This window comes from Hakea prostrata, chromosome 4, assembly GCF_041222555.1.
Source record: "Hakea prostrata isolate BN-2017 chromosome 4, UWA_Hpros_2, whole genome shotgun sequence".
NCBI lineage: Eukaryota > Viridiplantae > Streptophyta > Magnoliopsida > Proteales > Proteaceae > Hakea > Hakea prostrata.
The window spans coordinates 15,052,920-15,124,753 of NC_142603.1; the positions used below are offsets into that span (position 1 = coordinate 15,052,920).

At 41.0% G+C, this 71,834-nt stretch overlaps 2 protein-coding genes and 3 non-coding genes across 20 annotated transcripts; 4 read left to right on the forward strand and 1 right to left on the reverse strand.

The window, feature by feature from the left end:
- The first annotated feature begins 15,120 nt into the window (after positions 1 to 15,120).
- On the forward strand, positions 15,121 to 22,592 carry LOC149018116 (putative cysteine-rich receptor-like protein kinase 39). 12 transcript variants are annotated; one of them, XM_089152437.1, is made up of 9 exons: positions 15,121 to 15,888; positions 16,460 to 16,580; positions 16,785 to 19,068; positions 19,663 to 19,794; positions 20,435 to 20,645; positions 21,220 to 21,276; positions 21,564 to 21,825; positions 21,906 to 22,111; positions 22,197 to 22,592. In XM_089152437.1, exons 4-7 carry the CDS (start codon positions 19,792 to 19,794, stop codon positions 21,596 to 21,598), a joined length of 306 nt encoding a protein of 101 aa, XP_089008563.1. In that variant the 5' UTR covers positions 15,121 to 15,888; positions 16,460 to 16,580; positions 16,785 to 19,068; positions 19,663 to 19,791; the 3' UTR covers positions 21,599 to 21,825; positions 21,906 to 22,111; positions 22,197 to 22,592. The 12 variants fall into 12 exon arrangements, 9 of the variants coding, with proteins under 9 accessions (XP_089008563.1, XP_089008561.1, XP_089008556.1 ...); XM_089152435.1 differs by lacking the exon at positions 20,435 to 20,645 and having other exon boundaries at positions 15,122 to 15,888; positions 21,564 to 21,606; positions 21,731 to 21,825; XM_089152430.1 differs by lacking the exon at positions 20,435 to 20,645 and having other exon boundaries at positions 15,122 to 15,888; positions 21,220 to 21,606; positions 21,731 to 21,825.
- LOC149018117 (small nucleolar RNA snoR60) lies at positions 16,779 to 16,847 on the forward strand. The gene has a single exon (XR_016173273.1). It is a non-coding gene; the product is annotated as a small nucleolar RNA snoR60 (small nucleolar RNA).
- On the forward strand, positions 16,934 to 17,003 carry LOC149018118 (small nucleolar RNA snoR60). Its single transcript, XR_016173272.1, has one exon. It is a non-coding gene; the product is annotated as a small nucleolar RNA snoR60 (small nucleolar RNA).
- On the forward strand, positions 17,806 to 17,928 carry LOC149018119 (small nucleolar RNA snoR83). Its single transcript, XR_016173314.1, has one exon. It is a non-coding gene; the product is annotated as a small nucleolar RNA snoR83 (small nucleolar RNA).
- Positions 22,593 to 27,487: 4,895 nt separating the features above from the next.
- Positions 27,488 to 33,312, reverse strand: LOC149018120 (putative glucose-6-phosphate 1-epimerase). Of its 5 annotated transcripts, XM_089152440.1 has the most exons (9): positions 32,583 to 33,312; positions 31,911 to 31,962; positions 31,168 to 31,305; positions 30,956 to 31,054; positions 30,372 to 30,469; positions 29,353 to 29,460; positions 29,153 to 29,234; positions 28,948 to 29,067; positions 27,842 to 28,687 (listed from the first exon to the last, which is right to left on the reverse strand). In XM_089152440.1, exons 3-9 carry the CDS (start codon positions 31,285 to 31,287, stop codon positions 28,664 to 28,666), a joined length of 651 nt encoding a protein of 216 aa, XP_089008566.1. In that variant the 5' UTR covers positions 31,288 to 31,305; positions 31,911 to 31,962; positions 32,583 to 33,312; the 3' UTR covers positions 27,842 to 28,663. The 5 variants fall into 5 exon arrangements, with proteins under 5 accessions (XP_089008569.1, XP_089008566.1, XP_089008567.1 ...); XM_089152443.1 differs by adding an exon at positions 27,488 to 27,832 and having other exon boundaries at positions 28,619 to 28,687; positions 31,168 to 33,312; XM_089152441.1 differs by lacking the exon at positions 31,911 to 31,962.
- Positions 33,313 to 71,834: the final 38,522 nt, after the last annotated feature.

Below are 71,834 nucleotides of genomic sequence, written 5' to 3' on the forward strand. Positions count from 1 at the left end.
CCTTTTTTAATCCTTTGTTCTCCGCAGTTCTGAATCATTGGGACATTTGTCCCGGAATGCTCCTCCCCAATAGCTGGCATCTCATCGTCGGTTTCTTGGGTTTGTGTTTTGAACTTGGCATTACGCCATCTCTTTCTCTCTTTGTACATTTTCATGTTCTTTCTATCTCCCATCCTCTCGGATGGGTTTTTCTGTCCAAACGCAATAAGGCTGAACTTGATTGGAGGGGCAGCATCCTTGTTAAAGGAACTTGCCCTTCTAACCACAAAAGATGGCGCGAACGATACTTTTTCTGTCGAGCGCCTCCATCAGATCTTAACTTCCCAACCGCCTGGAGGAGGTGTACTTTTTCTTCCGAGAATAACCGAGGCCTTCCCTTATCCAGAGAAGACGAGGCGGCCGTCAGGAAGATCAAATCCATTCCATAGTATCAAGAGATACATGGACTTGAAGTGGAGTATAACTCCATTCTTCAGTACTGGGGCCTGGCTCATTGTGAGCTTCTAACCACCATCCTTAATTTTACTGAAGTGATATGTCTTTAATCTGACTCTTGTCATTCTTCTTTGCAGTGCCTCCAAGAATGAACCCTGAGAACCTGCGAGTGAAGGCCGCTAGGGCCGTTGTGACAGCCGAGCAACGATCACCCAGAGCCTTGACCGTAGATCAAGAGGCTTCTGTTCCCTCTCCCGACCCCTCTTATAGGGGTATCAGGAATATCAGGCCCGTGGCTGATGCTTCGGGTAAAGGGAAAAAACCGATGGTGGAGAGGTCTAATGTCTCTTCCTCCACCCGAACCAAAAGGAGGCATGACACAATTGATGCTTCCTCCCATAAAAAATCCAAAGCTTCAACGGATTGTGAGGAGGTCTTCACCCCCCAGTGGACCCTGAAGCTGACCGACAGGGTGACTCGGGATCCTGAGAAAGCTGCAGAGTGGAGCTCCCTCAGTCTTGCTCCTTCTGATCGCCAGGAATTTGAAGCCCTGGATGACATCTCCCTTGTTAGTCAATCTACAAGGTACCGGTCTTCTTGCTTACTTATTTTTTCATAATTTCTTATGACTTCTTCTGATATTTTCCGCCTTCCCAGGAATGTTGTGTTAAGCTTTTATCAACACATGGAAGCATTGAGCCGGGTTGGTCGCACCAGCTCCTTGCTGCAAACCTGTGAGGAGAATTTGGCCAAGGCCAATTCTGAAATAGACCGGCTGACTGCAGCTGTCGAGGAGCTGCAGAAAAAGCATGAGGAAGAAGTGATCTCCCTCAAGGAGGCCCTCGAAGCTTCGAAGATTCATGCAGCTGCTGCTGAGTGCGAGGCCAGGAAGCAAAAAGTAGCTGCCACGTTGTTCGGTGACAGGCTTGAATTCAAATGCAGGGAGCTCGAAGAACATCTGAAGTTGGCGATCCCTAGCAAGCCCGAGCATATAAAGCCAGAGCTTCGGAAGGAGTGTGTTCGGAAAAACCTGAACAGTGTACCTTTCTCCGAGTTGCTTGGTGCCTACAACATTCAAGCTTATCGCTTGGGGCAGAACGACGTTTGGGAGCGAATTCTCGCATCAATCCCTTCCTTTGATATTGCTCCCTTTCGTGAGGTGTGCCACAAAGAGGTCTTCGGGAAAGTTGGCATGGATCTCCCGGACTGGGCTCGGGAAGAAGATGATCCTTTTCCAGCTGACCCTCAATATGAGGCATACCTGGCTGACGAGCCGGCGCTTCCAGAGGAGAAATCACAAGCCGAGTCTCAAGTTGCTGCTGTAGAGGACTCAGCCGATGCCATTCTTGAGGAAGGCTCTTCTCAAGATCCTGAGAAAAGTCCTCCCGACCAGGGTCCCTCGGGCAACAATGAAGAAGAGGCTTAGGGAGTTATCTTTTATTGTAAAGATTTACCCTCTTATTAATGAATAGACATTTCTTTTTCATGTTGGCCTTTACATTTCCCCGTCTCCTGCCGAAATCTTGCCTTGAATATCAAAGTATAAATGATAAAACTTATCACTTAACTTTACATTCCTCACCGAATAATAATCTTGTAGAAATATTGTGAAGACGCGTTTCGGAAAGATGCATTAATCTTCCCCACTACTTCATTTATTGCAAAGTCCGCACGTTTCCCTTCTGCGAAGTTCAAACGTTTTCTTGCTTTTGTATACCATTCACTGTTTCCAATGAATCGGAAATACATCCATTATTTTAATGGCGGTGCGACGATTGGAGGTATCTCTGCGTCAGGTGCTCGTTTCCACATGTTTCCATGTGGCATCCCTCCGACCGTTGATCTTGCTTCCTGCGGATTTAGAAGCGCCATTTCGATCTAGGTCGTCGGTTGTCCTTAGCCTTCAACCGTCGTCTTAATACCTGAGGCTATTTAAAGCCTTCGTGGGTACTCTTCATCTATCGTGCTATCTGCAAGTTAGATTTGCTAAAGTGCTAAAGCGACATTCCGTCCTTTGGCCTGCTCCCGTATTCCTCGTACTCCAACAACAACTCTATCAACTTCTGAACAAGTGAGTTTCTTTATTACTCATCTCTTTCCCCACTTTCCCCCTGAGTAAACTGCACAGTAGTAATACTTGGGGTTTAGTTATTTGGTTTTGTCAGAAGTGATAGAAAACTAGGGTTTTCCCTCTTTTTGTCGTCGTTTGATTTCTGTACTGATACGGCTTGTTTGTTTGCATAGTGGCTCCCAAGATCAACCCGAACTTTATCTAAGCAAAATCTAGCAAGAAAATTGTTTCATCAGTGGTGGTTGGGGCCAGTGAGGTGGTTTCAGCTAGTGAATCCTCCAAGCGTAAGGCGACTGTTGTCGGTGAGTCTTCAAGTCAGATTCCCACAGTTTCTATTGATGCCGCTCATACGCCTCTTTTGCCCGAAGTGATCGCTCGTCTTTCCCATGAAGATCTTGATCACTCCGTTGCTGATGGTGCTGCCGACGCCCCTGCTGGTGAGATTGTTGGTGCACCCCCGAAGGAGACCCTTCGGGCATCTGAGGCAACTATGTTGGCATCTGATGAAGGTGTGGTCACAGCAGGTGCTGCTCCTATTTCCAATTCTAGTGCTTGTTTGGAATCCTCCTCCTCTCCTTTCGAGTTGAAGGATTTTGCCACCAGGAAGCGTCGTCGGGTGACAAGTGATGCAGCTCATCCTTCTCTTGATGTAGCTCATCCTTCTCATCGTTCGCCTGAATTAGTGTCAAACGAGTTTGACAGAGCGTTGGAATGGTGTACTGCTGCTCGAATGACTTCTGAGAGCGCAGTTCTTTCCAAACTTAATGAAGTCTTTACGAAGTCACTGGTGATGTAAGTCTTTCTTCATTATCTTCTGATTCTGAAAAATTACTCTTCTGCTCCTTTTTAACTCCGAAGTTGTTTGCAGGAGTCTTGCTGGTAACTTCCACAACCAAGTGGAAGCAGTTTCTAGGCTCAGTAGGTTGAGCAATGAAGTTTCCAGGCTTCGGGAAATCTCTGAAGCTAAAGATGCTGAGATTGCTCGCCTTCAGAAACTAGCTTGGGAGGTGGCAAGAGAAAAGAATTCAATGATCGGTCATCTTCAGTCGGACTTGGATGATGCCAGGGAGAAGATCCGGCGACTGGAGCGAGCAGTTGGAAAGTCAAGAGCCAAAGGATCTGAAACGTTACCTCAAAGGCAAGCTGTCGTTCCTTTGCCCGAATCCCTTCCAACTGATGTTCGCAGAGCTGCGTCTTCAAGTATTTACACAGTAAGCCCTTTGTTGATATGCTGAATGCTTATAACTTGCAGGCGTACCGGGATGGTGAGAACGAAGTATGGGAATCAATATTAAGGAATGATCCTCATTTTGATACTACTCCCTATAGTGTTGTTTGCCATCCTGAAGTATTTACCGACCTGGGTATTCCTCCTCCCGACTGGAGCAAAGATAAGATTGATCCTCCACCTTCCGATCCAGATATTATGCATTATCTAGAAGATTCTCCTGTTTATTCTCCCCTGGAAGAAGTCAATTATGACGAGCTCGTCTTGAATGCAAGTTTGGTCGAGGACCATACTTCTCCTGGACAAGCTGGACAAAGAGTATGAAATTGCGGAGGATTTTATGCATACCGAAATATTTTTTGTAATCCTCATTTCTTCTCTTCTTTACCTTGAATCCACACCAATGGTTGACTCATATGTTTGTTCTAGCAAAGTCTCGTCGATCTTGTATAACTTCTTAACAGTCACCGATGATGACTTTCTTTTTTGATCGAAGATTGTATCCAGCTTTTGTAATTGTTTTGATATTGGCCTCTTTTGATCTTTTGAAGAAATAAGAAATTAACTTCATCTTGAGCTTTGCTATTCACTTGAATTGCTGTTGAATTAGGTCTTAGTTGTTTGAAACAATGCCTTTACTTAAGGATTTCCGGAGAAATACAATAAGTCTGAGAAGGAACTCACTCGGGTTTTAAACCGATGCCTTTACTTAAGGATTTCCGGAGAAATACAATAAGTCTGAGAAGGAACTCACTCGGGTTTTAAACCGATGCCTTTACTTAAGGATTTCCGGAGAAATACAATAAGTCTGAGAAGGAACTCACTCGGGTTTTAAACCAATGCCTTTACTTAAGGATAATTCAAAAATTCAATAAGTCTTGAAGGAACTTACTCGGGTTTCAAACCGACACCTTGCAAAAGGAACTCACTCGGATTTTCATCCGATGCCTCGACTTAAGAATGTCCGAAAAAATTCCATAAGTATTGAAGGACCCACACGAATTTTCATCCGATGCCTTATAGTTGGATCTTGTTCTTGAATGTAGTGTATGATGCCCCCCAATCAAAAGATAGTTTGTTGAAAGCCAAAAATTGCATTGATTGAGTTGAAAATGATTACATCGCGAACAAAATTGAAATCATCATCAAGGATAAAACTTTTTGAGATGCCTGGCATTCCACGAACGATCCAACTCTTTCTGGGTGTTGATGTTCTTCAGCCTGTAAGCTCCTGAACCAACTGGTTTTACAACCATATAAGGTCCTTCCCAGGAAGGGTCCAATTTTCTTTGGTGACGGGGGTCGGAAGCTAGGGTGTTTCTCAACACCAAATCTCTGGCTAAGTACCGACGATTCTTCACTTGAGTATTATAATGAGACGCTATCCTTCTTTGATAATGTTGAGTTCGTGCTATTGCCTTTGCCCGAACTTTGTCCAACAGATCAAGACTATCAAGCAGTCCTTGTTCATTTGCTTTTTCCTCGAACTCACGATCCCTTAATGTCCCCGCCATTATCTCCACTGGTGCCAATGCTTCGGATCCATATGCCAACCTGAATGGAGTTTCTCCTGTGGGTGTTCGAACCGTAGTTCTATAAGCCCACAATACATTATGAAGTTCTTCGACCCAAGAAGCTTTGTCAGCTTCGAGTCTTCTCTTTATTCCTTCCAGTAGCGTTCGGTTAGTAACCTCTACCTGTCCATTGCTCTGGGGGTATGCCACTGAGGACATACGATGCTCGATCATATATGTTCCGCAAAATTGCTCAAATTGCGGACAGTCGAACTGAGTACCATGGTCAGTGACGATAATCTTTGGAATCCCAAAGTGATATATGATTGATTCAAGCACGAATTTCTCCACTTTTTTCTCAGTAATTGCTGCTAGTGCACTGACTTCAACCCATTTTGTGAAGTAATCAATTGCTACTATCAGATATTCCCGTCCGCCTGATGCCTTGGTGAATTTGCCCATGATATCAATTCCCCACATCGCAAAGGGAATGGGATCTAGAATTGAAGTCATGGTTTCCGCTGGACGCTTCAATACTGTAGCATGAATTTGACAGTTACCACATCGACGAACATATTCCATAGCAGCCTCTTGGACCTTAGGCCAATATAACCCAAGTCTCAGAATTTTGTGAGCCAGGGCTCGTCCACCCATGTGAGCTCCACAAATTCCTTCATGAACCTCAGCCAAAGCTGATTTTGCTCCTTCGGGGCCTATACATCTCATAAGGGGTCCAGAATAAGATCTTTTGTATAGTCTCCCATTCTGAATGACAAATCTAGCTGATCGAATCTTGATCAACTTTGCCTCTTTTGGATCCTCAGGTAATTTGTTATCTCTTAGATACTCGATTATCGGATCCATCCAGCAACGTTCTGCTTCAATATAAGAAATTTCTTTCTCATGCTAACTTGGAAAAGTTATCTCTTCAATATAGACCGAAGGGTCTAGATTCTTTTCTTTGGCATTGGCTAGTCGGGATAGCTCATCTGCCACTGAATTTTCATTCCTCGAAATCGAGATATCTTCAAATTCCGAAATTGGTTTTGAAATGCCCGCACTATCTCTTGATATTTCGCAAGCGTGGTTCTTTAATACCATACTCCCCCTGGACTTGGTTGACTATAAGTTGAGAGTCACTATAAATAGTAACATCTGCAATAGATAATGCTTTTGACAACCGAAGTCTTGCTATCAGAGCTTCATATTCTGCTTCGTTATTACTTGCTTCAAATGCAAATCTCAAAGCATATCGAATAATAAATCCTGCTGGACTTTTTAATAGAATTCCAGCTCCTACTCCATCTTTATTACTCGAACCATCCACATATACCTCCCAAGTGGTTGGTATAATGGGATCCTCGATGGTGGATTCCACCGGTGCAGTAGTTTCTACTACAAAATCGGCTAATGCCTGAGCCTTGATTGTAGTTCTGGGCTTAAAGCTCACTTGGAACTCGCTGAGTTCAACTGACCAGGACACCATCCTTCCAGACAAATCAGGTTTATTAAGAACTTTACTAAGAGGAAAAGTTGTAAATACCTCAATTGGATGAGCCTGAAAATATGGCCTTAGCTTCCGGCGGCCATCATGAGAGCCGAGCACGCTTCTCAATCTCGTGAATATCTTGTCTCCGCATCTAGCAACACGTGACTTACATAGTAAATCGGCCACTGTTTTTTATCTTTTTCAGGAACAAGTACTGCACTGACCGCTGAAAGGGACGCCGCTAGATATACCTGTAATATTTCCCCCTTCTCTGGTCTGGACAAGATCGGTGGTTGTCCAAGTGCTTCTTTTAACTCCTCGAAAGCTTTCTGGCACTCTTCAGTCCATTTTGCTTCCTTACTGCCCTTCAGGTCTTTAAGTGCCTTGAAGAAAGGCAAACAATTTTCTCTAGACTTGGAGATGAATCGATTCAAAGCAGCAACTCTCCCTGTTAAACACTGCACATCACGAACAGTTTTGGGAGCCTCCATATCAACCAGAGCTTGTATTTTGGCAGGATTAGCCTCAATTCCCCTCTGTGATACCATGAAGCCCAAAAATTTGCCCGAGGAGACTCCAAAGGCACAATTTTCTGGGTTTAGCTTCATTTGATATTTTCGCAGTACCGAGAATACCTCAGTCAAATCTGCAATATGATTTGCTTTTGTAAAGCTTTTCACTAGCATGTCGTCAACATAAGCTTCAACATTCTTTCCTATCAGCTCTTTGAAAATCTTGTTGACGGCCCTCTGATATGTTGTTCCTGCATTCTTCAGGCCAATAGGCATGACCTTATAATAATAGCTTTCACGATCAGTCATGAAAGCCGTATACTTCTCATCCTCCTTATTCATAAGGATCTGATTATACCCTGAGTAGGCATCCATGAAACTTAAAGTTTCATATCCTGCAGTCGCATCTATCAAGAGGTCAATCCGAGGCAACGGATAGCAATCTTTAGGGCAAGCCTTATTAAGATCTATGTAGTCTGTACACATCCTCCACTTCCCATTCGCCTTTTTTACCATTACCACGTTGGCCAACCAAGTTGGGCATTCAATTGGTTCTATGAAACCAGAATTCTTGAGTTTTTCAACTTCGCTACGAACGGCTTCATATTTTTCAATGGAGAAATTTCTTCTTTTCTGTATCACTGGTTTCGCCTTAGGATCTATCCAGAGTTTGTGCTCTGCGACGGCCCAATTGATTCCTGGCATGTCCTCAGCAGACCATGCAAATACATCTTTATTCTGTTGAAGGAATAACTTCAACTCATCTTTAAATTCCTCCAGCTGTTCAGACCCGATATAAGTAATCTTCTTCTTATCCTCGATACACAGTTGGATTTGCGCCAGCTTCTCCACTGGTTCGGGCCTTTGCATTTTTGCTTCTTCTTGATCGTCTCGAACTTCTATAGGTAGGGTAGTCACCTTCCTCGGGCCCTCCTTGTCTTTTAAATAGGCAACGTAACATTGCCGAGAGATCCTCTGGTCAGAGGAAACTTGACCAATTCCCATATCAGTCGGGAATTTTATCTTCAAGTGTTTTGTATAAACAATAGCACCTATCTTGGATAAAGATGGTCGCTCGAGGATAACATTATAAGCTGGCAGTTCCTGAACCACCAAAAAATTGATTCGGACGGTTGTTTCCTTAGGAAAACTTCCAATAGATAAGTCCAACTGGACAGATCCTTCCGCCACCACAGACGACCCTGCAAAACCATATAGATGTGTGGATGAAGGCTCCATCAAGTCCTCATCCACCTTCATTTTTTGATACACTTCGTAAGAAATTAGGTCAACTGCAGACCTTGTATCAACCAAAACTCTATGCACTTCCCGACGTGCAATCTCTACCTTGATGACTATGGCATCATCATAAGGTAAACAAACGCCTCTTTCATCCTCCTCGCCAAAGGTGATAGAATCTTCACCATTCAGCTTCTTTCGCTTCTGTGTCTCTCCAGTTCCGACAAATTTAGATTTTGTCTTCAAACTGCGGAGTGACTCGGGCTCTGGTCCTTCGAAAATGGTAAGGATCGGTGACCGAGTAGCTTCCGTCACCTCCTTGCCCTTCATAGACTTCGGAGCCTCCCTTGATCGTTCTGAACTAACCGAACGATCCCTTTTAGAAGCAGCCGCGCGTGGCTCACGTGGCTCCTCCCTTCTTCTGCTAACAAAATTGGACAAGTGTCCCTGAGATATTAATCTCTCAATATCTGCTTTCAGATGACGACAATCATTTGTATATTAGACCATAGTCCTTGTGGAATCGGCAATACTTTTCTCGATCCTGCTGCTCTCCAGGTTTCAAAAGAATTTTAGGTGGCCACTTCAAAATATTTTTTCTTTTGATGATATTTAGAATATTAGCCCGAGGAACATTCAATGGAGTATATTCACTTTTACCGGGAGACCTCTGGCACCAAGCCTGAGTTTTTCCAACCCGATCACAGACATTTTTCTTCGGCTTCTACTTCTACTCAAGAGCCTTCTGTTCCTTATTGGAGACTTTGTTATCTTCTTGGCGCGCATCTAGGATCTCCATAACTTCGGCCTGCTTCTGGCATCTCTGTACCAACTCAGCATAAGTTGCAGGCATATCCTGTAGTAATAACTCCAGGAGTTTCCGGTTAGTGAGTCCAGTGAATAGAGTAGTTTTGGCTACTTGTTCATCCAAATTTTCTATCTCCATCATTACTTTGTTGAATCTTTTCAGAAACTCTCTAATCGATTCGCTTTTTCCTTGTCTGACAGTAAACAAGGTTTCTTCCGTTTTCTTGACCTGTATCCCACTCTGGAATCGCCCTATGAATTTGCGCGCCAATTCATCAAAATTTACGATCCTTCCAGATGGGAGGTTCGAAAACCACTTTTGTGCTGCTCCGGTTAAAGATGAACCAAAAACCCTGCATAAAATTTCATCAGAATTACCTGAAACTGCCATGGTCTGCTGATAATAGCCAATGTGGGCCGTTGGATCTCCGGAGCCATCGAATGTAGAAAAGGTAGGCAAACGAAAGTTATGGGGAAACTGATATCCCGCAATTGGCTCGGCAAAGGGGGTCTTCCGAATGACTGAGTAAATATCCCCAGTCATCCTTCCTTTAGCCAACTGCCCTAACTTCTGATTGATGTTGGCCAATTCCTGACCAATCTGGGTCAGGTGATCTTCAGCGATATGATCACGACCTCGATTAACACGGTCATCACGTGCTATTCAATCATCACGAACAGCCCGTCCTTCCCGAACATTCCGCTCGTCTCGAACTGCTCGATCATCACGACCGGTTCTTCTGACAGTTGGTGAGTGAGTTCTCACCCCTGTGTCCAACCTTGTATTTGAATCGGTTGTACTTTCCTGTGGTCTGTCGAACCGATCGTCCCGCCTAGGTTGATCGTCAACTCGTATTGGTCCTCGGTCGCCTTCATAAAAGTTCTGATCGATATTCCGGTCTTCAGCCAATCTTTGATCACGTGGTTGGTCACGTGGTAACGCGCGCCTCCCTGAATCGTGTTGATCAGGTTCTTGTGGTAAAACCACTCGTCTGGTGAGCATGCGGAGTGCTTGGCTCACCTCCAAGAGTTGAATCCTTACCTGATTCAATTGATCTTGGAATGTATCAGGAGGATTACGTCCTCCCTGACCACCATCTACTTCGATAGGGTTTTGGCTTCCCTGGGGAACATCTGGATTATTCACTCCGGGATCTGAACACCGGAATCGCGCTGTGCAGCGGCTGCTGCCGATCTAGTCACCATGGCTTTACAAGTCTTTCCCGCAGACGGCGCCAAATGATGCATCTAAAATCTACTCAGCCCTTAGATCTCCTCGTGATGACCTGCGAAACGAAAGCGTCAGATGTGGCCCGACCGCGGGGGTCGGGAGTCCACCTCCGAAGGCTAAGTCAGTTGATGAACTTAATCACAAACGACTCTGCTAGAAGCACAGAGCTAAGGAATAAAGAACTGGGAAAGGTGATCTAGATCGTAAGCCTCTGATAGTTTACGTCTACCAGTATGTATTTGAATCTGAGTCCCTCACCTCGTATGGCAGTGAGGTTTATATAGAGTGTACCTTCGAATCTCCTTCGTTGGATGCACTTGAGCCTTCTTCGGGTAGTCATTGGATCTTATCAAGTAGATCCGTTGAGCGATAGACTTCTACTAGTTTGGACTAGTAGAGGACTTCTCAGATAACCTTTAGGTTATGCAATGTTTATCCCTTCTATAATGATTAGCCGCAGCCGTCAATTCGAGTCTGCCATCATTAGATTATTTAACCTAATCCATAAGTTGAATTAGGGCATGCTTGTAGCTAAATAAGTTTTCTTCCTCAGCAAGCCACCTTACGGATTCGGTTCTCTCTGGAGCGAGTCGATTCCTTCTGTCTCGACCGGAGTCGAGGATCAAACCAGGTATGAACCCGGTTCGATCATATTTTCTCCATATCACATAGCAGGTTGTCACCACTATGCCAGAAACAAATCTATGCCCCCAAAGTCTTATTGTATGCATGAACTTCACAAATATCTATTATGTGTCTTGGGTGAGATTTTCTTGTACATCCATGTATATACATGTTCATATTTTCAATCATTGAATGGACATGATACAACATAGCGCTTCTCAATCCATTCAAATTATTGAAAACACCACAAACACTTGTACATTGCTATATATGTACATTTAGTGGAAATCCTTTGCTTCCATTTGCCCTTACGAGCATCACATAATATTAAACTCATTGATGTCATCTGACCTTTCACAGATTGGTCAACTACAGTTATTAAAAGTAGTATCAGAACAATTATTATCAATATGCAAATCCTATATTGTATAAGATTAGTGTTAATTAGGATCGATTGTATTGGACAAATTTATTGTTAGTTTCCATTTTTTTGACCTCATCATTGATTGTTTGTACATACAACCAAATATCATATCCCACTGGTGTAAAATCGGTACATGTCTTAGAACCATGTGCTCATCAACCCTTTACTTGCGAAATAGGAGGGTTTTTTTTTTTTTAATTTTATGATTATTATTATTAAAAGAGGGGATACAGTAGTGACGACCTTCTGCCCCCCACTAAGCAATTTTCAGACTTTTGAGTTCGACCTATGCAACTATTAGCCTTGTGATACAAGTACAAGTACTCCCGCATAATTGTAGTCCCATCAGAAGCCCAGTATAGTCCACAGAAGCTGGTAGTACTCCCATGCCTAGGTCAAAGAATACACAATTGTTCGATGTGAGAAATAGAGATGCAAAGGGGATCCAAACCCAAGACATATAGGCTACCATACCACATGGGAGTGAGCTTGAGACCACTAGATCACCCCCCCCCCCATGGTACTAGCCAAATAGTTAAATTTTAAAAGAAAAGAAGAGGAGAGATCAAATGCGAAAAGATAACAAGCTTTTAGTTATGGAGTTCGCAAGTTCCTCTACCCTCAATGGTAAAGAATAACATTATCCTCCTTCGCAATATATTCAGGTGAGAGTCCATCTTATCAACGTTCAAAGATAGATCTCCCTAAATGTATGGTGAAGGGGTTAAGAATAGTGTTATCCACTGAGCTGAGATTGAGACTATATTCTCTTCACACCCCTCTACCATATATTTAGAAGGTTCACCTCTAGTCCATTTTGTTAGTTTTTAATTTCAAATAAATGGCGCAGAAATGTAAAGAAAATACAAAACCTCTTTCGTTAATGTAGAGGACCCAGATTCATGTCCACTACCCTGGATCAAACCTCCTAATTATTAGCCTTGCACCATTCCAAAGTCATATGCCATATACCACCCAACTTCCAACTGGGTTCCAACATAAATGTATGCGTGGACCATTGGGAGGTGGGGAGGGCATCATAACTCTCAATCAATTCAGCTAAGGTACCTGAGTGTGGACCGTCTCCCCCAATGGAGAGCACCGGACTCAAGATACCCAGCCAGATAAAAGGTCCCCAGAATAAAGTCAAAAGTGGAATAATATTAAGGGTAATTTTCATCTGGATCCCCTGAGGTTTGGTCTATGTCATTTTTAGTCCAAAAAATTTAAGACTTTGCATCTGCCTCCCCTGTACTATAGAAAAAGTCAATATAAGGACAAATTAATAATTTAATGACTAATGTGCCCTTTTTATTTTCTATTTAAGTAGAATTTTAGCCAGATGGATGAAGAGATTCCCCTTCACCCATCTTCTTCATTGATTGAATTGAGCAAACTAACGAGCACCAGCGGTGACTAACGGAAGCGAAAATCTTCCTTACTCGGAGTACTTTGCTCTTCTTCAGTGTTCTTTCTGACAGGAACTTCTGGGGTCTTGTTTTTCATCTCTGATTTTGTTTTTCTCAGGAAATCATCTACCCTCTATTGTGTGTGCTTTGTCAGCAGAAAATTACAATAGTTTTCCTTACCTCATCAGAGAGTGTTTGATTTCGGAAAGAGAGAATGGCTCCTAGGCGCAAAGAAACAAGTAGTGTAGACGACAGCAACCAAAGTAGTTACAGAGTCTGTAGAAGTTTCCGTTCGTACATCCAACCTCAAATCGGCTACAAGCACTGAAGAGCCCTTAAAGGTGACTACTGGCAACAAAACATCAGTACCTATCATCACAAACAACACTGAAGAAGAATAAAAAGGGTAAATTAGTCATAAAAGTATTAATTTGTCCTTATATTGACTTTTTCTATAGTACAAGGGAGGCAAATGCAAAGTCTTAATTTTTTTGGACTAAAAATGATATAGACCAAATCTCAGGGGTCCAGATGAAAATTACCCAAATATTAATGTATCCACCAAAGAAAGCAAGGAACAGCAAAGAAAGCAAGGAACAGCAAAGAAAACCGGTTTGTACAAAATATACAACAACCAAAGATAAGACAGAGGAACTGTTGTATGTTTTTTTTTTTTTTTTGGTAACAGGAACAGTTGTAGGTTAACAGCTGAAGAAGTAGAGCATCGATTTGTGAAATTGAACACCGGAAAACCAAGAACCGAACCACTCCATGGATTCCAATTCCATTCTCATTGCCTCTCTTGTTGTTGTCAGCTAAAGAAGCCAAAGCTGATTTGACTGATCAAACCTAACCTGTCTTCTCACTTCCTTCGTTCAACAAGTGGGACTCGCTTCAATTCCTTCTTCAGTGATAAGCACGCTCAGAGGAAACGAATATGTTGGACCCACTAGGTGATAGATAAATCATTTTCAGTCTCAACTCATCAAATCAAAATGGTTTTCCACCCAAACATGACTCTGGAAAAGGTGAATTCTTTGGCTGTTACACTTGCAGAGACCCACGAAGGAAGAAATCTGTGAACTGGTCAAGGTGATGATGAGATGATGTCCTGCTGCTGCTCCCTTCTCATCAAAACATGGCAGGCGTGCTTGCGTGCGTTAAACGGTGTGATTTTCGGAAATTCCCGAAAAAGGATTTGCATTTATTCGAGAATTTTAGCTTTCCCATGTGTCCTCCACCTCCTCTAGAAACGGTGAACGAAAAGCAGTGAAAAGCTCCTTAAAGAGCCCAAGCAGATCTCATTTCCTTTTGTTTCCCTTCTTCTGACTCCTAAAAAGAATTGAATCGCTTCTGGGTTGGGTAAAGCCCAAGCAGATCACATTTCCTTCTGTAGCTCTAATAGTTATCTATATTTTTCTTTTATTTCTTTAGAGAAACACCGCAAGGACCCATGTGAGCTCAAGCAGCGAGTATCAATATGGTGTTCAAGCTGAGACTTGGTTCGAGTAAACAAAAAGATTGGGAAGGGCTGCTTGAATGGTTGAATGAATATAATAAGAAGCAATGCAGAAGCCTTTTCCGGCGAGTTAAAGCAGCAACCAAGAAGGCCATTAAGGGTAAAGGAGGAAAGCAACGGCTCACATTTCAGTATGATCCTTCAAGCTACGCTCTCAACTTTGATGATGGCAATCATGACAACCTAAAAGAGGAAATCAATACATACCAGTGGACTTGTGTTGGGGATTCTCAGGCTATCAGGAACTATACCTGGGTTCATGTTCTCTTGGTTAAAGCATACTAACATCAAGGCTCAATAGCTTCAGATCTTTCCAAGTTTTGTTCTGCTATTAGGGCTGCTTTGCTATAGTCAAGCGTAATAAATGCGCTTGACGGTTAAGCGCACCGTCCGATCTAATCGGACGGTGCGCTTTATCTTTTTATTAAAATAATCTTAAAAGCTGTTAAAGCATGGGTTTTGGTATTCGGTTCGGTCTAACATAACCCAACGGTTCAAGTTGGCGGTTCGACTCAATTGAGAGGCATACGTTTTATATACAATCCAAAACAGTATATACGATTTCAGAGGGATACGTTTTATATACAATCCAAACAGTATATACGATTTCAAAATTTGAAATCAAAATATACAATTTTTAAAATATTTTGAAAAATACAAAACCCAAACTGTTCAACCAAACCTCATTTCGTGATATCATCTTGGAGAAGAAGCAAAAGAAGCAGCAAGTTGAACAAGAATCCAAATCGTTCCAGCGTTTTTGTTGTTACACCTGATTTCGATCGAAACTGAGCATCTTGGTGAAGAAGAATAAGTAGTTGAAGAAGAAGCAGCAGTTTGAAGAAGAAAACGCCCTAATTTCGTTTAGGGCCCAGATTTCAGAGAAAGCTCTGAAGAAAACGATTGTTGAGGAACTTTCTGTGCTTCCTCGTCACACTAAAGTGATTGTAACTGGAAACAATCGGACGAAATCCGTGCTAGTGGGTCTTCAAGGTGTGGTCAAGAAGGCTGTTGGGCTTGGCGGGTGGCATTGGCGCAGAAGAAAAGGATTCCGATCTTGATCGAAATCTCCGAAGGTTGGAAACCTTCCTCTGTTTCTTTGGTTTCCACCAGTCTTCCAGGCTTTCTATTAGCTTGGTCTGCTTACCTTCTTCTGGGTGTTTCGGTCCCTGTACTGATACTTCAGATTTCCGACTGTTCTGGGTGCGAGAATTATCAGATCTTTAGTTTCGAGCTCGATGCCATCGTCACTCAGTCTTGTCTTGCCGCAGTCTCTCTGGCCTGTGCTTCTCATAATCTCCGTATGGAATTCGGGACTTCCTCTTTGTTGATCGTTATCACGGCCATTTGCTCCGATTTCGCAAGGAATATATTGACAAAATCCAGGTGAGCGATTACTCTACATCCCACCCAATCCTTTTCTGTAATGGCTTCAAATATAGTCCTCAGAATATAACTGTCTATTTCTAATTGCTCGGGTAATTCTCCCCCATATGTATTTCATCCCTGCTATGCTTATCGAACAAAAAAATACGTTTATTTCAAATGGATACATCTTGATCTTTTCTTTCCTTTGTTTTTTTTCCTCAGAAATTCTCTTTCATCTTTTCTCTGATTTGCCTGCTAATTCCAGACCCATCATGAGAGCTCCTATGGTTGAACTTTTTCTGTTCACATATTAATCATTTGTTTATTATTTCCTTTCTTTGTACCTGCCCGGTCTTGCTACCCTGTAATTGTATTGATAAGGTTGATTGGTATTCTTTTAGTTTTTCCATGTTTTATCTGTTCATTAAATTTTAGATCTAACTTGTGTCTACCCATCTTTGTTAACATTTCAATCATTTGTTGAAATGGATCCATGAAGATCTTATGATGAATTTTAGATTTTGTTGTTCATCTTTAAAATATTCTCTCTTTTTATTTATCTTTAATCTTTGGAGGTACTTTCTTGCAGTGCGATGTCTAGATGCATTTTCTGAGTTATGATTCTTGGTGAATGAGGGGTTTGAATCTGTGCTGGCATACCCCCAAGAATAGTTATGCTGTTTGATTTTGGGATTTTCCATGACCTTCAGGTTGGCTATGTGTACTTTTCCTTTCTTATCTGCTCACTCCATTTGCGATATCTTTGTATTAATGTATTCCCATTAATGTATTCCCATTGTATATAATACACAATCTGTTTTTCATAAAAGATATTATGTTTTGGAGATCACACACACACATATATATATATATATATATATATTTATTTTCACTCTGTTTCTGAAATCAAGCAGATGATGAGTTACTCGGATTCCCCTTCAGACATTTGGATGATGTAGTCTCGAGTTTCTGATGCAAATGTCTATACTGAATTTTGTTTTAGTTTCATTGTTGTGAATGCTTGTATTATACATTTGCTTATTTCAATTAGTTCTATGAGATCAAGCAGATGAAGAGTTACTCGGATTCTCCTTCAAGACATTTGGATGATGTAATCTCGAGTTTCTGATGCAAATTCATATAATAACCCGAGTTGTTTTCCCCTTATATTTGCTATATTGAAATTTAAAGCAAAGAATGTCATGGTTCACTCCCTTGTGCTTGTTATTAGTCACTTATTTGCTCAGAAGAAAATGCCCTTCATATATTTTCTTTTCATAGGCATAAAGAATTCAGCAGTTATTAGGCTAAAATTTTATTAAATATAATTTTGGTAAGATTCTTTGTGTTTTTAAATGGTAATTTCCTATATGAGGATGAGATGCTGCCTGTTTTAACCTCAGACTTTATTACCTTTAGTATTTTCTCTACCCTTCTGTTATTGTTTATTATAGCAGAGAAGAGTACAGGTTGATTGGTAAGGCTTTGCGCTTCCTGATGCTTTGTAGTCCACTTTCCCCCTAGTCATTTCCTGCAGTAATCATCTCACAGACTGGTGATCATCTAGGCTTGTTTGGGTACAGAGAATTTTTTTGGGTGTGAGTAATTACCTTCCTAGAGTTTGTAGTTCTCCTACGACCTTGATTATCCAAAAAAGGCTTGGAATAGGTTGGTTCCTTACACATTTCATCTCTCTTGCTCCCATGCATGCTAACCATAGAGCGGATCTTAGAAGGTTGGATCTAACTTTGATGACCCAATACTAGTTTGTTTTTCTTGTTGGGGATCTATTGCAACTTATTCCTTTCGTCCCACCCCCACAATAGAGTTATTATTATCATGGATTTTCATCATTTTGCTGACACTGTTGCCCATTCTTTGTATTCTTCTTGATGCTAATGCTTCTTAGAGAAATGCATTAGTCTTGCCTCCATAATCCCAGATAAAACTATTTGTGGTGTTTATCTGATTCATGGGAGGCCAATATTAACCATGGAAGTTTCGCTGATAACACCTTTGTAATTAAATGGTGTTTTACTAGTAACTTGCCAAACATGATGGGTTCTGCTCCCAACAGTGTCCCAATTTTCTTATAATCCTTTCTTTTTGTTGGGTGACTTGACCACGATGGAAAGTATTAAGATTATGCGCCTAGTTTACATTTAGAAGGGTGATGTCTCAATCCTGATATGGTGAATGGTCTTGTCATCCTCAAATATAGTTGTCATCCTTAAATCCAATCATGAATATATCAGCCTTGTTGGGTTCAAGGTTGGCTATGTTCTATGTAAAACATAGAACCAAGTAACCAACTTCCTTGTTCTGTATCAGTTCAATCCTCCGCTGAAGGAGGGATCTTCTAGGAGGTGTTTCCCTCGTGTAGTTGTAGAATTTTCCAATGGTTTAGTTATCCACTTGTCATTTTGTTCAGCTCACCCCTCTTCGGTGTGCTTTCTAATTCTCTCTCTCCTCAATATGATTTATTCCACATCTTTGGACTCATTCTTCAAATCAATGGTAGCACATACAGAGCCAACCTTGATCTTCTACTCACTGAACTATCCGTAAGTGCTACCAACGGTAGTCGATTTTACAATACATCCTTCGGCCAGAATTCCGATGTAGTCTTTGGTCTCTATATGTGCAGAGGCAATATTACCTCCCAAGAATGTAAGGCTTGCGTTAGTGATGCTCATGGAAACATGACATTAAATTGTCCCAATCAAACAACGAGTATCATTTGATATGATTTATGCATGTTACGGTACTCAAACCAGTCGTCCATCCTCTCAACCATGCAGTTTTCTCCCGCTTATTATCTGTGGAATGTCGATAACTCAACCGATTCAAGTCAGTTTAGGCAGACTGTGACACAATTAGTTGATGACCTTGTGAATCGGGCACCGGATTCCACCCGCATGTATGCAGACGGTGCTCGAGATTATAACAACTACACTATAAATGGGCTAGTGCAGTGTACCCCTGATGTAACTCAAGAAGACTGCTCAAAGTGCTTAAAAGAAGCTAAGGGAGTTATCACAACAACTGGAGTTGATGGAAATGCAGGCGCGAGAGTTCTTATGCCAAGCTGTAATCTGAGATTTGAGATCTATAATTTTTTTTATCCTACAAACCCACCAGTGCCGCCACCACTAGGGCCACCAGCGCCACCACCACAACCAGGTTCACCACCACCAGGTATGGTTGTTATAAGTGTTTCAATTTCCAAGTCATTTTTACTCAGGATGCATAGACTAGAGAGAACTTGGCTTCATATATATATATATATATATATATATATATATATAATATATATATATATATATATGAAGCCAAGTAATTAAGAAAAAAAAAGATGCACCCAACATTTGTTTTCTATTGGTAGTTAGCTTGAGCGCACAAGAAGTAGTTGGTGGCAGCAAGTGATATTCACAGCAGTGTCTTACCTCATCCTCGGCTCCCTCTGTGTTCAATGAGATTAACAGAACTCTTTGAAATGGTCATCTGAGATGGTGTGAATGTGTGCCAAGCTCTACATGCCTAGTTCTCTATCTCTGAAAGACTATTCTGCTGTGTTTACTCATAGCTTCAACATAGTTTACTTGGTGTATGCATGGATATCCTTTGCTATAGTTCCAATTACTAGATTGTATTTTCTAAACATGATGATCTCCTCTTCAAATATTCAATGGGTAAAAAGTAAAGGATGTATTTGGAATATATAGTAAACATTCCTGAATGTATACTCAATGGCATAGATCATAGATGAAAATAAACATCTTGGTTTTGCAGGGAATGGGACAAATTCATCAACAGTTATCATTATTGTAACTGTTGTCCTGGCAACAATAGCTGGAATTATACTTCTTTTTGTCATCTATATATGTTTACGTAAGCGGAGAAAGCCAAGGAGTGATACTAATGGTAGGTAACTGTAGTTCAAATCCTTTTCTACCTTTTACATTTTATTCAGCTGTCCATGTCTCCAAAAATTTGGCATGCAAGAAATGTTAGTAATGGATTGTTTTCACTAAATAAATCCCTATCTTTTGGCTACCTATGCTCAGCACAAAATTGTCAACATGTTTTCATCAGAGCACTTTTTTTTGGAGAAATTGACTTATTTATCTCTTCGAAGAAACATATTCCACTCCCTAGAGAAGTAGTCTGTTTCAAAGAAAAGATAAAGCTTTGACCACCTATGCTTACTAACAAAGTTGTCAGCATGTTTTCATCAAAGCACTTTTAGTGATGATTTCCCCCCTTTTATTGGGGTTGGGTGTGTGTTTTAAGATTTTAGTCAGATTAGCATGGTGCAGTCCTTACAATTCAGCTTTCTTACAATAAGAGCTGCCACATCCAACTTCTCTGATTTGAATAAAGCTTGGACAAGGTGGATTCGGTCCTGTCTTCAAGGTAATGATGCAAAACTATGATGCAACTAAAAAAAATCCTTAATTTACATCATTGAAGATTGCGTATTGAATTCTCAAAGGTGGGGGTGGTAATCACTCCATACAACATCAAACTTTTGCAGTATCCTTTAATAGAATATGGTATACAGGGTAAGCTTTTGAACGGACAAGAAATTGCTGTGAAGAGGCTTTCTATGAATTCTGGACAAGGTGAAGTAGAATTTAAGAACGAGGTGGTGCTATTGGCCAGGTTGCAGCACAAGAATCTTGTACGCCTCCTCGGCTTTAGTTTGCACAGAAAAGAAAAGCTCCTGGTCTATGAATTCTTGCCAAACACAAGCCTCAATCACTTTATTTTTGGTTGGGTACTATCTTTGTTTCTTTTTCCATTGCATCTCTTTCTATTTCATGAGGTTCTTAGCTGGAGAAAAGCAAAAAGTATCTTTTTGAATCAGACGGGAAGTATGAATTCATTTGATGTCTGGCTGGAGAGGAAAGTAACTTTTTACAAAAGATAATGAATTAGAAAACCTAAGGGATCTTCATTCAAAGCCATTTCTGTATCCCTTATTTTGGCATGAAGCATGGCTATGAGATCTAATTAATTCCTTCAATTAGATAGGTCTTAAATGCTGGGAGGAATAAGTTGAAAGCAATGGATGAGGTCAGGTCACTTATAAGCTTACGGGCCCTGATCCTAAATGGTATTTTTCATTGATTCAAACTAGTCCTGCCTTGCTATATCTCCTCCCCCTTTTGCTTTTCCTCTTGTTCCTTACTAAGGAAATACATCCTTTGACAAGTTATACCATTTAATTTGAATTCTAGAACTTAGTCTGGAAAAGGAGCCTTCCGTTGTGTTTATTTTTGTGCATACATTGATTTTGCTTATTATTTTCTTATTTTTGTTGTCTTATCCATTATTTTTATACAGATAATGAAATAGCTTCAATTTGCAAGCTTGATGAACTAAAGGACCTGAACACTCTGGGTATGAGTATCTTCATTCTCAATTTTTTCATTGAAAAAAAAGAAACTGATGATAGTGATAGGTGTTGTCTCCTGCCTCCCTCCCACTTTATATGGTTATCCGATTACAAAATGTGTGGTGCATATTGCATACCGATGTTAATAGAGCTCAACTGACATTATAGAGTACATTGTATCTCAATATCCTTCTACCCTAGAAGAAGGAATGTCGTGAGTTCACATCTCATGTACCGATCAAAGTCAAGTTATTTGATTGAATGTTGAGAATTGAAATTTCTTTGGTTGCAGGTTCAGCTGGATCACACTACTGGAGCGGCGGATGAAAAAGTTGGTTAGTTTTCATACTGTATTGTCTATTTATTTATCTATTTTTTGAATGTGAAATCTGCAGAGAATTCCACAGCATATGTATAGGTCTATTTATTTATCTTTTGCAACTTGATTGACGGATTTAGTTCCAAAGCTTATACCAAGTCTAAAGGTCTATGTGCTCTTTGAAGTACAAAAGATGGATGCATTTGGCTGAATAATTCAAATGTTTTACTGGAAGGTATGCAATTGGCCTGTTTTAATAATCATTTTGACTTCATGTCCCATCTCAATTATAATCACATTTTGTTATCTGGGCAGGGGTTGGGTACTAGCACATCAAAAGAAGGCAAGGAATATTTCAAAGATCTTCAGAAGAACAAGAAGGAATTTTTATGGGCAGATGAGCAAGATGGAGAAGCCATTGAGCTTGCATTCGGCAAGAAGAAGATTGAAGCAAGGAAGAGTTGGCTCAGGCAATTTGAGGTTTAATCATCTCAGTGATCCACATTGACGACTTTGAAAAAGTAAAGATATTAATTAACAGCATTTGGAAGTTAGGAATTGTATATCCACCAAATTATGATGTTGCCGTTCTTTCTCATTTTGCAGCCTGGTACTTACCTTGATCAGCCACCTATGTGATCAGTGATTCAGAGAGCGAGGAAGAACCTGCTGGTGATTCTGATTTTGAGGATAATGAAGAAGATTCTGATTAATTCTTAATTTCTTTGGTCACCTTAGAAAGACTAAAGTAGGTTTCAAATCTTATTGGTTGTGAAACTAGTTTGAAACCTGCTTATCTTGTAATCTACATTCTTATCTAGTGGATCTAAAAGAACTTCTTTCTTCAACTAATTACCATGAAAAATAAGATTTTGAATAATAACAATGGCAGGTTGTATGTGGTACTTGTGATTGTACCTTGCCCTAGAGGTGTATGGGTTCAAAATGGTGTGTTGGAAAGAAACAAAACTCATTTGTAATAAGTTGTTTATGCTTTAATTTTTGCGTGTAATGTGCCATCTCAATATTAGAGCGAATGAGTGATATGGTTCACCACTGCCTATCTAACAAATTATGTGGTTGCAGTTGTTTGCCATGGACCTACATTGCCTTCATACACTTTCATACACTTTGGATTGTAAAAAAATTATGAAATCCTACAAATTTATCATTTTAGATGTTTGGGGTCAAATGTACATGAGAAATGTGATGTAGAGGAAGATCATCTGTAGAGTATGAAAATTGGATTAGCCAACTGAGAGATGCCTCTTATGTTCTATGTGATCCGCATTTCCTATAAAGCTTAAATCAATTCATTAAACATTTTAAATATTTTGTTTCAAATACAGTTTAAATTTAACTTGTCTCCAATGAACAAAGTGAGTAAAGCCGTCGAATGTGATGTCTTTTTGTTTAGAACACACTTTGGAGGAAATGGACATATTTTGAAATTACGTTCCTTTTTAAACGGAATGATGACACGAAGTCGTTCAGTTTAAATAGAAACCATTCCGTTTCGTCTATTGGTCTTATGAAACGGAGTAGTTCCGTTTAAAACGAAAACCATTCCGTATTATCTATAGAGGATGACGAAACGGAGTCGTTCCGTATAAAAAGGCATGATTACGTTTCGTCTATGGGTCTTATAAAACGGAGTGGTTCCTTATAAAAACGGAATAATTTCGTTTCGTCTATTTTAAAACGGATTGGTTCCGTTTAAAAAGGAACCACTTCGTTTGGTAAATTAGTCTTCCGAAATGGAGTGGTTTTGTTTAAAAAGGAACCAGCCTGTTTCGTCTGTGAGTCTTATGAAACGGGGTGGTTCCTTTTAAAACGGACTCATTCCATTTCATCTATGTTAAAACGGATTGGTTCCGTTTAAAAAGGAACCACTCCGTTTCAGTAAATGAGTCTTCGAAACGGAGTGATTCCGTTTAAAAAGGAACCATTCCGTTTTAACACTGGGTCTTATGAAACGGAGTGGTTCCTTTTAAAAGGGACCCATTCCGTTTCGTCTATGTTAAAACGGGTTGGTTCCGTTTAAAAAGGAACCATTCCGTTTGGTAAATGAGTCTTCTTAAACGGAGTGGTTCCGTTTAAAAAGGAACCATTCCGTTTTAACACTGGGTCTTATGAAACGGAGTGGTTCCTTTTAAAAGGGACCCATTCCGTTTCGTTTATGTTAAAACGGGTTGGTTCCGTTTAAAAAGGAACCATTCCGTTGGTAACTGATGGGTCTTATGAAACGGAGTGGTTCCTTTTAAAAGGGACCCATTCCGTTTCGTTTATGTTAAAACGGGTTGGTTCCGTTTAAAAAGGAACCATTCCGTTTTAACACTGGGTCTTATGAAACGGAGTGGTTCCTTTTAAAAAGGACCCATTCCGTTTCGTTTATGTTAAAACGGGTTGGTTCCGTTTAAAAAGGAACCATTCCGTTTTAACAATGGGTCTTATGAAACGGAGTGGTTCCTTTTAAAAGGGACCCATTCCGTTTCGCCTATGTTAAAACGGGTTGGTTCCGTTTAAAAAGGAACCATTCCGTTTGGTAAATGAGTCTTCTGAAACGGAGTGATTCCGTTTAAAAAGGAACCATTCCGTTTCGTCTGTGAGTCTTAAGAAACGGAGTGGTTCCTTTTAAAAGGGACCCATTCCGTTTCGTCTATGTTAAAACGGGTTGGTTCCGTTTAAAAAGGAACCATTCCGTTTGGTAAATGAGTCTTCAAAACGGAGTGATTCCGTTTAAAAAGGAACCATTCCGTTTCGTCTGTGAGTCTTAAGAAACGGAGTGGTTCCTTTTAAAAGGGACCCATTCCGTTTCGTCTATGTTAAAACGGGTTGGTTCCGTTTAAAAAGGAACCATTCCGTTTGGTAAATGAGTCTTCTGAAACGGAGTGATTCCGTTTAAAAAGGAACCATTCCGTTTCGTCTGTAAGTCTTATGAAACGGAGTGGTTCCTTTTAAAATGGAACCATTCCGTTTCGTCTATGTTAAAACGGGTTAGTTCCGTTTAAAAAGGAACCACTCTGTTTGGTAAATGAGTCTTCTGAAACGGAGTGGTTCCGTTTAAAAAGGAACCAGTTGGTTTTCTGATTTTATATTTCAAACACCAGTAGGGCAGACGGAAATTCTGTCTGGACTACTAAATCCAGACGGTCTTCCGTCTAGGTAGACGATCGACCGTCTGAGTCTCACATGCATTACCAACTTTAAACACAAATTCCATTTTCTCCAAAATGCGGTTGAAACAATAACACATGGCATTCTTGAATTCCCTGGTTGTACGGCCATCGACGACTTTACTAACTTGGTTAAAATAAAAGTTATATTTTAACTGTATTTCAAATTGGGGTCAATTTATAATGTTCTAATATTTACGTTTGATTCACAAGATTGGTGCTTTAACTGCCACCATACAACATGGGCGTTCATAACTACCACCATACATGATCAGTGAAGCTAGTAGGTTCGGGCTCTTGCAGATTGAAAATATAATAACTAATCGAGAGTTGGACCAATCATGGAATGCAACCCATTTCTATTACATTTTCAAATCTAACAGTTGGACCGCATTAATGGCGCATGACAGTAGCAAAATTGCAATCCAACCAATACTTAATGATATTCAAAGCTCCATAGCATTGATGGGGGGCATCATAAGTTTCATTGAGATCCATAGGCAGTGTAAATTGACAATGTTGAGAACTCGGTTCTTGAATAATTGAATTTGTTTTCTTTAAATGTGATTGGGCAAGTGAATTTTTAAAATGAAGTTCTATTATCCAGAAACTGCCCGATTCACTTACATGCCATGCAAAGTTGATAGCTTAAACATGATTTTTTTGTTTTTTTTGATAAGCTTTTCTTATGTTGCAACTATCTATGGGATGCCAGCACAAGAGGACTGAACTTGAAAAGTTAGAATCTTATGAGGACAGGAAGCTTTGGAGCAACAAGGTTTGCAACTTCTACTTTCTTTTCACCGATCCGTTTCATAAAATTCATATACCAAACGGAATGGTTTCTGTTTAAACGAAACTACTCCGTTTCATAAGACTCATAGACAAAACGGAATGGTTTCAGTTTAAACGGAACGACTCCGTTTCATCATTCCGTTTAAAAAGAAACGTAATTTCAAAGTATGTCAATTTCCTCCAAAGTGTATTCTAAACTAAAAGACATCACTACTCCGTTTTGATTGGCCAAGGGGAATTTCTCAAGTAGATCCAGAGCAGCTGGTGCAAAAGCCATTACATATATAGGTCATTGTCCACATTATAAAATGATAGAGGTGGGAAGACGACCAAAACAGACAAATGTTCAATTTTATAAATCTTAATCGTATGGAAATCACCACAGAAGAAGACACTGACAAAGCATAATAGTACATAGTAGAATAAGTTGTTTTACAATACAGACTCCAGGTAGCTTTTTGTGTAGCAGATCAACAAGAAAAATGATAGTAAAATTGTCATCCCAATTTACATCCTAGAGCACTCCTCAACCCAAAACCCCAAAAGAGAAATCCCAAACCCAAAAACAAGAAGCCAAAATTGTTCTCACACTGCATCAAAAAAAGAAGCCAAAATTGTTTCCTCACACATTGTATCGGCCTCTAGTTGATTTTTGACTCCTTGAATCATCCTGCAATACGCAAATGGGTGACTCATGGGTTAGAAAGAGGACAATCAATAAGCATGAGATGGAGATGGTATCAAATAAGGATGTAATGTTAGCATTCATCACCAAACTCCACTCACATGGAAGTTGTATGTTATCTTATCGAACGTCAATAATGTCCTTCCATTTCTCCCAATGCTCATCTGTAGAAAGAAAAAGAACCAACACAGATGGAAGTCAAAGATGTATACATAACTAGCGCAAAGCTTTTCTCTTTCAGGTTATCTGCACATAAAAATGATTAGAACACTGATAGTTAAGCGGGAGGCATCAACTTTATGCTGTCATTAATTCCCAACAGATGTTACAACTACATACTACTAAATAAGCATCCTCGTGTGGTTGTTAGGAATGTGGGGAAGGAAAATAAAAATTAGGTCTTCAAAGTGAGGTGAATGAAAGTGAAAACAAATAAATGTTTAATGAGTGATCAGTCCCCCCCCCCCCCCAAAAAAAAAAAAAGAAGAAAAAATGGAGACCACAATAGACATTCAAGAAATACTTTATTTATTGATGCATGTAACAGTTAGAAAATCATGAATGATTTGATACTTACTACTGACTTATTCTGCACTGTTATGAACTAATATATCTAGCCAAAGCTATTTTTTTTTGGATGAATGAATAATTATATTAAAGAACAGAAAAAAGAATACAAGGTCTTTAATAGGAAGACCGAAATAAGGAGTTAAGACCCAAATACAACAATGAATCTGTTCCTTGGGGTATCATCAACATGAGGATGGAGGTAAGCTAACAATCTAAAAGAAATGTCAAAATAGATGACATTCCAAATCATGTCTGAAGAGCAGGATTTGAAAGTCCATCTTTGGAGATTGCACTATCACCAAAGATGATGAATGGAAGCACAAAAAACTAGCTTATCAATCCGATCACAAATGGAAGACCTGAAAAGTTTCACACAATCCAAGACCAATCATGAGCAAACCCAAAAGAATGCCTCGAACGATCCAAAAAAAAGCCCAAAAACCCATAAATCCACTGTGTTCAGTTCAACCATGAACTATACATAAGCTGCCATATGCGTGTAGACCTTCATTTAAATTCACTGGAGCAGAAAAATACCACTTAGTTTTGATGGAATATTGAAGAGAAACTAACTCACCACTTGACAACATGGATTAGATCAACTACTTGTCATCCACAAGATAGATCAAAGCATTTCAATCAGCCACATCCCAGCAGCAAACTGCAAAAACAACGCATAATCAAAAAAGTAAGCAATTCAAAAGGATAATCGTTCAGTGGACAATGTTTATAAGAAAATACCAGTATATAACATTAGAATAAATCTTAAATGATGATGCACCATTAACATTACTTGAGGTCTCAAGGCAATATCAAAACTAACTGAATCCTCTTACTACAAAACTTCAAAGTAAAAAAATCCTGAAGGTAGCTGCAAGGATATATGAAAAACAAGAATATGTATGCATTTCCAGCCTTGAGCATGGGTTTCTCAGTTGCCTCCAACTGCAACTTGCCCAATCATAGCTCTGCACCCGGTTGGTACAATCTTTTTGGAACCAGAGGGACGCTTGATCCTACCAATAAATACAAAAGCAGACCAAGAGTGTCAAAAATAATTTTATATCAGTAACAACATTTCAAATGTGGAGTTTTTATCACAATGTAGCATCCAATCACAAAGACTTTGGTAGATAGATGAGGCTTATAATTTAAAGAAGCAAAGTACTCAAACACATAACACTCTCTAATTAAATAAGAGATATAAAAGCTTTCAGCAAGTATGATTTAGAAATAACTTAAAGGTACACAAATCATACAAATTAACAGCTCATGACATAAATGGCAATCGTACACTTGCACATATTAAGCAATGAATACTAGGAGAATTTTAATGAACCCATGCAAAAATGGGAATGATCAGATAAAGCAGTTAAGGATCAAATTGGGGGTTAGAGTGATCTCATGGGTGGATCTAAGGAACGGTAAAGCTCAAATTAAATGCACCCAATAAATTTGTCTGGAATTTAGGACAGACCTCTAGGTCAATGATTTATATTATAGCACTAGGGTTCTAAAAACAAACCAAAGTCTGGACTGGAAGTAATCCTGAAAACCCAAATTCTGTAATAGAGGAAACTGAGAAAAGAGAGAATCTTGAGTAACTCACAAACTGGAAACCAGAAAGCCCCAAAACACAATGTCGTTGTATGTGTATGTTTGCCTGAAAGAGATGACTCATGGGTGTGAAGCCAAATCGAAACCCCCGCAACAGAAAACTAGAGATCTCATACCTAGGCAAATGCTTCAGGAAACCAGAGGTCTCATACCATTGCAGTGAAGGCATCGAATAAAAATGTTACCTTTTTTGCAGAAATGGGTGTGAAGCCAAATCGAAGCTCAACAAATCACCAGAACTCGACGACGATGGTCTGCAAAATAGGAAGCCAAATCGAAGTTACTGGCTGAAAGAAGACGACAGTCTGCAAAATACAAACCTAATAGTGCAGCATTATTATCAATATGAGCTGAATCTTGTCCTTGTTCCACACTTTGTTTCTTAGTTGTTGGATTTGGGTCCTCTTCTGACTGGCTCTTTCCGTAGAAAATTAAGTAACAGGTGGCATGATGCTCCAATGCAGTAACTAAGACACAAAGCATAATCTGAATTTAGAGGTGAGGAAAGTCATACCTTCAAGAAAATGCTACATCGCACCTGGACTGCTAGTATTGTATAAACATCAAAGAAATGAGGATTGAATGTTATAGCCTGATAAGCAGACCGTGATGAGTTGAGTGTGTAGAAGGCAAGCTGCACAACACAAAAGACATTTTATGATAAGAATAGTGTACTCTGCAATTCAGGAAACAAAAGAAATCATCAGATGATTCGGTACCTTCGCATTTTCAACACACACAAAATCCTTGTAGCAGTGTTCCATCGTTAAATGAGGGTTCCACAATACACAATCTGACCAACTGCACAGAAAACAGAAGTGTACAAAAAGAATAAGATACATGATTGTTCCCCCATTTTCCTTTCAGGAAAACATTAAATGTTGAAAATGCAAGAACATTATGGGTTGTATTCATGTACTTGGTATTCTTAAGGGTAATTGTTTCTCCCAATCCATTGTTAAGTTCTATCTGACTAGGAGCGTTGAGGTACACACAATCTACAAAACCTGGAAAAGTGATCACATCCCTGAATTGTGGGGAAAAAAGAGAGTCAGAATTTAGGAAGTAATAAAATGTATACTGCTCATACTTCATATTAAAACAGAAGTTGGTGCCTCTAAAATGAGTTCTTTATCCATCAAAATGGTAACTTCCTTTATAAAGTATGTAAGTTGTACAACAGAGGGAAGATTTCAGTTAAGGAAATGTCAACTACCACATAGAAAGTATGTACGCATTTAGTCACAGACTAATGGAAAAGGTTAGCTCCCCAGCTCAACTAGCCAAGCTTAACTGTAATTGATCAGCACAGACAGATGAAAAAGACCATTTTAACTGCTGCATGGATAAGAGATCCCCATGGCTAATCGCATGTCAAATTTTTAGGCACCTTCCCAAAACCATTTCCAGCTGCAAAAATCACCTTTCACATGTTGACTTTTCAGGAAAATTTTCAAGGCTTTATTTACTTTCTGATGATAGGCTGATTGGTACTTCTATGAGTTGCTATGCACTAAGGGGCAGGCCTTGGCACAACGGTCAGTGGACTACAGTTGTGGCCTGAAGTCAAGGTATCGGAGCAGCATCTCAGCAAAAAATTGTTTGGGTAAGGCTGCATCACCACCCTTACACCCACCCCCCCGCCCAAACCCAAATTAAACTGCTTGTGAGGAAGCCTTTTGCACTGGGTTTGCCCTTTCCTGTCATGCACACTGAGTCCCTTCAGTTTATTTATTTATTTATTTTTTAAGGAATGAATGGACTATGATTAATAATTGAGATGTTTCTATTGCAAGGTACCAAGTAAATTCAGCCATAAGTGTTTTCCGAATTGTATAAAATGTGATCAATGTAGATTCACCCAACAACCTTTTACAAAACAACGGGGCATGCATTTATTAGAGAAAACTGTATAGTTACGACAAAGAGAATACAAACCTATCCTCAATGCTCTCCACAGGAATTTTAGGGTCTGGATCCTTGTTCAATGTTTTGCAACCCTTGAGAGATTTTATTGATGCCCCTGTTACGGATCCCTGTAGAATTCTACATATGCATCATGAATCACTTATTTGTTTAACAAACAATCCAGCGACTAAGACAAAACAAAAAGGCTACAACTAAATGATCCATTCTGATTTATAGCTGTATATCTATCTTGGATCTGAAGATTATATATATATATATATTATATATCTGTGCTAAAGTCAGATCCAGACATAGGTTAGTAGTCTTTTTCACATTTTCCCCAAACAATGGAATGAAGCAAAACTATCAAGATCCAACCCATATCCAATTGATATTTTTGACAGTTTAAGTTACAATCGATGTGCATTAGCTAGTATGGGTTACATTGGATCTAGATCCAGACACTATATGGCTTGAAATAGATCAGAATCTAAATTTGGATCTGCATTAAACTAATCCACATTCAACCCGATTCATGCCTTAACAGAAAACATGAATTTAGCAACTCCCTCTGGCCCCCTATTAGCACCTCCGAATGGAATTAGGAGTCTTACACTGAAGTAAGTGTGCAACGCAGTATTAAACGAGAAGGGCTTAGAATCTGTATTTTTTATTGTCAGCTCTGTTGAAAGGCTCTTTGGGTTCAACCTGACCTGCAAAGGAATTGAAATTGCAAACCATAAAGATAAAAACTCTAAGTTAGGTTTCAAAGCAGAACAAAAAATAAAGAAAATTAGAGAACTACTGAATTCATGTAAATACTGACCATGTATAAAGCTTGGAAACTGAAATCCCACATGGAATGGCTGTAAGGAGCATCCCTTAGTTCCAGAGTTACGATGGGATTTCCATCCGCATTCGAAAAATCAACAATAGACCAATTCATGTTCCTTGCAAACCCATGCTGTTACAAAAAATGAATAATACATCAGAATAAAAGGAGTATCACTAGAAATCAAGACAAAAATTAGACATTGACTAAAAACTGAAAGCATCGCACTTGAACCAGTTTTCCAGATGCAAAAACCAGGATCAACCAATTCTTTGCTAAAGAAAATCAGCATTGGCAAATTGTAGAACAATAATTCAAGTTCTCTATCATTATAACATAAGAGAACATTTAAAAATAGTTTATCCAACAGAAGGAAGGACAATCTTTCCCAGAGATGCATGCTTTCATCTGGTAGGAATCTGCGATATCATGAAAGGTACAAACTAACCCCTACTATATCACATGCAATGATATAGATCCTTAAGTCCACACTATGTTGATAATATCTTCATTATCTAGAGCTATTTATTAATGACCTTTGCTTTTGGCTTAGGTATCAATACAACTAGAGATGGAAACCGTGAAAACTTATTTGATTTCGTGCCTTCATGGAGTGCAGACCCACTCAATACTCATGACAGCACATAAAGTCCAATTATTGTAAAACAAGAAAATAAGAGGAATGATAAATTGACCAGTAGCAAAGACTGAAAAGACGAAATGGAAGTGAGCCACACCTGCTAAATTGGACCGGGTTCGAACTGTGGGAAATAATGTGGGATGCCACCACTAATTTCATAAAAATGTGGTTAGTATTGTGAAAAAGAAGACTAGGAAAAAGCAATAATGAAAATTCAGCCTTCAAAGTCATCCTGCTCAAATGCATCCTACATTGGATTGAAAACCAAAAACCAAAAGGCAGCAAACTAATTCAAATTTTCAAGGTTCTCATCAAATAAGCTAAACCTATTAAGCTGGAGAGCATGGACAGTTGGCAGTTGATATCATTGTCCTCAGTTGACAGTCATTAGTGCACTTGGTAGTATGTGAGCAACATGAAGAACAGATAACATTCACACACACCTGTATACCACTGAATCCCGTAATTTAGTGGGAAATAAACTCCACACACACAGAGAAAGAATCCATTGAATGGGGAAAAAAATCCTTCATGAACTTGATCATTTTTTCTTTCTTGCTATGGACAAATTAGAGACTACGATCTGATCCCCTCCACCACAGGGAACAAGTCAGAGAATCCAAATTAAATTGTTGTATTACCACAAAACCTTTTATTTTTCCCCCTACAGTAAGGAAAATAAAATAAGAGGCAGGCCACAGACTAGATTTACAGAGCCATGGCGATTTTCTTTAAAAATAAAACCTGGAGACGAGAAGAACGAGCGTACGTGAAAAAGGGAAACAAGGATTTCTCAAGAGACGCTTGATCCTCGTCAATAACCGTCGCCGCTGGCAGAGATGCAATTTTGCTTGGGTCCTACGCCATTAATGCGCTCACTTCCCAAACGCATGTTAACAAGGGGTGACATTTCCTCATCAACAACAATCTCAGTATGTTGATTGTCATACAGTTGAGCTTGTAGTGACCCAACATTCTCTGTGGAGTAGTCAGACTCAAAACCTGCACTGATCGTAGGCATTCTCTCAGCGGAGCTAACCAAAAGGGATGACTCTGCATCTACAATCCCGTCATCTGCCTGTCGAGGCCGAAGATTTGCAGCATCGACCACTCCAAGACGATTTTCGTTGGCGGTTCAACTTCAACAAAACCTGACTTCGACGACCTAGCGACTATAAGTCCTAGACAGCAGCCGTCGACGATCCACGACTCCCATGGTTCGACTATACGGTAGTGCGAGCTTCATACACCAGAGCCGGAAGTTCTTCCTCCCTGCTCGAAGCAAGCTCAACCAAGAGCTTCAATGGCCCGCCAGGGGCCAAGACGGCAACCAAATTGTACACAGTCAGGGCCACAAGCAGAACCCAGATCGTCCATTCAGGTAATCTGGAAAACCAAGCAGCAAGATTATTGTTCAACCTCCTGCTTCCTCCTCTTCTTCTTCTTCTTCTCCAGATTCGTCGGACCTCGAAATCGAAATCACGAAATGAGGGTTGGGCGGTTTCGTTTTGTGTTTTTCAAAACATTTTGAATATTTGAGTGGTTTTTGAATTCGTATCTACGTATTTGACACAGGTATAAAACGTTTGATCGAACCGCCCAAGTTGAACCGAATTCATGCATTAGACCGAACCGAATACCAAAACCCATGCTTTAAGAGATTTTTTGATTATTTTAATGAAAAGATAAAGCGCACCGTCCGATTAGATCGGACGGTGCGCTTAACCGTCAAGCGCATTAATTGCGCTTGACTAAAAAAAAACCCCTCTTTTTTCTCTTTCTTTTTTTTTTTTTTTTAAGTTCCTTTTTTTTTTTTTTTTAAGCGCAACTAAACCAAACCAAAACCAAAAAAAGAAAAACTACTCCAACGCAAAAATTTTTTTTTTTTGTTTTTTTTTTTTTTCCTATTCCTTTTTTTTGGTTTCCATTTTTTTTTTTTTTGGGGAAAACCCCCCCCCCCCCCCTTACCCCCCCCCCCCCCCCCCCCTTTTATCTTAGAAGCTGTGGCGCAGCACTTAATGTTGATACGGTTAGATTATATATATTTTATTTCGAAAATTCATTTCATAGATGTCAATATCTCTTGGGTAAGGCTGTCTTTTTTCCCTATGTTTTGGGTTTCTGACCCTTTTTTGTATTAGTTAAAAAATAAATAAATAAAATTTTGGTAGAAGAAACCATTTGATTTATACCATATCATACCATACAAAGTGATATGGTGAAAATATAACCGAACCTGGTTCAACCTTGGTTCGATCCTCGACCCCGGTCGGGATGAAAGGAATCGACTCGCTTCTGAGCGAGCCGGGTCCAGAAGATAGCTTGCTGAGGAAGAAAACTAACTCAATCACAAGCACGCCCTAATCCGCTACGATTGAAATGGACTAATCGTCAAAGAGACGGGTAGCAGCATTTGCGACTGTTGCTTATCACTATTATATGGATAATTACCATATAACGATCGTATTATCAAAAGAGTCATCTATTAGTCCAACCTAGTAGGGATCTATCACTCAACGGATCTATCCGTTAAGATCTGACGACTATCCGAAGAAGGCTCAAATACATAAAACCAAGGAGATTCGAAGGTACACTCTATATAAGACATCACCTACCCACAAGGTAAAAGGACACATACAATCTGAATCGTATTTTCATTATTCATTCCTTAGCTCTATGTTCAAGCAGAGCTGTTTGTGATTAAGTTCATCAACTGAATTAGCCTTCGGAGGTGGACTCCCGATCCCAGCAGTCGGGCCACATCTGACATTCGTTTTTGCAGGTCATCCACAGGAGATCTAAGGGCTAAGCAGATTTTGAATGCATCATTTGGCGCCGTCTGTGGGAATCACTTCAGAAAGCCATGGTGACTAGATCATCGGCAGCGGCTGCTGCGGCCCAGCGGGATGCTGGCATTCAAATTCCCGGAGCAAATAATCCAGATATCCCTGAGGGGAGTGAACCTCTTGAAGTACGGGAAGATGGTGGACAAGGAGGTAATAATCCTCCAGATCCACTCTAGTATCAACTGGATCAACTGAAACTCTAGTTATTGGAGGTGAGTCAGACGCTCCGTACGCTGACCAGACAAGTGGTGGCATCGCAAGCACCTGATCATCGTGATGCGGGAAGGCGCGCATTACAAAAGGAGCAAAGACTGATCGATGATCAGAATGTCAGTCAGAATTTCCGGGAAGGTGACCGATGGCGAGAAAGAGAACCCAGGAGAATTGGAGAACTCCCTAGGCGAGACGATCGGTTCAAAGAACAGCAAGGAAGTACGACCGATTCAAATATGAGGTTGGGTGCAGGAGTACGAACTCACTCACCAACTATCAGGCGTGCAGTTCGGGAGAATGATCGTGTCGTCGGGGATCGGACAATGATATTGGTCAAGAATTGGCCAATATCAATCAAAAACTCAGACAATTGGCGAGAGGGAGGATAACCGATGATATCTACTCGGATATTCGAAAAACTCCGTTTGCCGGGCCCATAGCCGAATATCAATTTCCTTTTGCCGACTTTTCCACGTTCGATGGTTCGGGAAATCCCACTGCTCACATCAGTTATTATCAACAGACTATGGCTGTTGCAGGTAATTCCGATGAAATCCTTTGCAGGGTTTTCGGTTCATCCTTAACTGGAGCAGCACAGAAATGGTTCTCGAATCTCCCGTCGGGAAGGATCGTGGATTTTGAAGAATTGGTGTAAAACCCAGCCCTAACCTTGACCCAGAAACCTTGTTATTTGTAGGTCCAGTGACCCGAAGTAAAGTAAGAAGTCAGCTTTGGGCCATCCCAGTAGAGGACTTGGTGTCTGGCTTTGAATCCATGAAAGTTGATGATGAAGTTCTATTTATGGAAACTGAATCTTGATGAAGATCTGATTAGTTGATGGACTTGGAGTGCTCTCTATCTTGGTTTGAAGGCATTTCTACCTTTTAGGTAAGTCACTTGACTTGTGTGCAAAACCCCTTTAGGATTGGATTTGATCTGGGCCTTCAATTCCCTGTTTTGGTCTTCTTTGTCAAGCATTGGTCGACCGATTGGTCGATCGGGCCATCGACCAATCCATTCGACCAATGATTGCTGTCTTTGGCAATTAGGTTGTTCTTGCTCTATTTAAGTCCAATCTCGAGTCCACTTCGTATTTGCTGCCTCCAAACTCTTTGGAACGAACCAAAGACCTCTGCAAGTCATCTCCCTTGCATCCTTGGTGTTTTCTTGACGGATCTTCGTCGAAACTCTTCTTTTTGCATCAAAAGGTATGTCTACTCTCTCTTCTTCTCCTCCATCTTTGTTTTTCTTTCCTTTCTGAGTTGAGACAGTAGAAGAGATGCTGCATTCTCTGTTGCAAACATCTCTGAACATGTTCTCATGATCATCCTAAGGATTTGAGGCTAGAACAATGATCTTAACCATGATCATTGCAAGCTTTTGAAGGAATCATGATCAAACCATGATCTAATCTTGTTAAACATCTGATTTGAATTTTGATCTCTTTGGATCTTCTATGATTGATCATGTTAGTAGTTAATTACTGTGTTTTCCTTCAATGATCCATAATCTATCAATTTCTAGTTGTTCTCTTCTACCATACTATGTGTTCTTCATGAAGCATGATAGTTACATATATGGTAGGTTTTATTTCCTTATTTAGATTTATGCTTCTAAGCCTTGTTCCTTGAAGATCTAAGTATGTTTTCATGATACCATTACCTGAAGCAATGATCCATCCTCCTATTGTTCTTGTCTTTGATTTCTATTTCGAATTCATCAAGATCCATGGTTGATCTAATTATGGTAACTTTTTGTTTCCTAATTTGGATCTTGATATCTTGATTTGATTGGTGTTTTGAGGTCCCCTATATGTTAGAATACTGCTGATGTAGTTTACCCCTTGATTAGTACCCTTTTGAACCACCAAATTCGGATTTCATATCTTAAAACTCTGTTTTTTTTAGGCTACTCTGCATTGGTCGATCGATTGGTCGATGGGCCGATCGACCAATCCACTCGACCAATGAGTACAAAGCAACTCCAGAATTGGTCCGTGTTGGATGTTTTGGTATCTTTTCTGTTAGGGATCTTTCCTAATATGTTGTATATACTTGTTTAGGACCTTCTTCTCAAGTTTGCCAAGATCTTACTTGATTTCTTAGGATTCCTTTGCGAGTTATAAAAGGTAAGGATGGTTATTTCCTTAATTACATAGATAGCATGAATCTAGTTTCTATATTTGAATATCATAGATATGATTCCTAAATTAGATTCTTACAATGATATACTACTGTTGCATAACTTTGATTACAGTAGCATTACTTGTTCATATTGAATTGATTCATGTATGATTTACTTACCAATGTTATACAAGTGATTGTAATTATTGATTTCTTTCCATATATGAAGTTACCATATATGTGATGATATGAATTGATGCATGTGTATGCTTAAGTATGGTTTGGAAAGGAGAGGTGTCCTTTTGACACTTCTGTCCTTGGACTACTACGGGAATATTATGGGATGTTTCCGGAGATGCCCTCTGAACACCTTCCTAAACTGTTGGATGACATATCTAGGATTGTCTAGTAGTGTTTGGCTAGGATGTCCTGTTATGTCGACCCTAATCGGAGGGGTATTGAGACCGAACGACCCGTGGTAGCAATGGGGATTCATGGGCGCTCAAGACCGGTAACCAACCCGTGAGAGGACAGGAATCACATTGTGGGGGCCATTTATTGGTAGGGTTGCATATGGTTAGACTTGGGCTCACGGGCGCTTAAGACCGGTAACCAACCCGTGAGAGGACCTGAGAGCTTCCCGTTTACCATATGTGGATGATCAATAGGGTTGATGAGTCCGTAGTCGGGGACTATGAGGACTCTAGTGTGAAGGATACCGGAAAGGATCGTCGGGACGAGGAATGAAAGTATCTGGATCCGACTTGATGTAACTAAGTAGAAGACTTGCATTTGGCTAGGTTTTACCCCGACATGCGCCAAGACTTATACCAAATGGTTGTGAGAGAGTGTGTTGACTTAACCCCCGCCAAGGTTTGTCCCGAGGGATGAAGGACCCATTACCAATCGGCTGCTCAAGACCGGTGAAATGATCCGTGAGAGAATCCAAGATATCTTAAATGGTTGAGGATGTGAGTGGACTTTCCTAAAGAAGTACGGTGCTATGACTTAAAGCATGTCTGCCAATAGAGACCAGCATACATAGAGTTAGATTCATTCATTCATTGCTTGTCTCATATCATATTGCATTTATGATTGTTCTGGAATCCTGCCATTTATGTTATTATGGATTTTAATTGCCTTACTGAGTTCTTTGAAACTCATTCCTTTATTGTACAATGTTTGTTAGACTATCCTGCAGTGCTCGAGTATTATGACGGTCCCTATGAAGAAGCGCAAGGCGAAGAGGCATATCTCCGGGAAGGTGATTGCGGTTACCACAATTACTCGAAGATCCCGCGAGTGGTTATGCTCCGTACGATGCTTAGTCCGACCATTGAGTGGAAGCGTCCTTGTGCCATTTATGAGATTTACACTTATAAGGATGTTGTCTATAAAGTGGAGAACAATTTAGTTACCCAATGTACTTGCTACTGGGATTAGATTTTGTCTAGTTTATTCTTTTAGAGCTACTTTTCCGCTGGTTGTAAAGTGGGATTTTTGCCTCACTTTACTTATCTGTTTGACACTCTGATTATATCTATTATTCTGATTCATTTATGATTCATTCTTTCTTTATTGGATCTATGGTTTATCTTCCGCACTTTTATTATGGTTGTTCATGATTATGTTATTGTTTATGTGGGAGGTTGATCACTCGATACCTGATCTTCGGGCTGTGGATCACACTCTCGGGTATGCCAGATAGGGTACCGGCTGGGAGGGCGTGACAATTGGCGTGCAAATTCATAGGATGATTCCAAAGCGGAATCCAGATAAAAAAGACCGAGGAGACCTTGTTCACTATCAGACAAGGGAAAAGTGAATCGATTTGGGAATACCTGAAAAGATTTAACAGGGTCACGATGGATATAGAGAATCTAGATGAACAAGTGGCTAAAACTGCTTTGTTCACTGGACTCACTAACCGACGACTTTTTGAGTTATTACTTCAAGATATGCCTACCACTTATGTTGAATTGGTGCAAAGATGTCTGAAGCAGGAAGAGGTGACGGAGATCCTAGATGCACACCAGGGGGATAATAAAGCCTCTACAAAAGAACAGAAGGCCCCTGAGAACAAGCAGAGGCCGAGCCGGAATGTTCGTGATCGAGTTGGAAGGCCTCATTAGGCATGGCGGCAAAGATCTCCTGGTAAAAGTGAGTATACTCCATTAAATACTCCTCGGGCTGATATTTTAAATATTATCAAGAAACAGAATATCTTGAAATGGCCTCCAAAGCTTCCCACAAAACCTGGGGAGTAGGATCGAGAAAGGTATTGCCGTTTCCACAGGGATTACGGCCACTATACCAATGATTGCAGACATTTAAAGGCGGATATTGAAAGATTGATATCTCAAGGGCACTTGTCCAATTTCGTCAGAGGAAGACGAGCGGAACCGTGAGACACAGGTAACAAGAGGGAACGTTCGGTTAGCCCAGAACAACCGACAGAGGCTCCTAAATCTAAGAAAGGTAAAGAAGTGATCGATGCCACTCGGTCACCCATACTAACGATATTTGGAGGTCCTGAACCTGAGTCGCTCTAGAAGCTGAAAGCTAAATCCAAGTTTGTTGGAACTAGAGAAACACAGAAGCGTAAGAGGCCGAATGGTGAGGGTTCGATCACTTTTGGCGAAGAAGATGAAAGAGGCGTCTATTTACCTCATGATGATGCCATAGTCATCAAGGTAAAAATCGCACGCCGAGAAGTGCATAGGGTGTTAGTTGACACCAGGTCTGCTGCAGACCTTTTATCTTATGCAGCTTATCAAAAGCTTAAAGTGGATGAAGACTTGATGGAGCCTTCATCCATGCATCTATATGGCTTTGTGGGATCGTCTGCAATAGCGGAAGGATCAGTATAGCTAGATTTGTCGATCGGAAGCTTCCCCAAAGAGGCTACTATTCGGGTAAACTTCTTGGTGGTTCGAGAACTTCCGGCTTATAACGTCATCCTCGGAAGGCCATTCTTATCAAAGTTAGGTGCTATAGTTTCAACAAAGCACCTGAAAATAAAATTCCCGACAGAAATGGGAATTGGTCAGGTCTCATCTGACCAAAGAGTCTCTCGACAATGTTACATAGCATATTTAAAGGATAAGGAGGGCCCCCAGAAAGGTAACTGATTTTACCAATAGAAGAACGAGATGATCGGGACAGGACAGAGATGCAAAGGCCCGAGCCGGTAGAAAAGTTGGAACAAATTCAGCTGTATCCCGATGACGAAAAAAGGATTACTTATATCGGGTCTGAGCAGATGGAAGAATTCAAGAAGGAGTTGAAGTCTTTTCTTCAACAAAACAGCGATGTGTTCGCATGGTCTGCGGACGATATGCCAGGAATTGATCGGCAAGTTGCAGAGCACAAACTTTGGATAGATCCGAAGGTGAAACCGGTAATTCAAAAGAGGAGAAATTTCTCCATAGAAAAGTACGAAGCCGTTCGGGGTGAGGTTGAAAAATTGAAGAACTCTAGTTTGATTGAACCCATTGAATGCCCGATCTAGTTGACCAACGTGGTAATGGTCAAAAAGGCAAATGAAAAGTGGAGAATGTGTACAGATTAAACAGATCTCAACAAGGCTTGCCCAAAATACTGTTATCCGTTGCACAAAATTGATCTATTGATAGATGCAACAGCAGGATATAAAACATTGAGTTTCATGGATGCATACTCAGGATACAACCAGATCCTCATGAACAAAGAGGATGAAAAGTGTACGGCTTTCATGACTGACCGTGAGAGTTTTTATTACAAAGTCATGCCGTTTGGCCTGAAAAATGCAAGGGCTACTTATCAAAGGGCCGTCAACAAAATTTTTAAATACTTGATCGGGAAGAACGTGGAAGCATATGTTGACGATATGCTAGTAAAGAGCACTGCGAGGACAAAGCACATTGAGGATTTAGCGGAGGTATTTTCAGTACTGCAGAAATATCAAATGAAGCTGAATCCGGAAAAGTGCGCCTTCGAAGTTTTGTCAGGCAAGTTCTTGGGCTTTATGGTATCACAAAGAGGTATTGAGGCTAACCCGGCCAAAATACAAGCTTTGATTGATATGGAAGATGTCACTGAGATATTAATCTCTCAATATCTGCTTTCAGATGACGACAGTCATTTGTATAATGACCATAGTCCTTGTGGAATCGGCAATACTTTTCTCGATTTCATTATCACAAGACCGTGGGGGGCCAACCCTTACACAAAAAAAAAATAAGAAAAAGAAGATAGCTTCCTATTGTTCTTTAACATTCTTGACCGAAGGATCCTTGTCTGAGGCAAGCTTTGAGGGTTCTTCGGGAAGAGGCGGCGAATCATCAAGATACTTCTTGATATCTGGATCTACTGGAATGGGGTCCTCTTCCTCCCAAACCCAATTAGGGAAAGGCAGCTCAAGCTTCTTGAAGATTTCCTTGTGGCATGCGCTCCGGAAAGGAGTTGTGTCAAAGGAAGGGGAAGTTTCAAGAATAACTTTCCAGACATCATTCTACCCCTCTCGGTAAGCCTGAAGGTTTAATGAAGCCATCAGATCGCTGAAGGGAACGCTGTTCAGATACTTCTGAATGCAGTCCCTCCGAAGATCTTGTGAAAGATGTTTGGGTTTGCTGGGAATTGCCATCTTCTTCAGACATTCGTTATCCATGGCTTGAAGCTCGAGGCTCTCAGCGCATGTGGTAGCAAGATTTTTCTGCTTCTTGGCTTCGCGTTCGGCAGCTGTTGCACGACTGATCGACAAATCAAGTTCTTTTTTCAAAGAACTCATGGCTTGATCGTTCTTCTCCTTTGACTCTTTGGCTACTTTCTTCAACCGGTCAACCTCAAAATTGGCCTTCGCCAAATTCTCTTCACGGGTCTGCAGCAAAGAGCCGCTACAACCAACTCGGCTCAAGGCCTCCATGTGTTGGTAGAAGCTCAACACGGCAGTTCTAGGAAAGCAGGAGAATTATTAAAAATCCCAGGAGAGATTACAAAGCAAGTAGTACAAACGCCAATAATACCTCATGGAAAGATGAACGAGAGTGTCGTCTTGTAGGGTTTCAAAGGCCTGTCGATCGGCAGGCATAAGGCTGAGAGAACTCCACTCAGCAGCCTTCTCATGATCCTGCGTGACTCGGTCTGTCACCGCCAATGACCATTGAGGGACGAAGATCTCCAAAAAATCTTTATTCTTTTTGGATTTCTTCGAGACAAAAGCATTGACCGAGTCATGCTTCCTTTTGGTCGGACAGGAGAGGGGATTTCGACCTCTTCCACCATCGGTTTTTTCCCTCTCCCCGAAGCGTCGACCACTGGCTTTAAGTTTCGTATACCCTTATAAGAAGGGTCTGGAGGAGGCATAGAGGCCACCTGTTCTACAGTCAATGCTCGAGGAGACCGTTGCTCTGCAGTCGCAACGGCCTTGGCAGCCTTCACCCGAAGGCTGCTTGGATTAATTCTTGGAGGCACTACAAAGAAGGACGAAAGTCAGAAAGTTGAAAAAGTTTGCAGTACATTCAAGAAAACGAAACGTGGCTGTTAGAAAGCTCACATTGAGCCAATCCCCAGTATTGAAGAATGGAGTTATATACCATTTCATATCCATGTATCTCTTGATACCATGGAATTGACTTGATCTTCCTGACAGCAGCTCTGTCTTCCTTGGATAAAGGAGGGACTCGATTGCCCTCAGAGTATGAAGTGTACAGTTTCCAGGTGGTCAGGAAGTTAAGGTCTGATTGAGGCACTCGGCAGAAGAAATACCACTTACGCCACCCCTTGTGATTGGAAGGGCAGGTTCCCCTGGCAAGAATGCTGCCCGACCAGTCAAGCTCAACTTTGTTGCGCTTGGAAAGAGCAACCCAACCAGGAGGATGGGAAAGAGAAAGAACATAAAAATGTATAAAAAAAAGGAAGAGAAGGTATGATGCCAAGTTCAAAACATAAACCCAAGAAGCCGACGATGAGACGCCAGCTATTGGGAAGAAGCATGCAGGGACATATATTCCAGTGATTTAAAACAGCAGAAAACAAAAAATTGAAGAAAGGAAAGCGAACCCCGCTTTCCAAAGTATCTATATACAGGGAAAATTCACCAGGAAGGATCGAATTAACCCTCTCATCAGAAGTGGGGGCCCTGATGGTACGAGGAAGGAAAGTCGAAGTGTTCGATGGCTAAAGGAAGGTTTTCCTCAGAAAGGAGGAGGCAACAGAATCAGGTCCATCAGTGGACTTGATAGGTTGTTTGGACTGCCTAGAGGATTCGGCAGTCGCCTTTGGAATTCTGGATGGTCCAAACCCAGGAAGCGCAGAAGGAGCCTTACCACTTTCTTCTGCTCTTTTCTGTTGGCTAACTTCTTCGAAGTTATGCCAAATGGCAGTTAAGGTTTTCTGGTCACTATCCGATTGCTCAAGAGAGACTAAGGCAAAGATCTCGTCACCAGAGTCGCCCTTACCGGCACTGAGTTCAGGAGGAATTTCAGAAGAAACCCTACCGCCTTCCATTACTAAAAAGTCTGGTTGTGGTTTTTAACAAGAAAAAAGAAACCTGTAGACGAAAGTAAATATTGCAAATGAGCCAGTAGACTTACTGAATCACTGAAGGAGAATGCTCAACAGTGAGAAGATCGTTAGAGCGTGAAGAAGACGATGAGGTTTCAAAACTCCAGACAAAGAGAATGAAACCTATGAAGACAACGAACTGCTTTTAAGCAATCGCTCGAGTGATCGAGGACGTGTACGATCGAGATTTGGAGACGGTTTGAAAGTTTGAACTCACGAATCAAAAACAGGCGTTCAGAAACCGTCGTTTCGATTTCGTGAGAAAAGATAGTTTCGGCTGCAGAGGACGCGTGGCGTCACCCTCACAAAAAGTGAAAATATTCATGATGCTCGAGGAAAAAGCAATACAGCCGCATTAAATGTGATACGGCATTTAATGGGTTGGAGATTATGCAAAACTATTGTTCGACAGAATACCCAGTTCAACCTTGGTTCGATCCGAATGCTTGGTATGGGGGCCTCATAATATGGTGAAAATATAACTGAACCTGGTTCAACCTTGGTTCGATCCTCGACCCCGGTCAAGACGAAAGGAATTGACTCGCTTCCGAGCGAGCCGGGTCCAGAAGATAGCTTGCTGAGGAAGAAAACTAACTCAGTCACAAGCACACCCTAATCCACTACGATCGGAATGGACTAATCGTCAAAGAGACGGGTAGCAACATTTGCGGCTGTTGCTTATCACTATTATATGGATAACTACCATATAACGATCGTATTATCAAAGGAGTCATCTACTAGTCCAACCTAGTAGGGATCTATCACTCAATGGGTCTATCCGTTAAGATCTGACGATTATCCAAAGAATGCTCAAATACATCCAACCAAGGAGATTCGAAGGTACACTCTACATAAGACATCACCTACCCACAAGGTAAAAGGACACATACAATCTGAATTGTATTCTCGTTATTCATTCCTTAGCTCTGTGCTCAAGCAGAGCCGTTTGTGATTAAGTTCATCAATTGACTTAGCCTTCGGAGGTGGACTCCCGATCCTAGCGGTCGGGCCACATCTGACATTCGTTTTTGTAGGTCATCCACAGGAGATCTAAGGGCTGAGCAGATTTTGGACGCATCGTAGAGTAACTATGGTGCAATACCCATTGTAATGTTCTTTAATCAACAATACAGTAATGGTATGATCAACTGTCTGGCTGAACTTTTTTTTTTTGGTAAAAAGTTTCATTAAGATGGGGCAAAGGCCGAGGCTGAAGAATTCAGGCAAGGAGTGGATAGATGCCAAACCGTCGAGCCCTGAATCGACAGCGCCTTCCCAGCTAGGACATGAGCAATTACATTGCAAGACCTAGGAATAAAAGCGAACCTACATTCTAGGAAATAAGACTGTAATTTACTGTCCGGCCGAACTTCACTTCTTAGTTTATTGATGTTTCTTTGGTGACTTCGATTTCTCTTAAATAAATGGATTGTTTACTAAGATAAAAATAGTATGAATAAAATGATACAAATGAACCACACCATATTGATCAAGTACCAAATATCATTATTCTGTCTGAATAAATATGGTATAGTAATGATGGCATATTTGAACCCGTGTCATACTGATAAGAGGTAAATTTATCTAATGCTATTCCGATATCATACCAAAATTAGTTCTATATCGAATCTGTTGCTGCAAAATCCTACTCGACCGCATAAACAAGTGTACCTACAAGAACTTACTTGACCAGATTGGTAAAGTAACACCTCTGACGAACAAGTTAGCAAGAAGTAGAGTTTTGGGATCACGAAGCTCAATGTAGTCCTTGACGCTAGAGAGGATAACTTAAGAATACTTACCTATTAATGAGGAAGGTGTGGGTACTTATAGATCTTAGAGAGGTTACCTTAAGTATACAGATCTTAAGAGGGGTTACCTTAAATGTGCATGGAGTTTGGATGGGATTCTATAATTGTTGCTAACTTCCTGGAGAGAGAAATCTTATCTGCCAAGAGAGTATTATTTGGATTGTAATTGTAGAGTATAGATCTTAAGAGAGGTTACCTTAAATGTGCATGGAGTTTGGATGGGATTCTATAATTGTTGCAAACTTCCTGGAGAGAAGAATCTTATCTGCCAAGAGAGTATGTTGTAAATTTGTTTAAAACTTATTAATGTTATTTTATATAAATATCTGCTTTAATTGTGTCTTTTATCCATGATTTTATTTAGTCCCACATCGGGTTATATGTTTTATATATAGAAGGGGCCCACGTATTATTAATTTGTGCGACACAAAATGAGCCTGAATCATGTTGTAACCCTGCCATGATTATATATATATATATATATATATATATATATATATATATATATATATATATATATATATATATATATATATATATATTAATATTAATATGACATGGGTCGTGGGCTTTGATCCGGAAGGCCCTTTTGTCATGGGCCCTATTCTGGAAAGTCCACTGTTAGGTGAATACGTAGAGATGCCATTAAAGAGGCATTCTCTTGTAGGGAGGTCAGCTAGATAATTACATTTTTTAAGGGAGTTGAGCTGAAAGGTACCTTCACAAAGAGAGATGACCTTACCCTTTCACCCATAGCCTTTGGAGCTATATATAAACCCATTCTCGAGTTCATTCTAAGTACGGAATTACCTCCTCATCCTCTTTCTTTCTCTCTCTCCCTGTTGTTGTTCTGTCAAACAGTGAACATTACCTAATATATCTTAAGTAACATTTCTGGGGTGTAACCTTAAAGGTTGGGCTGACTGATCTTGGGGTGAAGATACTGTAAAACCCGTATTGCACAAATTAGGGTGTCTAAATACTTTAAAGAAAATACCTCTGGTACGTTTAAGCTCATTTGATAGTATTGTGAGAACAAACGTTCAAATATATTTACAGATTCCTCAACAACGTTTCAACAGAGTATTATTTGGATTGTAATTGTGGAGTCCAATCTTTACTCTAAGAGCAATCCAAACTATCTAACTTTATCAGAACCCTTATCCCTATCTTTAAGGAGGTTGGTTATGATTCATTTTGTACACGTTGTTTAGTGTGTACATTTCATATGTTTTCTTATTTATGAACTACTCAAAGTATCGTCAGTTTAGATGTCTTCGAGTTGATCATGGTCGGACCATCCACTCAATAGTGGTCAAACCATCAAATATAAGTTGATTAGAAAACTGTTCACCTCATAAGTCCCCCAATTTTTTGGCGACCATCATCTAATGTTCGTAACAAGAGACAATCGTTCATCTTGACCGATCGTCTAACTTTAGTTGAAAAAAGAAAACCTATTGCATTTGGAAGACAACTCAAGTAGCACATTGAATGCACATGTTACAGTTGCTTAGAATATTGGTTGTTACACGTCTTTTCACTATCCAACGTGTGGTGCCACATGGCCTTAGCCATGATGTGGTGAAGGTTTGTTGTTTTTAATAAAATGACTGCATCTTATCCATCCATGTGTACAGGATCGAGTGCATTGAATTGGTATCCGATGGGATTCGAAAGATCTCTTTTGAGGCCGTTGATTTTAATTCCCCCTTAGATCAGAATCTTCTCAAGGATAACATGGCTCCTTGGTCATACGATGAGTATAGTGTAGAGTTCCTAAAGTCGTTGAACCTGAGCCTTCAAATCTACTTTCATCCTGTCCCTTAGGATTAGAATCTTTTAAAAAGGTTTTATTTGATGTGGGATTAGATTTCTTCTAGACCTCTGATTGGTATTGTTGAAGAATTTTTAAGGTCATCAAATATGAACCCTTAGGTTTGACTTCCTTTTGCTCCCTACGGTTGGAATTAGTTTAGGGTATAAACCCCCTTTTTCACTTCTTCCTCACTTCACTTCCTACTTCACGCAAGGCAATTTCCGAACTTTCGTTTCAGAGTTTTGAATCTTCGGTTCTCATTTTTATCATCTCGTTGGTTCTCTTTTTTCTGTTATTGATCTTTTGAAAACTTCCCACTAGTTTGAGTTAGTGAGACTTTTCGTGCTTGCTATTGTCATTTGAGGAGTTAGAGCTTCTGTACTAGTCCTTCTGTGAAGACGAAACAGTCTACTACCTTTCTCTTTTTTGTTTCTTCTGTCTATAAATGTAATTCTTCCATCTCTCTTTTTTTGTTTGTATCTGTGTGTGTTGTGGTACGTTTTCATCTCTGGTCCATTTGTTTCTGTTGAAATTTATTAATATGATTAATAAATTAAATGCCCAAGGGTAATATTGGAAACTCACTATTAGGGCGGTTACAAAATAGGGTTATATATTTTGGTAACCACCGCATTAGTGAGTAACTGAGTGATTCATTCGCACGAGATTTATCTCTGAGAAACGGCGGTTCCATCTCTCTCTCCCTCTCTCTTAGAATCGCAGGCTTGGAAATTTTTCATTTCCTAGTTTTTGATCTTCATTCCATTAATCCACGGCATTTGGGTTGTGGATACCCTTTCCCAGTGATTGTGGAATCTCTCCGGTAAAGCTTTGGTGGTGGAATGAGAACGTGGATCTAGACTTCCGCTGCGAATACTTCATAAAAGGGAAAGCGAATCCAGGTAAGGAATCTTTCCCCCATCAATTAATTGAATTGAACTATTTTTGAAGTATTACCAACATTGGCATCAGAGCCATTGGTTCCCACGTTTTTTTGTTCCTCCCCATTGTTTAATTTTATTGTATGGATCCAATGGGAGGATCAAGGGTTTAATACGAAACCCATGGGAGAATTGATAGGGTTTTTGGAAACCCTTAATTTTGATTCGGATCCGAGTGGGAGGATCCTTGTGAATTTCCCTAATGAAGATTTGCATGAATTGATAATCCATGATGATAATTATTTTTGCTTAATAATTAATGCTGGATTTTTTCATGTATTTTTTTGGATGATTTTTTGGGTGAAAAAACGTGTCTTCCGTTTTTTTTTGAAAAAAATTTCGTTCAAGAAAAATTGAAAAATCGCCGTTTTTGGGTCACTGTGGACCAGACGGACAACCGTTTAACTAGACGGTCGTTAGACGGTCGTCCGTCTATTATCAGACTAGTCACAGTGACCCAGACGGAATTACCGTCTGGGAGACGGTCATCCGTCTGAGCCAGACGGTCGTCCGTCTGGTCACAGAATGTCAGACGGAATTCCGTCTGGGCAGACGGCAGTCCGTCTGGGAAAGATGGACTTTTTTGGATATTGGTCTGTCCAGTTCAGAATGTGTTTCTAACTTACTGGACACCAATGGCCCGACAATCTGTGTGGTGTTTGGGCATTGAGGGCCTAATGGGGCCTAGTGGGAGCTAATGAGGTAGAAGTGTTCTGTGTGAACCACCTCATAGCTTGAACATGATTGCATGTTTTATTTTAATAAAACTATTTTTTATTTATGGGTCTATCAATCATGTTTCTTGCACAGAATGAAGCTAGTGTATAAGTCTATGTGGGTTTGCATGAGAATTTAATTGAATGTTTTTTAGCATCTCTTTTGGTTTAAGTGCTTATCCCATAGGTTGACTATGCTAGTGTGATTTGTTGTTGCATGAGTTGTGTTTTATACTAGACTTATTGAACTCATTCTTGTATGTAATATCTCTAGAAAAAATGGCTGCTACCAAGAGCATTGTTGCTGACCTCACTAAAGGAGATAAGCTGAATGAGAGGAATTATGACCTCTGGCACCGAAAGGTGCAATATCTCCTGGAAGAGCAGGATATGCTGGAGACCATAAACCAGACCATGAACCCACCTGAGGAAGGTACCACTGCACAGCATCGCAGGGACCTTGATACATACAATGCTTGGAAGAGGAAAGACCGGGTAGCTAGGATTACAATCCTGAGCTCCATGAGGGATGACCTGATGCTTCGTTATGAGAAGCATAGGACTGCAAAGTCTTTGTGGGAGGCTGTGAAGTTCCAGTATGGAGGGACTTCCACCACAAGATGTCACACCCCACCCAGCCGGATCCGGTCATACCCGAATGCCCGTGGGGGTGATACACCGCAAGATCTAGGTTCAGTGACAAATCCATACAAAACATGATATAGCATAATTAAATGGACAAGAATAAATCAAGTTTATCATACTAAGTTATCAAAACCGAAATAATGGTTACAATCATCCATTACTTCAAAATAAAAATATAACATCAGAGTTTTGAAAAGAAAAGAGAGTAATTTTCAACGCAGCGGAAAACTAAACTAGACTAGTTCTCTAATGCAATCCCACCCAAAAGAATAGTCTTGATACTGGCATGAAGCTCCATGTGCGTCCACTTCTTTTTCAATCACTCATTCAAGAAGATATGTTGGTAACGCATCCTCCATTTGGAAGAAGTCCTCATAACCTGCAGCATAATCTAAAAGAAGAAAAAAAAAAACATATAAAAGGAATGAGTTCAATAGAACTCAGTGAGGTCAACTCAACATCATATCACACATTCATTCTCAAGATTCCACACCACACATATAACATGAATATCAATAATGTAATTAATGACAATGATATGATATGTGAATGATTATCCTCCTAACTCTATCATGAAGTCTCTATGGTAGACACGCATTAAGTCACACATCAGTCTTCTTTGGGCGGTCTCATCACTCTTCCCTCACGGCTCTGATGCACGTCTGTTGGGTTCTCCGCGGTTGTTGTGTAAAGTCTTGTCAAGCCATGGTTGGGGATTAGGTCACCACTCTCTCACATCACCATTGGTATAAGATCTGGCGCGTGTCAAGGATAATCTTAGGCCCAATGCAAAGTCATATAGTCTCGTACTACATATGGTCCGGATATTTCCCCTCACGCCTAGTGCTCTGTTGGTTCAATACCTTCCCACCTATGAATGGAATCCTCAATGGAGGCATCTGTTGGACCCCATTCATTAACCCAGTGGTCATCCACATATAATGGACAGGATGATCTCCATGTCCTCTCACGGGTCATTTCACCGGTCTTGAATGTCCATGAGCCCTTATCTATTATATGCAACCCTACCTCTCTATGATGATAGTGGGCCTGCTTGACATACAGGACCCAGCCACTAACATCACGGGTTAACCGGCTTCAATACCCCTTCCGAAAGGATAGTAGTACTCATGAGGTCACCTAACCAAACACTTCTAGACATGCCCTAAATATGTAAATTAGTAATCGGGAAAGAGCCAAGGGCACCATAGGAATGCGTTCCATACCGCCTCCTTTGGTATCCTATGGCAGAAATGCCCAAAGGGCATTCCCCATTCCCAACCACAATATAAGCAATCATATAATATCACTAGGGCAATGGGTGAACCCACAACCCTAGTAGAAAATACAAGGTAGAAGAAATAATAATATTTCTCCTCTCATACAATCACATTCCATTTCATAATAACAATAATAGATTTCAAAGCAAGGAGCAACATCAGAAGTAATAATAAACATAAATCATAGCAATTCATATTTAACAAAAGACATAAAATAACCACAAGATAATACTAAAGCAATACAAGATATCAATAATGAAAAGTAATTGACATCATTACACATGTAATATAAAGTTAAGTATATTCCTCACCTTTTACTTTATTCTTCCTCCAATGATCAATAATTCCTTCTCACAAATTAGTGACTAAAGATATATTAACCTATTCATGCAAAAGAAATAATTATCACAAATTAGAGCCAATTTGGGTTTCAAATGATATCTTAAAATCTTCCCACAAAAACCCAAATCTGAAAACTAGGTTAAAAAGGGTAGTTCTCAACCTCACTAGTGAATGGTCACTAATTTGCCACCAACTCGAAGTTTATAATGAAGCAAAACTTTGGAAAAATCTAATTGGAAACAAAAGGATGCTACGGGTACCTTCAATTTTATTAAATTTGACCCATCTCAAAAAGCCCCAAATTTGACTCTCATAAATCACCCGTGTGTGACCCGGGGAGTCAAATTCTAAAATCTTTTGCAAGGGGATAAACCAATACTCCCAAACTCAAGGGAAACATTAATATAAGAAAATATAAGCATCTAGGGTACCTATCATTATTCCCTTTCATAGATCCGATCCCTCAATAGAAGAGAAAAGATATTACTTCCACAACTACGAAGGGACATTAAAATAATAAAGGAAAGCATCCAAGATACCTAATAACCTTCCCTTTCAAGATTCCTCAAAAGGAAAGGAGAGAAAATACTCACAAAATTGTGAGTAAGAGAAGGATTAAAGAAAACTAACCTTTCCTAACAATTTTGCAAAGATTCAGATCACAGACACCTTCGGAAGAATGGAAATCGCTCCTCTCTTTCGTTTCTCCTTTTCTCCAAAGCCTCCGCCTCTTTCTAGCCTCCAAAAATGCATTTACGGATGAGATAAAACATAAATAGGGTTTAAAAAAATCCGAATTTCCAATTTTGCCCCTAAATAGAAACTAGGGTGGGGGTTGGTTCACCCAAATGGCTGAAACTTCTGGTTCATGGTTGGACCCCCAAACGAACTCCGATTTTGATGATCTTTGGCTCGTTGGAAAGGTCTTTCGACGATCTTCGATTTGATATCTTATTTGCGTCAATCGGATTCTCCATCACTGATCTACAGATATTCCAAAATTACCCTTTTTACACTATCGAGACTAATCTTCTCTCTTCACTTAAACTCTAAGAGAGTTTTTGAGTCATTATAAGGGTCATCTACCAACATTTGTTTAATTTTCAATCCTTCGGGCTCGAATTGAATGGTCCAAAATTGTCGCCGAATCAAGGCCCAGGTTCTCGGTCTTAAAACCATGGGTTAAAGGGGTAGAAATCTGGGGGATTTCACACAAGAGGCCGCCAGCTCGGACTCACCTTTGATGGTTATAAGATGTGTCAGGGTCACACCATGAGGCAGCATATAACCATCATGTCTAACATGATTAGTGAGTTGAGCGCATGTGGGCGCCAGAAGACTGATGAGGAGCAAGTCTCCACAGTCATCAGGTCATTGCCAAAGACTTGGGAGCATATGAAGATCTTCTTGACTCATGCTGATGAGGTCAAGACTTTCGATCAAGCTGCCAAGCACCTTGAGCTTGATGAGGATCGGATGTTGGCCGATGCCCCTCAAATTGATGTATTTGCTGCTGAAGCTAGCACTAGTAAGGGTGCAGGCTTCAAGCGCAAGAGAGAGAAAGCTCAACCTCAGCAGTCCAAGCAAAGTAACCAGGGTGGGAACAAAAACAAGAGTGGCCCCAAGCGTTCAAGGGGGACTAGTGCTGGCAAGAAGAAATCAGTTTTGATTTGCTTAAAGTGCCGAAAGCCTGGTCATTTTGCTTGTGATTGCACTGAGCAAGAGGTATGTACTGTGTGTTATACCTCATCTTGTTATGTAACAAGTTCTACTATGCTTGCTGAACTAAATCCTTTGTGGATTGTTGATTCAGATGCGATAGAACACATAACAAGGGAACGCTCGAGCTTTGTGGAATACCGTCATATTCCAAGAGGAAGCAAAAGAATAACGATGGGGAACAGCTCAAGCGTGGAGGTTCATGGCATAGGCACATGCAAATTAGTTTTGCGAGGTGGCCAGACGCTGTTACTCCATGATGTGCTGTATGCTACAGACATTCGGCGAAATCTTGTTTCTGTTATTTATCTTTTAAGACATGGTTTTAGAGTTGTATTTGAAAACAATTCTTTGGTTTTGTATCTGGGTGATATAGTTTATGGTTATGGTTTTCTTGATAATGGTTTCATTGTATTGGATACAATTGATTATTCATTTAATTCTAGTAGTGCTTTTGTTTGTCAAAATACTGTGTGTATTGATTCTAATTTGTGGCATGCTAGACTAGGACATATTGGCTTAGATAGGATGAACAGGTTGGCAGGAGAAGGTCTCTTAGGCCAAGGTTCACTATCTGATTTGCCAATGTAAAACCCAGCCCTAACCTTGACCCGGAAACCTTGTTATTTGTAGGTCCGATGACCCGAAGTAAAGTAAGAAGTCAGCTTTGGGCCATCCCAGTAGAGGACTTGGTGTCTGGCTTTGAATCCATGAAAGTTGATGATGAAGTTCTATTTATGGAAACTGAATCTTGATGAAGATCGGATTAGTTGATGGACTTGGAGTGCTCTCTATCTTGGTTTGAAGGCATTTCTACCTATTAGGTAAGTCATTTGACATGTGTGCAAAACCCCTTTTGGATTGGATTTGATCTGGGCCTACAATTCCCTGTTTTGGATTTGCTGTCAGCATTGGTCGACTGATTGGTCGACTGGACCAGTCGACCAATCCACTCGACCAATGAGTGCTGTCTTTGGCAATTAGGTTGTTCTTGCTCTATTTAAGTCCAATCTCGAGTCCACTTCGTATTTGCTGCCTCCAAACTCTTTGGAACGAACCAAAGACCTCTGCAAGTCATCTTCCTTGCATCCTTGGTGATTTTCTTGACGGATCTTCGTCGAAACTCTTCCTTTTCATCAAAAGGTATGTCTACACTCTCTTCTTCTCCTCTATCTCTTATTTTCTTTCCTTTTTGAGTTGAGACAGTAGAGGAGATGCTGCATTCTCTGTTGCAAACATCTCTGGACTTGTTCTCATGATCATCCTAAGGATTTAAGGCTAGAACAATGATCTTAACCATGATCATTGCAAGCTTTTGAAGGAATCATGATCAAACCATGATCTAATCTTTGCTAAACTTCTGATTTGAATTCTGATCTCCTTGGATCTTCTATATTGATCATGTTGGTAGTTAATTGCTGTGTTTTCTTTTCATGATCCATGATCTATCAATCTCTAGTTGTTCTCTTCTACCATACTATGTGTTCTTCATGAATCATGGTAGTTACATATATGGTAGGTTTTATTTCCTTATTTAGATTTATGCTTCTAAGCCTATTTCCTTGAAGATCTAAGTATGTTTTCATGATACCTTTACCTGAAGCAATGATCCATCCTCCTATTGTTCTTGTCTTTGATTTCTATTTCGAATTCATCAAGATCCATGGTTGATCTAATTATGGTAACTTTTTGTTTCCTAATTTGGATCTTGATGTCTTGTTTGGATTAGTGTTTTGAGGTCCCCTATATGTTAGAATACTATTGATGTAGTTTACCCCTTGATTAGTACCCTTTTGAACCACCAAATTCGGATTTCATATTTTAAAACTCTGTTTTTTTTAGGCTACTGTCTGCATTGGTCGACTGATTGGTCGATCGGACCAATCGACCAATCCACTCGACCAATGAGTACAGCAACTCCAGAATTGGTCTGTGTTGGATGTTTTGGTATCTTTTCTGTTAGGGATCTTTCCTAATATGTTGTATACACTTGTTTAGGACCTTCTTCTCAAGTTTGCCAAGATCTTACTTGATTTCTTAGGATTCCTTTGCGAGTTATAAAAGGTAAGGATGGTTATTTCCTTAATTACATAGATAGCATGAATCTACTTTCTATATTTAAATATCATTGATACGTTTCCTAAATTAGATTCTTACAATGATATACTACTGTTGCATAACCTTGATTACAGTAGCATTACTTATTCATATTGAATTGATTCATGTATGATTTACTTACCAATTATATACAAGTTGATTGTAATTATTGATTTCTTTCCATATATGAAGTTACCATATATGTGATGATATGAATTGATGCATGTGTATGCTTAAGTATGGTTTGGAAAGGAGAGGTGTCCTTTTGACACTTCTGTCCTTGGACTACTACGGGAATATTATGGGATGTTTCCGGAGATGCCCTCTGGACACCTTCCTAAACTGTTGGATGACATATCTAGGATTGTCTAGTAGTGTTTGGCTAGGATGTCTTGTTATGTCAGACCCTAATCGGAGGGGTATTGAGACCGAACGACCCGTGGTAGCAATGGGGATTCATGGGCGCTCAAGACCGGTAACCAACCCGTGAGAGGACAGGAATCACATTGTGGGGGCCATTTATTGGTAGGGTTGCATATGGTTAGACTTGGGCTCACGGGCGCTTAAGACCGGTAACCAACCCGTGAGAGGACGTGAGAGCTTCCCGTTTACCATATGTGGATGATCAATAGGGTTGATGAGTCCGTAGTCAGGGACTATGAGGACTCTAGTGTGAAGGATACCGGAAAGGATCGTCAGGGACGAGGAATGGACGTATCTGGATCTGACTTGATGTAACTAAGTAGAAGACTTGCATTTGGCTAGGTTTTACCTTGACATGCGCCGGTACTTATGCCAAATGGTTGTGAGAGAGTGTGTTGACTTAACGCCCTGCCATGGTTAGTCCTGAGGGATGAAGGACCCATTACCAATCGGCTGCTCAAGACCAGTGAAATGATCCGTGAGAGAATCCAAGATATCTTAAATGGTTGAGGATGTGAGCGGACCTTCCTAAAGAAGTACGGTGCTCTGACTTAAAGCATGTCTGCCAATAGAGACCAGCATACATAGAGTTAGATTCATTCATTCATTGCTTGTCTCATATCATATTGCATTTATGTTTGTTCTGAAATTTTGCCATTTATGATGTTATGGATTTAACTGCCTTACTGAGTTTCTTTGAAACTCATTCCTTTATTGTACAATGTTTGTTAGACTATCCTGCAGGTACTGAGTACTATGACGGTCCCTATGAAGAAGCGCAAGGCGAAGAGGCATATCTCCAGGAAGGTGATTGCGGTTACCACAATTACACTGAAGATCCCGCGAGTGGTTATGCTCCGTACGATGCTTAGTCCGACCATTGAGTGGAAGCGTCCTTGTGCCATTTATGAGATTTACACTTATAAAGATGTTGTCTATAAAGTGGAGAACAATTTAGTTACCCATTGTACTTGCTACTGGGATTAGATTTTGTCTAGTTTATTCTCTTTAGAGCTACTTTTCCGCTGGTTGTAGAGTGGGATTTTTGCCTCACTTTACTTATCTGTTTGACACTCTGATTATATCTATTATTCTGATTTATTTATGATTCATTCTTTCCTTATTGGATCTATGGTTTATCTTCTGCACTTTTATTATGATTGTTCATGATTATGTTATTGTTTATGTGGGAGGTTGATCACTCGATACCTGATCTTCGGGCTGTGGATCACACTCTCGGGTATGCCAGATAGGGTACCGGCTGGGAGGATGTGACAGCCAACCTGTGAGTCATGTCTAGCAGGAAAAGCAACTAGAAAACCATTTAAAAAGGCTTTGAGAGCCTCTCTTCCTTTAGAACTTATCCATTCAGATGTGTGTGGACCCATGAATGTGCATACTAGAAAAGGACAATCTTATTTCATCACATTCATAGATGACTATACAAGGTATGGTCACATTTATCTAATTTCTCATAAGTCAGAAGCTCTGGAATGTTTTAAGAAATTCATGAGCTTAGTTGAGAATCAATTAGATAAAAGGATTAAAACTCTTAGAACGGATAGAGGTAGAGAGTATCTCTCCGATATGTTCAAAGGGTTATGTGATGAAAAGGGGATATCTAGACAACTTACTATTCCAGGGACTCCACAGCAAAATGGGGTTGCTGAGAGGAGGAATGGAACCTTGCTAGACATGGTGAGATCCATGATGGCGCAGGCAAATCTACCCATCTCTTATTGGGGAGATGCTTTGCTGACTGCGGCCTATATCCTCAACAGAGTTCCAACCAAATCGGTTCCTTCCACACCATATGAGTTGTGGACCGGAAGGAAGCCAGATTTGAGTTACTTGCGCGCATGGGGATGTGCATCATATGTTCACTCTACTTCTCACCAATATGGAAAGCTCGGACCCAGAGGAAGAAAGTGTATCTTTGTGAGATATTCTGAACCCTCAAAGGGCCATGTCTTCATTGGACTAGATGAAAGTGAGAGGAGAACGGAACTTGAGTCTAGGGATGCAACATTCTTGGAGAATGATTTTCCATCTCTTTCAGGAGTTAACAAAGAATCATTGGAATTCTTTGAGATACAAGATAGTGGTCTTGTCACTCCAGGGATTCAGATTCTGGATGATGAACCTGGGGTTCATCCAGAAGATCCTAGTGGGAGTGGGAGTGCAGATGTGATAGCTACCTTAGATGGTGAGCAATCTGACATGCACTTGCGCTGTAGTGGGCGCGGGCTAGTTCCTCGTCGACGTTTTGACATAGAGGATGAAGCCTACATGGTAACTCCTGAAGAGATTGACTGTGAGATGACTTCAATCGATGAGCATGAACCAAAGAGCGTGCAGAAAGCTCTTGCGGGGTCAAGCTCAAAGGAATGGTTGAAAGCAATAAAGGAAGAGTTGGAGTCGATGGAAGTTAATCATGTCTGGGACTTGGTTGACTTGCCGCAAGGCCGAAAGGCAATTGGGAACAAGTGGGTTCTCAAGATCAAAAGAAAGGCGGATGGATCTATTGAGAGATTCAAGGCTCGTTTAGTGGCTAAGGGCTACACCCAACGAGAGGGCGTTGATTATGAGGAAACTTTTTCCCCTGTGGTTAGGTTTGCCTCAATTCGCCTCATACTAGCCATTGTTGCTCAGTTGGACTTGGAGCTTTATCAGATGGATGTAAAAACTGCTTTTCTCAATGGAGAACTTGAGGAAGAGATCTATATGGATCAACCTCAAGGCTTTGAAGCAAATGGACTTGAGCGCAAAGTGTGCAAGCTTAAGAAGTCCATATATGGCTTAAAGCAAGCATCTAGACAGTGGAATGTGCGCTTCCACCAAGCTATGATGGAAAATGGTTTTTCCATGCTTGAGGAAGACCACTGTGTTTACACCAAGAAATTTGATAATAATTATGTCATTCTGACACTGTACGTAGATGACATACTTATGGCTAGAAATAGCAAGGAGCTATTGGAAACCATTAAGAAATGGTTGCCTCCGTATTTGATATGAAGGACATGGGTGAAGCAAGCTATGTGCTTGGTGTCAAGATTGTCAGAAATAGGCAAAAGAGATTACTGGGTTTATCTCAAGAGACCTATATTGACAATGTCTTGACGAGATACCAGATGCACAACTGCAAACCAATTGATACTCCAGTGGAGAAGGGTTTGCATTTGAGCCTTGATATGGGTCTTAAGACTCCAGAGGAGAAAACCAAGATGGAAAGAGTTCCATTTTCCAGTGAAGTGGGTAGCCTTATGTACGCTATGATGTGTACTAGGCCAGATATTTGTTATGCAGTGGGTTTGGTTAGTTGGTACCAATCAAACTCAGGCATAGAGCACTGGAAAGCAGTCAAGAGGATATTTAGATATCTCAGAGGAATGAGTAACTACATGTTGTGTTACCAAGGATTGGATTTGCGCTTAGTTGGCTATAGTGATGCCGACTGGGCTGGAGACATCGATGAGTGCAAATCAACCTCTAGATATGCTTTCTTGCTGAATAGAGGGGCCATTTCGTGGTATAGCAAGAAGCAGACTCGTATATCCCTCTCGACCATGGAAGCAGAGTATGTGGCATGCTCATCTGCGGTTCAAGAGGTTGTTTGGTTAAGGAGATTCCTTCGACATACTGGGATTGTGATGACATCCAAAGAGGCTGCCCTTGTCTACTGTGATAGTACGGCAGCTCTTAGCTATGTCAAGGACCCCAAGTATAATGGGAAGACCAAACATATACAGTTGAGATATCACTTTATTAGAGACATTACATCAAGGAAGAAAGTTGTACATAAGCATATATCTACTAGTTTGATGGTAGTTGACCCTCTTACCAAACCTATAGCTAAGGATGTTTTTTATTTCTCATGAAAAATCCTTGGGCTTGCGTAGATTATGACTTATTTTTGTACTGAGACTTTCTTATTATTGAGTAATATGAGTTCATTCCAGCATTTTTTTTATTCACTTTCTGTGTGATTGTGTTTTGCTAGCATAAAACAAGATATGTCAATAGGCAAGAGAATGGCTCACTCACACGAGCATTCGCCTCTGGCGCCTTGGAGGCGAGCAGAGATGAGACAGATTGTGAATGACTTTGTGTAGGTCAATTCATAATCATGATGTCGCCTTGATTTGGAATCAAGATGAGTTTCTCTATTGTAAAGAGAATCGACATGAATGTTCCCACTATTCATGTTGCCTATAGGAGCCAGGTGCGAGTACTTTATGTGGCGCTAGGGTGGCGACAATAAAAAAACTTGGGTTAGGCGCAAGAGGTTGCGACTAGACTAAGACCTGTATGGTGTTGAGATGGACATACGTTCTATTGTATATAGAATGCTCCACCATAGCACATATATCATACTATGTGTGCTTAGCGATCATTGGAAATGAGAGGATGGATCCCTGCTCCTCTCATTGTGTGAGTCCTGGACCTTATGGTCCATTAGTGTTCTTAGTGACTTTCGACGACATCATGAAACGAAGGGTTGATGTGGCTACTTTGGGGTGTTACCTATGATCATGATAGATTCGACCTAAAGGGGCATTACCGGGAAAGGAGTCAATCCTAAGTGTAGTGATGGTCTGGGGCGAAAGGAAAGGTTTGATTCAACTGCACCTAAAAAGTGTTTTTGGCGCAAACCGTATGTGTTACTGAGAGTGAACATTTTAAGGACAAGAAGGTGATCTCTCAAAGGGATCGAGATACCTTTAGTCCGGTGAGTTTGAATAAACCTAGGACACCTGTGTTATACTAATGCTTATTTGATTTGTTTCTATGAGTGATGTGCCATTCGGCCTTCGGGAAGGTTTCTAGTTTGGGGCTCACGCGTGCAGGTATATCACCGGTCGCACAACCCATTTTGCCAGTATGATTGTGGATATTAGTGTCTGGGACACAGGTGGTCTATGTATTTGGGATACATAGTGAAGAGATCAATATATATGTATATCTAGGATATACATGTGTGTCTGGGACACAAGAGGTCTATGTATCTGGGATACATAGCAGAGAGATTGAATGTGTATATCTGGGATATACAAGTGTGTCTGGGACACATTGAAAGATTAACACTTGCCCTTGTGCAAGTGGGAGCTGTTGGAATTTATTAATATGATTAATAAATTAAATGCCCAAGGGTAATATTGGAAACTCACTATTAAGGCGGTTACAAAATAGGGTTACATATTTTGGTAACCACCGCATTAGTGAGTAACTGAGTGATTCATTCGCACGAGATTTATCTCTGAGAAACGGCGGCTCCATCTCTCTCTTCCTCTCTCTTAGAATCGCAGGCTTGGAAAATTTTCCTTTCCTAGTTTTTGATCTTCATTCCATTAATCCACGGCATTTGGGTTGTGGATATTATTCCCTTTCCCAGTGATTGTGGAATCTCCCCGGTAAAGCTTTGGTGGTGGAACGAGAACGTGGATCTAGACTTCCGGTGCGAATACTTCATAAAAGGGAAAGCGAATCCAGGTAAGGAATCTTTCCCCCATCAATTAATTGAATTGAACTATTTTTGAAGTATTACCAACAGTTTCATTTTAGGAACTATTAACCTCCAATAGACCTTTATTACTCATCTTCTACGCTTCCTACGGTCGGAAGGAAGATTATAGCCAGAAAACCTCATCATTACCCGTCAAAATGGAGGTTCCGACTCTTCATCCACTGAGTCTGATAGATTAGGGCACACCGAGCTAACCTCCAGTAATTGATCAAAGCCACCCACCCCATTTGTATATGTTCGTGAATCTTTAGGAAATGACGCCGAGGATTCCGAATATGAATCCCGACCACAAGTAGTAGTCCCTTGTAGTGCTCGAGTTAAGTCTGTAATTAGTGCTTGAGCTAAATTTAAAGCTGAAAGAAAGAGATGGGTAGGCAGTCTCTCGCCCAAAGAATACAAGGTGAGCAGGCAAAAGATACTTCTCCCCACCATATAGAGTTCGACCCAAATAAATCAGGACTTGAATTTTGAACTTTGGAAATGACCGAAAAAATACTAGAGTACTTGAGAAATAAATATGATATTCCACAAGATTAAGACCTTAAGGTCTTGGACAAGACTGAACAAGCTGATAAGTGTCATCCAGGAGAATTCGTCCTAAATGAGGATACCCTAAAGAGTGGGTTCAGGATTACTATGCACCCTATATTAGCCAAAATTCTGTGTCATTTTGGGATGTGTCTGAGTATGCTAGCTCTGAATAGCTGGCCTGATATGCTTTTGGGGGTTTGACTTATCAAGAGTTGGTTAAGGTTAGGCCCTCTTTGGCTTTGTTCCTCCACTTCTTTATTGTCACATCTCGCCACATCCAGCCAGCCGATACCCTATCTAGAATACCCGGAGGAGTGATTCACAACCCCAAAGATCAATTTTAGGAACGATCATATCCATTTAGCACAATAATATAATCAAAAGCAAGAAAAAATCTTTGTATTCAAGTAATATACTAATAAAAGTCAAGAAATGATCTCAGAAGGATCACAAAAGAACATCAGAGTGTCAAAAATGATACCAATCAAAAGATAACTATAAAGTATAGCGGAAATATATTCCACAAACTGATATGGAGAGATTATGATCAGACCGGGTTCATACCTGGTCCGACCCTAGACCCCGGTCGAGACGGAGAGAACCGACTCGCTCCCGAGCGAACCGGATCCAGAAGATGGCTTGCTGAAGAAGAAAGCTTATTCGGCTGCAAGCGTGCCCTAATCCTACTTATGGATTAGGGTAATCACCCTAATGATGGCAGACTCGAATTGACGGCTGCAAATAATCATTATCGAAGGGATAATCATCGCATAACCTAAAGGTTATCTCAGGAGTCCTCTACTAGCCCAAACTAGTAGAAGTCTATTGCTCAATGGATCTAACTGATAAGATCCAACGACTACCCGAAGAAGGCTCAAGTGCATCCAACGAAGGAGATTCGAAGGTACACTCTATATAAACCTCACTACCATACAAGGTGAGGGGATCGAAAAGAATACTATCTGAGACTCAGGTTCAGATACATACTGATAGACCTAAACTATCAGTGATCTGCTATCTAGATCACCTTTCCCAGTTCTTCATTCCTTAGCTTTGCGCTTCTAGCAGAGCCGTTTGTGATTAAGTTCATCAACTGACTTAGCCTTCGGAGGTGGACTCCCGACCCAAGCGGTCGGGCCACATCTGATGCTTTCGTTTTGCAGGACATCACGAGGAGATCTAAGGGCTGAGCAGATTTTGGACGCATGAATTGGCGCCATCTGTGGGAACGACTTGAAAAGCCATGGTGACTAGATCAGCAGCCGCAGCAGCCGCTGCACAACGCAATTCCGGTGTTCAGATCCCTGGGGTGAATAATCCAGATATTCCCCAGGAAAGCCAAAATCCTATCCAGGTAGATGGTGGCCAGGGAGGACGTAATCCTCCTCCTGATACAATCCAAGATCAATTGGATCAGGTAAAGGTTCAACTCTTGGAGGTGAGCCAAGCACTCCACATGCTCACCAGACGAGTGGTTTTACCACAAGAGCCTGATCAGCGCGATTCAGGGAGACGTGCATTGCCACGTGACCAGAGATTGGCTGAAGACCGGAATATCGATCAGAATTTCCGTGAAGGAGATCGAGGACTTAGGAGGATCGATGATCAACCAAGGCGAGACGATCGGTTCCACAAACCGCAAGAGAGTACAACTGATTCAAACACAAGGTTGGATACAAGGGTAAGAACTCACTCACCCACTGTCAGGAGAACCGTTCGTGATGATCGAGCAGTTCGCGACGAGAGGAATGCTCGGGAAGGACGGGCTGTTCGTGATGATCGAGTAGCATGTGATGATCGTGTTAATCGAGGTCGTGATCATAATGCTGAAGATCACCCGACCCAGATTGGTCAGGAATTGGCCAACATCAATGAGAAATTAGGGCAGTTGGCTAAGGGAAGAATAACTGAGGATATTTACTCAGTCATTCGGAAGACTCCCTTTGCCGAGCCAATTGCGGGATATCGGTTTCCCCATAACTTCTGTTTGCCTACCTTCTCAACATTCGATGGCTCCGGAGATCCAACAGCTCACATCGGCTATTACCAACAGACCATGGCAGTTTCAGGTAATTCTGATGAAATTTTATGTAGGGTTTTTGGTTCATCTCTAACTGGAGCAACACAAAAGTGGTTTTCGAACCTCCCCTCTGGAAGAATCGTAAACTTTGACGAATTGGCGTACCAATTCATAGGGCGATTCTAGAGTGGAATACAGGTCAAGAAAATGGAAGAAACCTTGTTTACTGTCAAACAAGGAAAGAACGAATCAATCAGAGAGTTTCTGAAAAGATTCAACAAAGTGACGATGGAGATAGAAAATTTGGATGAACGAGTAGCCAGAACTGCTCTATTCACGGGACTCACTAATCGGAAACTCCTGGAGTTATTACTACAGGATATGCTTGCGACTTATGCTGAGTTGGTACAGAGATGCCAGAAGCAGGCTGAAGTCATGGAGATTCTAGATGCGCGCCAAGGGGATAATAAAATCTCCAATAAGGAACAGAAGGCTCCTGAGCAGAAGCAAAAGCCAAAGAAGAATGTTCGCGATCGGGTTGGAAAATCCCAACCTTGGCGCCATAGGTCCCCCGGTAAAAGTGAGTACACTCCATTGAATGCTCCTCGGGCTGATATTTTGAATATCCTCAAAAGAAAAAATATTTTAAAGTGGCCGCCTAAAATTCTTTTGAAACCCGGAGAGCAGCAGGATCGGGAAAAGTATTGCCGATTCCACAAGGACTATGGTCATTATACTAATGACTGTCGTCATCTGAAGGCAGATATTGAGAGATTGATATCTCAGGGACATCTGTCCAGTTTCGTTAGCAGAAGAAGGGAGGAGCCACATGAGCCACGTGCGGTTGCTCCGAAAAGGGATCGTTCGGTTAGTTCGGAACGATCAAGGGAGACCCCGAAGTCTAAGAAAGGCAAGGAGGTGATTGAAGCTACTCAGTCACCGATCCTTACCATCTTCGGGGGACCAGAGCCCGAATCACTCCGGAGTCTGAAAACAAAATCCAAATTTGTTGGAACCGGAGAGACGCAGAAGCGGAAGAAGCTGAATGGTGAAGATTCTATCACCTTTAGCGAGGAAGACGAAAGAGATGTTTGTTTACCTTATGATGATGCTATAGTCATCAAGGTAGAGATTGCACAGCAGGAAGTGCATAGAGTTTTGATTGATACAGGGTCTGCAGCTGACCTAATTTCCTACGAAGTGTATCAAAAGTTGAAGGTGGATCAGGACTTGATGAAACCTTCATCCACACATCTATATGGCTTTGCAGGGTCATTTGCAGTGGCGGAAGGATCGGTTCAGTTGGATTTATCCATTGGAAGTTTTCCTAAGGAAACGACTGTCCGAATCAATTTTTTGGTGGTTTGGGAACTGCCAGCTTATAATATGATCCTCGGGCGACCATCTTTATCCAAGATAGGTGCTATTGTTTCGACAAAGCACCTGAAGATAAAATTCCCGACTGATATGGGAATTGGTCAAGTCTCCTCTGACCAGAAGATCTCTCGGCAGTGTTACGTTGCCTATTTAAAAGACAAGGAGGGCCCGAGGAAGGTAACTACCCTGCCTATAGAAGTTCGAGATGATCGGGAAGAGACAGAGATGCAAAGACCTGAACCAGTGGAGAAGCTGGAGCAAATCCAGCTGTGTACCGAGGATGAGAAAAAGATTACTTATATCGGGTCTGAACAGCTGGAAGAGTTTAAAGATGAGTTGAAGTTATTTCTTCAACAAAATAAAGATGTATTCGCATGGTCTGCTGAGGACATGCCCAGAATCGATCGGGCCATTGCGAGCACAAACTCGGATAGACCCTAAGGCGAAACCAATGGATACGAAAAGAAGAAATTTCTCCATTGAAAAGTATGAAGCCGTTCGAAGCGAAGTTGAAAAACTTAAGAATTCTGGTTTCATAGAACCAATTGAGTGCCCAACTTGGTTGGCCAACGTGGTAATGGTAAAAAAGGCGAATGGGAAGTGGAGGATGTGTACAGACTACACAGATCTTAACAAAGCTTGCCCAAAAGATTGCTACCCGTTGCCTCGGATTGACCTCTTGATAGATGCGACTGCAGGATATGAAACTTTAAGTTTCATGGATGCCTACTCAGGGTATAATCAGATCCTCATGAATAAGGAGGATGAGAAGTTTACGGCTTTCATGACTGATCGTGAAAGCTACTATTACAAAGTCATGCCATTTGGCCTGAAAAATGCAGGAGGTACATATCAAAGGGCCGTCAACAAGATTTTCAAGGATTTAATCGGGAAGAATGTTTAAAGCTTATGTTGACGACATGCTAGTAAAGAGCTTTACAAGAGCAAATCATATTGCAGATTTAATTGAGGTATTTTTCAGTACTGCGAAAGTATCAAATGAAGCTGAATCCAGAAAAATGTGCCTTTGGAGTATCCTCGGGCAAATTTTTGGGCTTCATGGTATCACAGAGGGGAATTGAGGCTAATCCTGCCAAAATACAAGCTCTGATTGATATGGAGGCTCCCAAAACCGTTCGGGATGTACAGTGTTTAACAGGGAGAGTTGCTGCTTTAAATCGATTTATCTCCAAGTCTGGAGAAAAATGTTTGCCTTTCTTCAAGGCACTTAAAGACCTGAAGGGCGTAAGGAAGCAAAGTGGACTGAAGAGTGCCAGAAAGCTTTCGAGGAATTAAAAGAAGCACTTGGACAACCACCGATCCTGTCCAGACCAGAGAAGGGGGAAATATTACAGCTATATCTAGCGACGTCCCTTTCGGCTGTCAGTGCAGTACTTGTTCGGGAAAAAGATAAAAAACAGTGGCCGATTTACTATGTAAGCCACGTGTTGCTAGATGCGGAGACAAGATATTCGCAAATTGAGAAGCGAGCTCGGCTCTCATGATGGCCGCCAGGAAGCTAAGGCCATATTTTCGAGCTCATCCAATTGAGGTATTTACAACTTTTCCTCTTAGTAAAGTTCTTAACAAACCTGATTTGTCTGGAAGGATGGTGTCCTGGTCGGTTGAACTCAGCGAGTTCCAAGTGAGCTTTAAGCCAAGAACTGCAATCAAGGCTCAAGCATTAGCCGACTTTGTAGTAGAAACTACTGCACCAGTGGAACCCACCATTGAGGATCCCATTATACCAACCACTTGGGAGGTATATGTGGATGGTTCGAGTAATAAAGACGGAGCAGGAGCTGAAATTCTATTAAAAAGTCCAGCAGGATTTATTATTCGATATGCTTTGAGATTCGCATTTGACGCAAGTAATAACGAAGCAGAATATGAGGCTCTGATAGCAGGACTTCGGTTGTCAAAAGCATTATCTATTGCAGATGTTACTATTTATAGTGACTCTCAACTTATAGTCAACCAAGTCCAGGGGGAGTATGGTATTAAAGAACCACGCTTGCAGAAATATCGAGAGATAGTGTAGGCATTTCAAAACCAATTTCGGAATTTGAAGATATCTCAGATTTCGAGGAATGAAAATTCAGTGGCAGATGAGCTATCCCGACTAGCCAATGCCAAGGAAAAGAATCTAGACCCTTTGGTCTACATTGAAGAGATAACTTTTCCAAGTTATCATGAGAAAGAAATTTCTTATATTGAAGCGAACGTTCTTTGGATGGATCCAATAATCGAGTATCTAAGGGATGACAAATTACCCGAGGATCCAGTAGAGGCAAGGTTGATCAAGATTCGATTAGCTAGATTTGTCATTCAGAATGGGAGACTATACAAAAGATCTTATGCTGGACCCCTTATGAGATGTATAGGCCCCGAAGGAGCAAAATCAGCTTTGGCTGAGGTTCATGAAGGAATTTGTGGAGCTCACATGGGTGGCCGAGCCCTGGCTCACAAAATTCTGAGACTTGGGTTATATTGGCCTAAGGTCCAAGAGGCTGCTATGGAGTACATTCGTCGATGTGGTAACTATCAAATTCATGCTACAGTATCGAAGCGCCCGGCGGAAACTATGACTTCAATTCTAAATCCCATTCCCTTTGCAATGTGGGGAATTGATATCATGGGCAAATTCACCAAGGCATCAAAGCGGACGGGAATATCCGATAGTAGCAATTGATTACTTCACAAAATGGGTAGAAGCCGATTGCCAGCGGCAATTACTGAGAAAAAAGTGGAGAAATTTGTGCTTGAATCAATCATATATCGCTTTGGGATTCCAAAGATTATTGTCACTGACCATGGTACTCAGTTCGACTGTCCACAATTTGAGCAATTCTGTGGAACATATATGATCGAGCATCGTATGTCCTCAGTGGCATACCCCCAAAGCAATGGACAGGTAGAGGTTACTAACCGAACGCTACTGGAAGGAATAAAGAGAAGACTCGAAGTTGACAAAGCTTCTTGGGTCGAAGAACTTCATAATGTACTGTGGGCTTATAGAACTACGGTTCGAACACCCATAGGAGAAACTCCATTTAGGTTGGCATATGGATCCGAAGCATTGGCACCAGTGGAGATAATGGCGGGGACATTACGGGATCGTGAGTTAGAGGAAAAAGCAAATGAACAAGGATTGCTTGATAGTCTTGATTTGTTGGACGAAGTTCGGGCAAAGGCAATAGCACGAACTCAACATTATCAAAGAAGGATAGCGTCTCATTATAATACTCGAGTGAAGAATCGTCGGTACTTTGTCGGAGATTTGGTGTTGAGAAACACCCTAGCTTCCGACCTGCGTCACCAAAGAAAATTGGACCCTTCCTGGGAAGGACCTTATATGGTTGTGAAACCGGTCGGTTCAGGAGCTTACAGGTTGAAGAACATCAATACCCAGAAAGAGTTGGATCGTTCGTGGAATGCTAGGCATCTCAAAAAGTTTTATCCTTGAGGATGATTTCAATTTTGTTCGCGATGTAATCATTTTCAACTCAATCAATGCAATTTTTGGCTTTCAACAAACTATCTTTTGATTGGGGGGCATCATACACCACATTCAAGAACAAGATCCAACTATAAGGCATCGGATGAAAATTCGTGTGGGTCCTTCATACACCACATTCAAGAACAAGATCCAACTATAAGGCATTGGATGAAAATTCGTGTGGGTCCTTCAACACTTATGGAGATTTTTCGAACTTTCTTAAGTCGAGGCATCGGTTTAAAACCCGAGTGAGTTCCTTCTCAGACTTATTGTATTTCTCCGGAAATCCTTAAGTAAAGGCATCGGTTTAAAACCCGAGTGTGTTCCTTCTTAGACTTATTGTATTTCTCCGAAAATCCTTAAGTAAAGGCATTGTTTCAAACAACTAAGACCTAATGCAACAGCGATTCAAGTGGCTAGCAAAGTTCAAGATAAAGTTAATTTCTTATTTCTTCAAAAGATCCAAAGAGGCCAGTATCAAAACAATTACAAGAGCTGGATACAATCTTCGGTAAAAAAGAAAGTCATCATAGGTGACTGTTAAGAAGTTATACAAGATCGACGCGACTTTGCTAGAACAAACATATGAGTCAACCATTGGTGGGGGATTCGAGGAAAAGAAAAGAAGAAATGAGGATTACAAAAATATTTCGGTATGCATAAAATCCTCCGCAATTTCATACTCTTTGTCCAGCTTGTCCAGGAGAAGCATGTCCTCGACCAAACTCACATTCAGGACAAGCTCGTCATAATTGACTTCTTCTAGGGGAGAATAAACAGGAGAATCTTCCAGATATTGCATAATATCTGGATCGGAAGGTGGAGGATCAATCTTATCCTTGGTCCAATCGGGAGGAGGAATACCCGTGTCGGTAAATACTTCAGGATGGCAAACAGCACTGTAGGGAGTCGTATCAAAATGAGGATCCTTCCTTAATATTGATTCCCATACTTCGTTCTCACCATCCCGGTATGCCTGCAAGTTATAAGCATTCAGCATATCAACAAAGGGCTTACTGTGTAAATACTTGAAGACGCAGGCTCTGCGAACATCAGTTGGAAGGGATTCGGGCAAAGGAACGACAGCTTGCCTTTCGTGTAACGTTTCAGATCCTTTGGCTCCCGACTTTCCAATTGTTCGCTCCGATCCACCGGATCTTCTCCCTGGCATCATCCAAGTCCGACCGAAGACGACCAATCATCGAATTTTTTCTCCCCGCCACCTCCCAAGCTAGATTCTGAAGGTGAGCAATCTCAACATCTTTAGCTTCGGAGATTTCCCGAAGCCTAGAAACTTCATTGCTCAATCTACTGAGTCTAGTAACTGCTTCCACTTGGTTGTGGAAGTTACCAGCAAGACTCCTGCAAACAACTTCCGAGTTAGCGAGGAGCAGAAAAGTAATTTTTCAGAATCAGAGGATAATGAAGAAAGACTTACATCACCTGTGACTTCGTAAAGACTTCATCCGGAAGTTTGGAAAGAACTGCGCTCTCAGAAGTCATTCGAGCAGCAGTACACCATTCCAACGCTCTGTCAAACTCGTTTGACACTAATTCAGGCGAAGGATGAGAAGGATGAGCTACACCAAGAGAAGGATGAGCTGCATCACTTGTCACCCGACGGCGCTTCCTAGTGGCAAAATCCTCCAACTCGGAAGGAGAGGAGGAGGATGCCAAACAAGCACTAGAGTTAGAAATAGGAGCAGCACCTGCTGGGACCACACCTTCATCAGACGCCAACATAGTTGCCTCAGATGCCCGAAGAGTCTCCTTCGGGGGTGCACCAACAGGCTCACCAGCAGGGGCGCCGGCAGCACCATCGGCAACGGAGTGATCAAAATCTTCCTGGGAAAGACGAGCGATCACTTCGGGAAAAGGAGGCACAGGGACGGCATCAATAGAAACTGCGGGAATCGACTTGAAGATTCACCGGCAGCGCCGCCTTACGCTTGGAGGATTCACTAGCTGAAACCACCGCACTGGCCCCAACCACCACCGACGGAACGATTTTCTTGCAAGATTTTGCTCTGATAAAGTTCGGGTTGATCTTGGGAGCCACTATGCGAAGAAACAAGCCGTATCAGTACAAAAACAAATGACTACACCAAGGGGGAAACCCTAGTTTTCTATCACTTCTGACAAAAACAAAAAACTAAACCCCAAGTATAACTACTGTGCAGTTTACTCAGGGGGGAAGTGGGGAAAGAGATGAGTAATCAAAAAACTCACTTGTTCAGAAGTTGATAAAGCTGTTGTTGGAGTACGAGGAATACAGAAGTAGGCCGAAGGACGAAAGGTCGCTTTAGCACTTTAGCAAATCTAACTTGCAGAAGTCAGGATATATGGAGAGTACCCACGAAGGCTTTAAATAGCCTCAGGTATTAAGACGACGGTTGAAGGCTAAGGACAACCGACGACCTAGATCGAAATGACGCTTCGAAATCCGCAAAAAGCAAGATCAACGGTCGGAGGGATGCCACATGGAAACATGTGGAAGCGAGCACCTGATGCAGAGATACCTCCAATCGTCGCACCGCCATTAAAATAATGGATGTATTTTCGATTCATTGGAAACAGTGAATGGTATACAAAAGGCGGAAAACGTTTGAACTTCGCAGAAGGGAAACGTGCAGACTTTGCAATAAATGAAGTAGTGGGGAAGACTAATGCATCTTCCCGAAACGCATCTTCACAATATCTCTACAAGATTATTATTCGACGAGGAATGAAAAGTTAAGTGATAAGTTTTATCATTAATACTTTGATATTCAAGGCAAGATTTCGGCAGGAGACGGGGAAAGATAAAGGCCAACATGAGAAAGAAATGTCTATTCATTAAATAGAGGGTAAATTTGTACAAAAGATAACTCCCTAAGCCTTTTCTTCATTGTTGCCCGAGGGACCCTGGTCGGGAGGACTTTTCTCAGGATCATGAGAAGAGCCTTCCTTAAGAATGGCATCGGCTGAGTCCTCTACAGCAGCAACTTGAGACTCGGCTTGTGATTTCTCCTCTGGAAGTGCCGGCTCGTCAGCCAGGTATGCCTCATATTGAGGGTCAGCTGGAAAAGGATCATTTTCTTCCTGAGCCCAGTCCGGGAGATCCATACCAACTTTCCCGAAGACCTCTTTGTGGCACACCTCACGAAAAGGAGCAGTGTCGAAGGCAGGGATCGATCAGAGGATTCGCTCCCAAACGTCGTTCTGCCCCAGGCGATAAGCTTGAAGGTTGTAGAGACCTAGCAGCTCGGAGAAAGATACGCTGTTCAGGTATTTCCGAACACACTCCTTCCGAAGCTCTGGCTTTATATGCTCGGGCTTGCTAGGGATCGCCAACTTCAGATGTTCTTCGAGCTCCCTACATTTGAATTCAAGCATGTCACCAAACAACGTGGCAGCTGCTTTTTGCTTCCTGGCCTCGCGCTAGGCAGCAGAGGCACGAATCTTCGACGCTTCAAGGGCCTCCTTAAGGGAGATCACTTCTTCCTCATGCTTTTTCTGCAGCTCTATGGTAGCTGCAGTCAGCTGGTCTATTTCAGAATTGGCTTTCGCCAA

What these genes read in the sequence shown, in the direction of transcription:
- LOC149018120 (XM_089152443.1), bottom strand. Translation starts at nt 31,287, where the DNA reads ATGAATTGGTCTATTGTTGATTTTTCGAATGCGGATGGAAATCCCATC. An exon ending in GTGGAGAGCATTGAGGATAG is followed by an intron (nt 29,461 to 30,371) that starts GTTTGTATTCTC and finishes CCCACAATTCAG; the next exon opens with GGATGTGATCACTTTTCCAG. An exon ending in GATGTAGCATTTTCTTGAAG is followed by an intron (nt 28,688 to 28,947) that starts GTATGACTTTCC and finishes CCTATTTTGCAG; the next exon opens with ACCATCGTCGTCGAGTTCTG.
- LOC149018116 (XM_089152429.1), top strand. Translation starts at nt 18,627, where the DNA reads ATGTTACGGTACTCAAACCAGTCGTCCATCCTCTCAACCATGCAGTTT. An exon ending in ACCAGGTTCACCACCACCAG is followed by an intron (nt 19,069 to 19,662) that starts GTATGGTTGTTA and finishes TTGGTTTTGCAG; the next exon opens with GGAATGGGACAAATTCATCA. An exon ending in GCCAAGGAGTGATACTAATG is followed by an intron (nt 19,795 to 21,219) that starts GTAGGTAACTGT and finishes ATTTTTATACAG; the next exon opens with ATAATGAAATAGCTTCAATT.